Source organism: Euphorbia lathyris, chromosome 2 (genome assembly GCF_963576675.1).
Source record: "Euphorbia lathyris chromosome 2, ddEupLath1.1, whole genome shotgun sequence".
NCBI classification, from domain to species: Eukaryota; Viridiplantae; Streptophyta; class Magnoliopsida; order Malpighiales; family Euphorbiaceae; genus Euphorbia; species Euphorbia lathyris.
In genome coordinates this window covers 8,860,403-8,932,491 of record NC_088911.1, presented here as the reverse complement: position 1 = coordinate 8,932,491, position 72,089 = coordinate 8,860,403, and the positions used below count along the sequence as shown (strand labels likewise).

The 72,089-nt window shown below is 35.7% G+C and overlaps 1 protein-coding gene and 1 non-coding gene across 2 annotated transcripts; one reads left to right on the top strand and one right to left on the bottom strand.

Moving 5' to 3' along the window:
* Nucleotides 1–26,132: 26,132 nt before the first annotated feature.
* Nucleotides 26,133–45,757, top strand: LOC136216524 (glycine--tRNA ligase, chloroplastic/mitochondrial 2). The gene is made up of 36 exons (XM_066003062.1): nucleotides 26,133–26,454; nucleotides 26,530–26,580; nucleotides 27,234–27,301; nucleotides 27,587–27,668; nucleotides 27,762–27,825; nucleotides 28,393–28,448; nucleotides 28,566–28,643; nucleotides 28,857–28,931; nucleotides 29,022–29,092; nucleotides 29,381–29,497; nucleotides 29,590–29,691; nucleotides 29,938–30,064; nucleotides 30,377–30,460; nucleotides 30,698–30,784; nucleotides 31,700–31,801; nucleotides 32,216–32,279; nucleotides 32,866–32,921; nucleotides 33,337–33,408; nucleotides 33,887–33,969; nucleotides 34,364–34,412; nucleotides 34,942–35,004; nucleotides 35,163–35,252; nucleotides 35,328–35,414; nucleotides 36,171–36,242; nucleotides 36,323–36,381; nucleotides 36,709–36,802; nucleotides 37,675–37,893; nucleotides 38,170–38,264; nucleotides 38,795–38,885; nucleotides 38,965–39,069; nucleotides 39,950–39,988; nucleotides 40,594–40,683; nucleotides 41,365–41,466; nucleotides 43,176–43,257; nucleotides 43,693–43,778; nucleotides 45,402–45,757. Exons 1-36 carry the CDS (start codon nucleotides 26,209–26,211, stop codon nucleotides 45,498–45,500), a joined length of 3,207 nt encoding a protein of 1,068 aa, XP_065859134.1. The 5' UTR covers nucleotides 26,133–26,208; the 3' UTR covers nucleotides 45,501–45,757.
* Nucleotides 45,758–65,381: 19,624 nt separating this feature from the next.
* Nucleotides 65,382–65,453, bottom strand: TRNAN-GUU (transfer RNA asparagine (anticodon GUU)). The gene has a single exon. It is a non-coding gene; the product is annotated as a tRNA-Asn (tRNA).
* Between the last annotated feature and the right edge of the window lie 6,636 nt (nucleotides 65,454–72,089).

Here is a 72,089-nt window from a genome sequence, read left to right as displayed (position 1 = left end):
TCCCCGCAATCTTGAAATGGGGTAGCTGTTTAGCCATTATCCCCGCAATCTTGAAAAGCTGTTTAGCCATTATCCCCGCAATCTTGAAAGAGGGTAGCTGTTTAGCCATTATCCCCGCAGTCACAAATAGGGTAGCTATTTAGCCATTATCCCCGCAATCTTGAAATGGGGTAGCTGTTTAGCCATTATCCCCGCAATCTTGAAATAGGGTAGCTGTTTAGCCATTATCCCCGCAATCTTGAAATGGGGTAGCTGTTTAGCCATTATCCCCGCAATCTTGAAATAGGGTAGCTGTTTAGCCATTATCCCCGCAATCTTGAAATAGGGTAGCTGTTTAGCCATTATCCCCGCAATCTTGAAATGGGGTAGCTGTTTAGCCATTATCCCCGCAATCTTGAAATAGGGTAGCTGTTTAGCCATTATCCCCGCAATCTTGAAAGAGGGTAGCTGTTTAGCCATTATCCCCGCAGTCACAAATAGGGTAGCTATTTAGCCATTATCCCTGCAATCTTGAAATAGGGTAGCTGTTTAGCCATTATCCCCGCAGTCGTGAATTAGGGTGCAGCCCGAAGCAGAGTCTGAAAAGGTCAGAGAACAACGCCGGAGCGCGCAGCGTAAAGGTCAGGTATGTTCCCTCCTACTCGTTACGTGTCTTTTACTTTTATATGTTTTACATTGCATGTGTACGTTAGCAAAAAACGTTTTCGAAACACACACATCACTGTCAAAATAGAAAAGTAGGGGCAACTGTAGACACCGAGTCGGAGGACCTGTGACGAAAACCTGAAAACAAGACGGTCGAAGCGATTGATTCCGGAAGTTTTGAAAAATATATAAAGAATAATAAGCGGAGGAAAATTAACGGCACGGCGCAGGCAAGCAACGGCATCCCGCACGCGGACGACGATGGTCGAACGCCCGCTTGACGGCTCGAGACGTGCGCGCGGCGTCCGTCGGACGCACCGCGAGTGGCACGCTCTCGACATCCGAGCAATGCCTGGGACCGCTGGCGGTGCGCGCCCTCGTGGGCCGTTGAGCGCACGTGCCTGGCAGCGTGAGGCGCGCGTTCGACGGCCGTGACGTGCGAGCGTCTGGCTGCGCGGAACGCGCGCTCGGCGGCCACGGAGTGCATGCGTCCGACGGTGCGGGGCACGCCCCGAGGGTCGCCGGGCGGGCACCCAACCACGTCGGGCGAACGCCCAACGCGTCGGGCGGACGCCCGACGAGGATTGGACGCGGGCGCCCAACCTCGCGTTGGGCGCTCGCCCAACGAAAGTTGGGCGGTAGCCCAACACTAGGTTGGGCGGCCGCCCAACCACAATGGGCGATGCCCAATTTTTTTTTGGGCGTCGTCCATTGTTCCGGGATCCGTTTCCCTATATAAGGGCACGGATCCCAAGGTGAAAAGGGAGGCCTTTTTTTTAAGGAGGGAAAACTTTCTCACTCTAAACATTTTTAGAGAGAGAGAGTGGATTTTTTTTGAGAAAAATATTTTTTTTTCTCAAAAATTTCAAATTTCCTAAGTTCAATCTTTACTAAATTTTTATTAAAATCGGGAGCTCGCGGTTCGTGGAATCAATCGGTTTCGACTGTCAGATACCGAATCAAAGGTATTATCCGAGGACTAGACTCTTTATTTTATTTAAGTTATTTCTCTCCTTCTATTTATTTTTTATGCTATAGTTTTTATTCCTTTAGTCATTTATTTATTTTGTCACGTTTTATTTAGTTAGCATATTTATTTAATTTTCGTTTCGTGTTAAATAAAATTCGGTTTTGTTTTAAAATAAAAACCTCGTTTTGGATATCCCAATACGAACCGTGATCCGATAAAAAGGTAGTTCGGGTATCGAAAATGTTGTAATTATAAGTTTTTTTTATTTAAAAGAGGTTTCCAAATAACGTTTTAAAATAAAAACATCGTTTTAGGAACTTCCGTTTTCCACTATGATCCATCTTTGGTAGTTCGGAAGTCCAAAACGATTGAATTAGATTTAATTTAAAGCTTTTGAACAAATCTGAAAAATATGGGAGTGCTGTTGTAATTTGCCAATTCTGTCACTAAAGGCTTTTTACCGACGGATTTTCCGTCGGTAAATCTGCCAAAATGTAAAAAATGCCATTTCGGTCCCATTTTCTTAACTTTTAGACTTTTAATCCTTAATATATATATATATAATTATGTAATACATGTTTTTCAACTTATTTTAGAACTTTAGTACATATATTTATTTTAGAAGAGTGGTGTTCCATTTTATTTTTATATATGTATGTATTATTTTCTCTTTTTTTTATTATTATTTATTTAAGTCACATTAAAATCTATTTTAAATGTTATTTACTTGGGTATTTTGTGAGACAATTAGTAGATATTAGGGGATAAACATATAGTCTTTTTGACATTAAGATTATATTAGTTATGTATATATATATAGTTTTGGAGTATATTTGGGTTATGTTAATTATTGACAAATAGAGTTATTTTGAGTGATAAATGCTATTTTCTTATTTATGAATTTTATCTACTATTTTCATATATTTAAAGTATAAATATATTATTTTCATTACTCTTTCTTATATATGTATTGGATAGTATATTTTCTTTTACTCTTATTTTATGTCTTTTGGGCTAAAATGTGTAAATATATATCTATATTATTTTCTTTATCTCTTTTGGCCATTTATGAGTCCATGTTTCTAATGGGCTTCACTTTGAAAAATTAATTTTTGGGCTTAAATGTGGTTATTATTGTAACTACAATGGGTAAAGAGTACATTAAATAAAAAGGGGAAAATAAATCACAAAAAAGAGAGTTTTCAATTGAACTATTTAAATTAATGAGTTTTTTTAGATTTCTAATGTAAATAAATAGAGTCATTCTTGTTAACATTTCAAACTGTTTCTCAAAACACCACGTTTTAAAACCTTAGTTCGTTCCAACGACGGATTAAGCGAACATTGTAATTAAAATCGTTTTCTTTGCGAATAATAGAGTTTTGAACCATTTTCTTAAATAATTTGTACAAAATAAAATTGACTTGTATGTTTAACCATGTTTTCTCATTAAAAGGTTTTTATCTCAAACGTTTTCAAATACTCGAGTCGTTCCAACGGCGATTCGGGTAAACTTCATCAAACGGGGTTTTAAAACGCACCTGAATCGTTCCAACGGCGATTAAGGTGCGAACCATGTAAATAAATCCGCTTTGGGGAGATAAGTTAGAGTAGAATAAACACACAACATAACATTTAATACGGTTGTAAATAAATCACTTTTTTCTTCCCCCCTCTCCGTGTATGTATAAACATAAATGGGTGATTCTTTACTGATGTGGCTTTTCAATATCATATGCTCAAAACGGTTTCTAAAAAGAGAAAGAAAAGGGTTTCAAATGAATTTTAAACTTAAAGAAGTATACGATTAGTCCGTTATCGCCTAACATGCTGAGTAGGAGGCCGGTGGTTCATAACCGGGCGATGTCGGGGTGCCTAGTAGCCTTTCTCTGGAAAGGAGCTAGCCTTCTCGGCTCGTACCTAAGTTTCCCGAACCCACACCGGTCTCCCGCAAGGGATCGGTGTTCATTTTCCCATTCGTGGGTGGCGACTCTTCCATATCTCCGAGCTCCGGTCCTGCCGAGCAGCTTGATTCCACGATTGGTTGCTTTCAGCGCCAATCACCGCTTACGTCGCCATGAGGTTGTCCACCCCCCGGTCCGCCCGAGAGATTAGGCCGCGGCACCTCATCTAACAGCAGGGATCAATCCTATGTACGCATGGCAGCATACAAACAGCGGATTGCAGCTTACCATGATAAAAACGCCAAACTTGTGGATCTAAATGTGGGAGATCTCGTGCTCCGTAAAGCTGATAAAGTCCAATCTCGAGAAGGCAAGGGCAAGCTAGGACTTAACTGGACGGGTCCATATCAGATAGTGGACAAGATTGGACCAGCCATGTTTAAAATACAGGACATGGAGGGCAATACACTACCACGCACGTGGAACCTCCAAAATCTCCGCAAATACTTTGTCAGAAAATGAAGTGTATACACGGTCTTGAGTACTCTTTTTCCTTTAATAAGCTTTTTCCCATGTGGTTTTTCTTATTAAAGGTTTTAACGAGGCTCACTTATAAGACCTACTTGCTGTAATAAGGTTTCTCCCATTAATAAACATCATTTGTTCTATTATCTATGTTCTTTTTATTGTTTACTGCAGCAATATCAATATTCCAGTCTTAAAAAGAGGGGGGGCATCCAACGCTCTCCACATTTGCAATGTATCGCTATCTTAGAGATACGTCCTCGATGCCCTTAAAAACATAAGAGGATCAATCTTATGGGCGGATCCGCCTCTAGGCGGATCCCAATCTCCAATAGAGTTAAAACGATCCTTGGACGCAGGGTCTTTACACTCTCTTATCCTTCCCAGAAAGGAATTCACAAGTCCTACGGGCGGATCATTTCACCTCAAAGATAAGTAGCAAATCGATCCCCTGGGCAGCTTTACTTCCTCTAGAAGGAATAGAACAGCTTTCAAACCTTCACAAAGGTTCATACAGTGGAGTATGGCTGGCCACCTACTCCAAATCCTAGGTGTCTATATATTTCCTTACGCAAACGTAAAGGTAAAATAACATAGTTTCCATAAAGGATCAAAACAAATTGTACTTAGAAATGTTTTTACAATATCCCAAATAAAAGCAAGCTAAACAACAATAGGAGCATCCTCCTTTGCGCTTTCTTCGCCTACGGTGCTTGCTTGGGGATCCTCCTTCTCCACATTCGCAGATACGCCATCAGGAGATACCTCCTTATTCGCCAAAGATGCGGGACCAAGTGGAAGATCCTGGTCAGGAATTGGTTCTGCATCCGCCTTAAGGGGCACTTCATCAAGCTCATCCACCAAGACCGTAGTAGTGGGTTTGGTTTCCTCCATAGGTCCCTTCATCCATCTCCGAATGTAATCACGGAGGTACTCCTTAGCGTCTGGCATTTTATTGAACTTCGCCACATATTCCGGTTCAGGGACGGCGAATTGCGGATCTGTGAAGTTAATCTTAGGATGCGCCAAGGAGAAGTACGCCATAAGCATCTCGCCGTAATAAAAAGCTTGCACACCCACCGTGTATTCAGCTTCTCCAAGGGCGTCTTCGTGGCTCTTGGCATCAGATGCAATCTTTGCCTTTAGACTCTTAATCTCCTCATCCCTGAGAACTAAGGCGGCTGTGGCAGAAGCAAGGTTTGCATTCGCAGAAGCAAGACCTGCATTAATAGAAGCAATAGTGGAATTGGCTTCCACTATCTCTTTCTCCAACCTCTCAATAGTTGCCTTATCCGCCACATTCTGAAGGAGCTCATTTTCCATGGTGCGAAGGCGAGCATACAACTGTCAAAAACAAACGATTCAATCAAAAAGCAAAAGGACTAAGGAACTAATACTTTCTACATCTTTTCTAAAAGAAACTCACCGAAAGGAGCTCCGTCTTCCCCTTTTGAGCATGAATTGAACCAGGAATCTGGTCATAGTTCCTCTGCACTTCGCCCACCTGACCCAAGGCCTCATCCAGATCATTTAGGATGGACTCGTTCTCGAAAGAACCTTGGGCTCCCAATTTGGCGGACCAGTATCCACCAATATCAGGCTTCACCGACTACACAAACATGAAAGAGTCATACTCCGGTCCGAAACTTGATGAACGAAAGGAAATCAAAAGATAGACTACCTGTGCAATCTCCTCAGCAGGTTTGGCGGTCCTCATGGCGTCCGCCATAAGCTTAAGGCCCCCAGTGGTGTTGGGCTTCCTCCTCTTTAGTGGCGGATCAACCACCTTCTCTGCGGGACGTTTACCAGTATCAGCTTGAGGATTCACCGCTTGACCTTTCTTGCGTGCTTCAGCCTCCAAAAACTTCCTGCGTGTCTCTGCAAGAGCGTGATTGGCCTTAGATACACCCCTGCCAAAGAAAACATTAAAGTAATTAAAGTTCACGAAGCAATGAAGGGTACCTTGGTCAAATTGCGCAATCTTTGAGTAAATAAATTTATCCTCTTCCCGGCGAATCAATGGGATATCACTCATCATGAAAGCTAAGGCATCTGCATAAGTCCATGCATCCGCCTTAATCTGCTTCATGAGCTTCGCCACCTCCTCATCACTGTTTGTTAAAATTCGCATGTCACCCGCCATATGTAGCGGCCTGGGATTCCAGACTGAAGGAAAGCCCAATGGTTCGCCATCCTTTATCTTCACGTAGAAGAATTTCTCATCCCAGCAATGAACATTAGACATTTTTTCGCTAAAAGGCGAATAAGCTCCGAACTTGGCGAACGTGAGATAAGATTCGGACTTCTTTTTTGAGGGTTTGTGAAAAGCTCTAAAGATACGGCCCGTGTATACAACTCCTAAATTCGAGGCAAGGTAGCAGTCTAAAGCAATGTCCAATCAGCAGTTAGGATGTAGCTGGCTGACTGTGATGTCAAAGTAAGAGAGGATGTCCGCCATCATCTTTGGAAGAGGAAGTCGGAACCCTCTCTCCACATGACTACTATACACTGTGAGGAAGCCGCTAGGCGGACAGGAAGGACGTTGATGAGATGCGGCGAGCTGGGTCTCGTAATTTTTGATCCAGGGAAAGCGATCCACCAGATTCGCTAGATCCACGGCATTCATGCGAGACGGAGTGGACTCCGCTCGGGGATTCTTTTTCTTGGGAGGAATCGAAGAAGAGGCCATTGATCCCCGGAACCACCTAGGGTCACCGGCCGGAGCAGCACCGGAGATAGAAGTAAAAAGAGAGGGATTTCTAGTGGAACGAGTCTGGTAATGATTACGCGCCGAGTTATCAAACTCAGCTAAATCGGAATTAACCGTGTCCTCGGAAGAATGGGAGTTCTCCGATGACGAGGTAGTCCAGCTAAAATCTACTTCAATTTCAGGAGGAGGAAAGGAATTAAAAAGTTCTGAAGTTGATCTAGAAGATGAAGACGAACTTCTAAACATCCAGGAAAAGTTAAAGTGAAAAGAAAAACTTACATGAGAAATCGGAAGCTTGGTGCAAAACCCATAAGAAATCCCAGAAAAGCTTCGAGCGCAGGAGAAAAATGGGGAAATGAGGAAGAAAGAGAAAGCGTAAGAAGAAGAAAGAAGTTTTCTTCTTCCTGGGACAGTGTGTCCACTACACGTGTCAATCATCCAATGGCATTGAACAATGTGCTCATTAAAGCAAATGTTTATGACGGCGCGCGGAAGTTCAAAAGCCCTAAAGGACTTTAAGGACATTTTGGGGGGGCTTCTGATAACATTGAGATATTATCCTGAGGACCAAAAGGGATATTCACCTCAAAGTACGCCGCGTAGTGGTCTCCAAAAGGAAGCTGGTTGGCGGATCTCCCCAGATCAGCTCAGAGAGATCCGCTGGCGGACCTATAGGGCGAATCTCTCCCTTCGCCTCTATAACGGCTGGCCGCTGACTCGGCCATAAAAGATCATTAATGAGTTATTAATTAGCTAATCCGCTAGGTTCAGAATAACCCGTAACCGCCATTAATGAGGCATTAATGGAGACTTTCTAGTTACCTGAAGGTTACAACTTCCCAGCTATATATAGCCTGATCCCCTAGGTTATCAAGGTACACACACATTCTCACTATTCTTGTCAATTTTGTTGGTTTCCTTGATCCATCTTACTGACTTTGGCATCGGAGTGTCCCCGGCCGATCCCAACGGCACCTCACAGGGAAGTGTTCCGATCAAGGATTTTTCCTCAAGTTAACACAACTAATGTTTAATTTGAGGCGATTTTATTAAACAATATTAATGCAAGTTTCTTAGTAGGTTAGTTATGTTATGTTCATTCTATCAATTAAAATGAAATTTAATAAATCAATATATTTGAAACATCATTTATAAGATAATTCATTTATATAAAACCCACTATAGAAATACCACTTCTTCCCATTACACATTACCAATATCATTTCTTCCCACTACCACATTAACAATACGCTGAAGAAATATTTATGTTTTTTTAACGAAAAATATAGTAACAGATTGTCCCCCTAACTCCCTTTTTCACACATGAACATACAACTAGCCTAACTTCAAATTAACATTTTTCAATTGAAACATACCTCCCATTTTACTCTGATTCTGAGCACCTACTATGTTCCTCTTGAGCTTCTACTATTTAGTTGTTTACTTCGTTCGGGCCATTTCTAACTTTTACTCGGTTTGAGTTGCATATTTTCCTTATTGAAAAATTTCATAATGATAATTTTATTCTTCTATTTTTTAGATTTTCGTGTAACTCAAACTGACATTTTGTCCACTATAAAATACTAATATTTCATATTTCAAACAACAAAATGCCAATGCTGAAAAGAAAATTAGAGAATAAGAGTAAGGGTTCTATGGTTATGGAAAATACCCTATCGTAAAAGAAAAGACTTCAATAGTTTGGGAATGGTTCTCCTTGATAAAAAATGTATTATAACTTATAATTGGGTGACAAAAACACTTAATCAGTTTATTAAATGTTGAGTTAATTTATTGTTTTGATGGATGCTTAATAAGACAACACTATTGAAGCACATGTTCGGGAGAACTTGGTTTACAAGTTTGTTAGTGAAATAGAAGAAGGGAACACTTATGTACTTCAGAATTTCAATGTCTCAGAAAACATTGCAATGTACAAGACAACTATTTCATATACACAACCTCGGTAAACAAGATTGACTGTCCAGAAATTAAACAACTAATGTTTGATTTCACTCCGCTTCAGGCGATTTTAAATAATGTTGATGCAAGTTTATTAGTATGTCAGTTATACACAGTGACAGAGTGAGGACCTATAGGTCGGGGGGCTAGACCGTGGATAAAAAAATTCAATGGTTATTTCAACATATTTATAAAAATAAAAAAATATAAAAGACAAATTATATCATAAAAATGAGAGTAAAAAGTATATGTGTACCTATAATAAGAAAATTAATGCCTAACAGGTGGCAATTTACCCCTCTAAGATATCATGTTCTGAAAATTTTGCATAGTTGTTCATTTTCGATACCAATAAAAATTATTTTCTCAACATAACACACCAGACAATATGTGAGAAAGTCATCACCCATCTTGTTGCGCAAATCAGTCTTAATTAATTTCATTGTAGAGAAAGATCTTTCAACATAAGTTATTGCAACGGGTAAGGTCAAAATGATCTCAATAAGTCGATATGTTAAAGGAAATGAAGAGTGATACTACATTTGAACCATCTTCTTTGCAAGGACTCCAATATCTGTCAAACTAGAAAATGAGGCATTCAATCTCATTTCAGAAATGAAGAGTTTGAGTTCCTCTTTAAGGTGAGTTAGATCACAATAAGAAAAATCTTCTAAATATAACTCAACAAGACGAAGCACTTGTCGGCGATCAAAATTCTCAAAAACATTTGTACGATCAAGACATGATATACAACAAGTAACTCTGTATTTGACTTAGGAAAATGGTTATCAATTTCTGCAGCAAGACGATCAACAACCTGTCATATTCAACATATGGTTGAATACCGGTTATATCATTATATGAAAAGTAAAAACAAACAAAGTACCTCGACAAAAATTTCGACATAAAAGTGATGATGATGACTCCTTGGAACACCATCAAGAAGCCTTCTAACTCGATCTGTAATAATATTTTCCATATTGGGCACTTTAATTTCATTTTCTGAACAAAAACCACTGACTTCTTTAAATAACTCTTCCCACCCACTCTTCTTGTATGTTACCAAACTCTATTTCGCCAATCTAATAATCCGTACAACATTAACAATGTTTTGATGCTTCCATTGTAGAGACTGTGATAACACATTTGTCATTCCTAATATGTGTTTCATTAAATGAACAATGAAACAAAATTCATAACTGCACATTTTGCTTATCAAACCATTATACTGATTGCATCCTTATGATCAGTGGCATCACCATGTACAACATGAAGCACCTCTATCATTAAACTCCACATACCAAGAAGACGTGAAACTGTAGTATAATGAGAACCCCATTTGGTATCTCCTGGCCGAGCTAAACTTGTTTCTTGATGTTTGCCTTTTCCTGTAGAAATATCTCCATTTTCTAAAGACTGCACTACTTTATCATAATGTGATTGACGAAGAGCATCTTTCCTTTTACATGAAGCTCCAATAGTGTTCACAAACATAGACATATAAGTAAAAAAATCACATATCAATTTATTATATCTGCAATAGCAACAACCACTAACTGAAGTTGGTGAGCAAAACAACGAACATAATGTGCATGCTTATTTTCATTCAAAATGAGTGTTTTTAGTCCATGAAGCTTTCCTCTCATATTAGAAGCTCCATTATAGCCTTGACCTCTAAGTCCATAGGGAGACAATTGATGCATTGCAACAAAATCATCAATATGTCTCTTTAAAGACCGTGCAAAAGTCACTAACATGCACAATCCCAAGAAACTGTTCAAAAACCTCACCACATACATTCACAAATCTTATAACAACAGACATTTGCTCTTTCACAAAATTACGAGACTCATCAATCAAAAGAGAAAACAACTTCCCATCAAGCTTATTCAAAATAACTTTTATCGTTTCTAAAGCACAAGCCTTAATTACTTCCTTCTAGATATGATGAGAAGTCATTTGATTATTTTTGGGAGCATTTAAGTTCATCACCTTATTCACTTCTTCATATTCATTGCAATAGAATGTGAGAAGCTCAAGAAAGTTACCTCGTTCCACTTTTTCTTGTGATTCATGATGTCCACAAGAAGCCAAACCTTGCTTTTAAAAGTATACGAATAATTTTTACAATTGGCGTGACACAAGTATGATAAGGAACCTCATTCGTTTCCTTTGACTTTGCCAACATATAATCAATATTCAGCCTTTGATTTTGAAATCCATAAACCCATTGTGTAACATATTTATGTGGACTGGACATACCACATGAATGATCCCTAAAATTTTCTAAAAGCTTTCTTTCAAATTTTAAAACCAATTTCTGTAAATGCTTTATCCCTAACCCTATTTTCTCTACCAAATAGATAACAATACAAACAAAAAGCAGCATCTTTTGATACACTGTACTCTAACCATGGAAACATATCAAACCAACCTGTTTGAAAACTCCTTTGAACTCCATAAAAATTAGTTCGAGGAAATATATGGCCTTTTGGTTGACATGTGCCTTTTAACAAGTAACGTCACCTTAATTCATCTTGAATGGTATTGTCATAGATAGCAATTTCTTTTCTATTTCTAGGATCATAAATAATATCATCATCTGATATTTCCACACATCGTCTCTTCTCACTATTTGATGAAGACTCAATATTTTGACTCTTGTCAATCATTTTAAAAAACTAAGCATCTTGTTCCTAAATAAAGTAAAAACAAATAAACGAAATTAATTCCCAACATAGTAAATAAATCATAATCATAATCTAAATTAAAGTAAATAGAAATATCTAAATTAAATCCTAAATTAGAAATCCCTAAACTAGATTGCCTAAATTAGAAATCCTAAATTAAACCCTAAATTAGAAATCCCTAAATTAACTGTAATTACTAAAGAATCTCTAAGTAAACAACATATTAGTTATCTCTAATTTAAAAATCATAAGCCTAAACCTAGAAATTAAATAAAGAATGAAAAATAAAAAACTTACTTGGAAGTTGGAAGTTGAGTTGAGTAGGAATAGAAAATAATTGGGCAATTGAAATTTCAAACAAAGTATGGAGTAGTTTGGGAAATTTTTCCCAAATCAAACCACAAATACTTCTTCTCCTCTTCTCTTTTTGCAGCTCTCTTTTTCTTTCTCTGATGTACGAAAGAAAAAGAGAGTTGCATCTGTTTATTATTCTAAGAGATGGAAAGGACGAAAATCCCTTTCCATCTCTGAAACGTAAACAGGTGAAATGGCTGGAGGGGCTCCAGCCATTGCGGTCCCCTGGCAGAGCCAGGGTTAAAACCCCCTCCCAAGGGGTTTCCGATGGGGCCAGAGGGTTGGCCGACCCTCCCCGCCCCCTAGCTTCATCACTGGTTATACAATGTTAATTCTATCAATTAAAATGAAATTTAATAAATCTATATATTTGAAACACCATTTATAAGATAATTCATTTATATAAAACCCACTAGAAATACCACTTCTTTCCACTATACATTAACAATACTATTTCTTCCCACTAATAGGTTAATAATACGCTGATGAAATATTTATGTTGTTTACTTCATTCGGGCCACTCCTCCATTGTTTGATACATCATTTGACACTTCTCAAAGAGGTAAATTAATCACTTCTAACTTTTACTTGGTTTGAGTTGCATGTTTTCCTTATTAAAAAAATTCACTACGACAATTCTGTTCTTTTATTTTTTAGATTTTCGTGTGACTCAAACTAAAATTTTGTCCACTATGAAACACTAATATTTCATATTTAAAACAGCAAAATGCCATGAAATTATGAATCCACACTGAAAAATAAAATTGGAGAATAAGAGTAAGGGTTCTACAGTTATGGAAAATATCTCATCACGAAAGAAAAGACTTCAATAGTTTGGGCATGGTTCTCATTGATTAAAATTTATTATAACTTATAATTGGGTGACAAAAACACTTAATCGGCTTATTGAAAGTTGAGTTAATTTATTGTTTTGATGGATGCTGAATAGGATAACATTACTGAAGCATGTGTGTTAGACGAGGTGCCGCGGCCTAATCTCCCGGGCGGACCGGGGGGTGGACACCTCATGGCGACGTAAGCGGTGATTGGCGCCGAAAGCAACCAATCGTGGAATCAAGCTGCTCGGCAGGACCGGAGCTCGGAGTATGGAAGAGTCGCCACCCACGAATGGGAAAATGAACACCGATCCCTTGCGGGAGACCGATGAGGGTTCGGGAAACTTAGGTACGAGCCGAGAAGGCTAGCTCCTTTCCGGAGAAAGGCTACTAGGCACCCCGACATCGCCCGGTTATGAACCACCGGCCTCCTACTCAGCGTGTTAGGCGATAACGGACTAATCGCATATCTCTTTAAGTTTAAAATTCATTTGAAACCTTTTCTTTCTCGTTTTGAAAACCGTTTTGAGCATATATTATTGAAAGCCATTTTGGTAAAGAATCACCCATTTTGCATAAATTTAAAATACATAGGAGAGAGAGGGGGAGAAGAAAGAGTTGGTTTATTCACGGTGTGATTTTATGCCTTAGTTTGTACACTAGTTCTAAGCTAAACTCATTCCCCAAAACGAGTTTATTTACATGGTTCGTACCTTAATCGCCGTTGGAACGATTTAGGTACGTTTCAAAACCCCGTTTAATGACATTCACTCGAATCGCCGTTGGAACGACTCGAGCGTTTGAAAATGTTGAGATAAAAGCTTTAATAGGAAAACGTGATTAAGCATACAAGTCAATTTATTTTGTTCAAAAACCATTTAGGAAAACGATTCAAAAACTCTATTATTTACAATTAAAAGCAATTTTAATTACAAGGTTTGCTTAATCCGTCGTTGGAACGAATTAAGGTTTTAAAACGTGATGTTTTAAGAAATGGTTTAAAAATGTCAAGAAAACGTTATTTACACTTCGGAATATCTAGAAAACTTTAAGTTTAAATAAGCAAATTAAACTCTCTTGTTGTGATTTTACTTTCCCCTTTTCACTCAATTAACCTTTACTTGAACATATTCACAAGAATGAACCACTTAAATCCCCAAAATTCACCAAATAAAACAAATTGGAAATATAAACATATAAAGGTCAAAAAGTGAAATGAATATAGGTATATACATATATATATATACATATATATATACATTTTCATCTAAAATAAGGATATATCTATAGATTAAAAATAAGTGAAAGATACTAAATATATGTATAATAAGGATAATGAAAGATACTAAGTATAATACACTTTTATCCTAATAAAAAAATGTAAAACCATGAACAAAGTTCATTAAGAATAAGAAAATAAAACTTATATCCCAAAATAACTATTATAATAAATATATAGGAAATAACCCTCCCAAATATTCATTAAACATCAAAATAATATCTAATTATCCTCAAAACATCTACTAATTAATTACCCCAAAATGCCCAAGTAAATAACCTTCTAAAATAATACCCAATATAGTTTAAATGAATTAAAACGAAAATATATACATATAATTTTATTAAATCAAATTGATGAAAGAAAAGATGTATAAACACATTAAATAAACATATATACAAAGTATTTAAAAATAGCTTGAAAGTATGTATTTCATAAATATACATATATATATAAAGGACCAAAAGCCTAAAAGTTGAGATGGAGGGATCAAAATAGCATTTTTTACATTTCAGCAGATTTACTGACAGAAAATCCGTAGGTAAACAGCAATCAGTGACAGAAAAAGAAGAATTACAGAAACAGTCCACAACTTTCCAGATTTATTCAAACACCTTAAATTAGATCTATTCTATCGTTTTGGAACTCCGAACTACCAAAAATGGATCATAGTCTATAACGGAGGTTCTTAAACGATGTTTTTTATTTAAAACGTTATTTAGAAAAAATTTCTAAAACTTATAATTACAACGTTTTTAATACCCGAACTACCTTTGAATCGGATCACGGTTCGTATTGGGATATTAAAACGAGGTTTTTATTTTAAAAACAAAACCGAACGTTTATCTAATACGAGACGAAAATTAAATAAATACGAAAAATTAAATAAAACGTGATAACTAAATAAATAAAATTATAACATAAAAATAAATAAATAAAGGAAATAAATTAAATAAAATAAAACGAGTCTAGTCCTCGGATAATACCTCAAGTTCGGTATTGACGGTCGAAGTCGGTAATCGTGATTTTCCGATTTTTTTGTGTTTTTCGTCTTTTTTAGTAAAAATTTAACTTTTGGGAAATTTGGACTTTTTGAGAAAAAAAATATTTTTCTCAAAAAAATCACTCTCTCTCTAAAAATGTCTAGAATGAGAAAGACTCCAAAAAAATCCTCCACCCTAAATGCATGGGGATCCGTGCCTTATATAGGCAACGGATCCCCGGAAACTTTGGGCGACGCCCGAAGAAAATTGGGCGTCGCCCAAAGCCGGTTGGGCGAACGCCCAACTATCGTTGGGCGTACGCCTAACTTCAGTTGGGCGCGCGCCCAACCAGCGTTGGGCGCGCGCGCCCAACTGACGTTGGGCGTTCGCCCAACGTCGCTGGGCGCTTGCCCAGCGGCTGCCGGGCGCGTTCGCCCAGCGGCCATCGGGCGTGCGCCACGAGCTGTCGGGCACGCGCGCCCCACGGCCGTCGAGCGCGCGCTCCACGCTGCCGGGCGTGCGCGCCCAACGGACATCGAGCGTGTGCCACTGCGCTGCCGGGCGTGCGTCCAACTGTCGTCGGACACGCGTCGGCTGCCGCTAGGCGCTCGCACCACGTCGCTGAGCACTCGCGAGCCGTCCACTTGACGACCGCGACTCACATTAACTTTTCTTTTCTTATTATATATTTTTGTTTTAAAACTTCCGGAATCAACCGCTTCGACCGTCTTGTTTACAGGTTTTCGTCACAGGTCCTCCGACTCGGTGTCTACAATGTGTTCGGGACAACTTGGTTTACAAGTTTGTTAGTGAAATAGAAGAAAGGAAAACTTCTGTACTTCAGAATTTCAATGTCTTAGAAAACATTGCAATGTACAACACAACTAAGCACCATTTTAAGCTCAATTTCATGTACAAAACATGGGTAAACAAGATTGATTGTCCACAAATTAAACAACTAATGTTTGATTTCACTCCGCTTGAGGCGATTTTGTCAAACAATGTTGATGCAAGTTTCTTAGTAGGTCAGTTATACTGTATTCATTCTATCAATTAAAATGAAATTTAATAAATCTATATATTTGAAACACTATTTATAAGATAATTCTTTTATATAAAACCCACTATAGAATTTTGTATATAGAATTATCTTATCCTAGCATGCACTATAGATCTACATATCTCATTTATAAATATAGTGGTTCTGATTTCGGGTATGTAGTGATATCTTAACTCATATTGAATGAACTATATTATGTTAATTGAATTAGAAAAATGAAGGGCATAATCCAATCCAGCCCTTAGCTTGAACCAAATTGATTACCATTGTGTTTGTACATATCTTATAGATTTATTAAATATCATTTTAATAAATCATTTTACTATGCATATTCTTGGTTAATTTCATTTAATAAATCTATATATTTGAAACACAGTTAATTTGTAATACATCATTTTATTTTTATATTCAACTTCTATGTTCATTTTTAACTAAACCGACTAAGAAATGTTTTTCTTACAACATGTTTCAAGTTTATTAGTTAAGTTTATTGATTTAATCACATTATATAATTAACCAAGTATCATAATGCAATATCATATTGAGAGAAAAACATTTTTTTTTGTGCTTAAACAAAACAGATATGATATGATAAAATGAATGGTAAGAAATTTACAAACTAGTAATTTCACTAGATAGACGTGACATTAAAAGAGTAAACAAAATATAACATATTTAAAGAATAAATTCTGTTCTATTATACCTTTAAGTAAAATCAATTTACAATGATTTATTTTGTTCTATTATGCTATTTATTATGTAAAATCCAATGATTTAAAAAAAATAAATTATTTTGATTGTTTTTAATCTTTATGATTTATTTGTTAGATATCATTACTGAGGTAACATGGATAGGAAATTATATCACAATCATTCACGACAAATGTGGCAAAGAAAGCAAAAGGGTGAAGACAACATTGACGGACCAACAATAAGTTTTCCAAAAATAATTAAGTTTATTTCATATATAGTTACCCTATAGATATACTATGTATTTTAAAATCTTATATTATCATAAGTATAATATTTTTGATATGGTCTAAATCCAAAAATTGAAAATTTTGATTATGTTTTCATTAATTGTATTCATAGGAATAAGATGATACAATGCACATTTTAGGATGATTATGGTGTTGATGTAGCAACATATAATACTTTGAGTAATTGACTAGTTGTAATTATTCTCCAATATGCAAAGATTAGAGTTTTTGACGGTAATTTCGAAAGTTAAATATTACTTCAAAGAAAACTTCATATTTTTTTTGGGTAAATTCCAAAAAAAACCCCTGTGGTTTGATGTTGTTCCAAATAAACCCTTGTGGTTTGGTTTTACAAAAAAAAAAAAGGACCGTGATTTCGCCGTTACCCGAAAAACGGAAATTGACTTAACACCGTTAAAAATGCTGACGTGGCAAGGGGCAGAGTTGGAAATTCGATTTTTTCTTTTTCTTTTTCTTTTCCTTTTTCTTTTTCTTTTTCTTTCCCTTCTCCCCTCCTCCTCCTCCTCTTTCTTCCCTTCTTCTTCTTCTTCTTCTTCTTCTTCTTCTTCTTCTTCTTCTTCTTCTTCTTCTTCCTTTTTCTCCCCTCCTCCATTCTTCTTCTTCTTCATACCTCTTCTTCTTCCTTTATTTTTTTTTAAGTTTCGGAAATTTCCAGTTTTTCGAAAATTTCCAGATTTCTTCGGAAATCTGGAAATTTCCAGATTTCCGTATGAAATCTGGAAATTTCCCTCCGGCGCATCCACCGGCGACAAAACACCATTCGAGATCAACTTTCGCGGAGAAATTATCAAAATTCATTCCATCGATGAATTTCAACGCGTCGAATCCATCCTCGTATTGACACGGATACTTATTCTCCGGTGCGAGGCGGTAATTAACGGAGATCACAGCAGAGGGGATTTCACGAGCGAGTCGCCGGCAATAATGATCGGTCTGCTTCGAATCCGCCGTGAGAAAACAGAAACCTCCGCCGTGGAAGTAAACGATGAGTGGGAGGCTGTAGGGAGTAACGGAAGTTGTGGTTATCGGAATGTAGAGACGGAACCAGAGCTTTTGCGTAGGGTCGATTGGGATATCGAAAGAAGAGACGTTGTGTATAGGTTTAAGAGAGGGAGGTGTTTTGGGATCGAAAAGCTTCATGAAACTGCGATTAATGGTGAAATTGGAACGGCGGGAGGTGGTGGCGGCGATTGAGAAAGCGGCGAGCATTAGCCGGGTTTTCAAGGGAAGACGAGGGGCTGTGTATTTCTTTGACATTTTTGGGCAACAGATTGATAGCATTCATACATGCGGAGAAGATGATGATGATTGTTTGTTCTTAATTTGTAATTTTGTGTTAATTTAATTATAGAAAAAGAAAAATTAAAAAAAATAAAATTTCATAAATTTAAAGAAGAAGAAGAAGAAGAAGAAGAAGAAGAAGAAGAAGAAGAAGAAGAAGAAGAAGAAGAAGAAGAAGGGAGAGGAAAAGAAAAAGAAAAAGAAAAAGAAAAAGGAAAAGAAAAAGGAAAAGAAAAAGAAAAAGAAAAAAAAAAAAAAAAATTGAATTTCCAACTCTGCCCCTTGCCACGTCAGCATTTTTAACGGTGTTAAGTCAATTTCCATTTTTCGGGTAACGGCGAAACCACGGTCCTTTTTTTTTGTAAAACCAAATCACAATGGTTTATTTGGAACAACATCAAACCACAGGGTTTTTTTTTGGAATTTACCCTTTTTTTTTAAAATGCATTTAATTAAATAATTTTAGTTGCAGGTGATGCCACATTATCAAATTCGTTGTAGTATTTAAAACTCTTTCATGCGAATGAGATTCCTGATATTTTGAACTACATACTGATGTTAGAACAACAAAATTACCCTAAAAATAATAATTAATATATACTATTATTAATTTGCTAGTGATTGTTATCGCGGTGTTGTCAATATCTACAATCTCCGGTATAGATAACTAGATTAGACTCACAATATGAACCAACAGACTATATTCAAACTTATGAAATGCTCATTCACAATATGCAAACGTAATAATTGATAAACTCAAGTGGTTGTCTTTCCGAACTTGGAGGTGATAGAAACTTGAGAACTTGTGGTGCGGCGACAAACGAAATTTTTGTAGATGAACAATGGAAGAATGGAGGAAATTTACAAAATAACTCTGGATGCCTTGGTATGAATCCAAGACCTTTAAATAAGTAAAAATCAAATCCTACTCTACTAAATTCAAATATTTACAACAACTTAAATAATTCTGGGAGGATTGCCAGCCAAATTCGAATTTAGAAGATGGAGTCAACAACAACAACATCGGACTGCCTGCTCGTCGAGCTGGCCAATTGAAAGGGTTGTATTATTTTTAAGGAATTGAATAATTGAAGGCAAAAAGCATTAGGAGGTATTAATGTATGTAGTATTAATATAATTACTCAAATGTATAAAGGGGTAGAATAGTGATTAGACATTGTAAATGACACTATAAATACATGTAAATATTTTCATAATGAATAAGAGTGTTTTATTATATTTTACAATTGTCTCTCCTCATGGTATCAGAGCATTTTGCATACACTCCCACTTTTAATTTTCAGTGGATCTATTATGTAGTTTTATAAATTAGACTCCATTGAAGAATCGGATACACAACAAACGGTTACCTCTTCTCATTTGTCTCTATGCGTGTGTAGGAGACAGTGATTTTTCATTGAAAATCGTTCGACATCTGCCTGTGGTCGCTGCATATTTCGAGAGGCATCGATTACTTTGTCTCTCTCGTGATATATCTCCGTCAGTTTCTGAAGTTTTTTTCTGCTGTTATTTGTGCGAATCGTAATCGGTGCTCGTCTCCTATTTGATTAATAATCGGTGCTCTTCTCCTTTCAATTAATTCTGCAATTTCTTTTGGCTGTTTCTCAAATTTTTTTTTTGGCTGTTTTTGTTAGCATATTAATGGTGCTCATCTCCTTTCCATCATTTCTAAAGTTTTTCCACCATTACCTATTATTAGCTTAAACGGTGCTCATCTCCATTAATCACCGATTCACCGATTTTGATTTCAATTTCTTGATTACCGATTTACTAATTTCGATTCAGATTTCCTATTCTTCCTTAGTTCCTGTTTTCGATCTGCATTTCCGATCGACTGCTTCATCTTATATTCTGGTTCCTAATTTCTGTTACGATTCCAATCGTCTTCTCCGGTTGTCTTGTTTGATCAGTACTCTTCACTTCCCCTGGTTTCATCTTTGATCTGTTTTTGTTTCTCTCTTCTATACTTTGACTGAAATGACAGAACCAGGATTTATCGATTTTGAAGTTTCTTCCGACTCTACTCCATCTCCATCTGCGATAGCTAAATCGCCGGCACCTCCACCAGAGTTATTCTTATCGGAATTGCCTGTTACTGCTCCGGTTCCTCCAACAAACAGACGTGTAACTTTCAATCAGTCACAAATAATGGATTCTCATTCACCAACTGGTGGTTTGCTGATGTCTCAACTGAACTCCAAGGTACACAGGCCTAATTTTTCTGATACTGTCCTATCTCCTACACCATTACATGAGATGAATAATAAACGGTTTCATGACGGAAATACTTCTAGACATCGGTCTTCTTATGTTCAAGATGACCATACATACTCTCTACAGCTTACTGCAGCTGATAATCCAGGCACTGTGCTTGTTACAGTTCCATTGAATGGTTCTAATTACGTTACTTGGAGGCGAGCTATGTTATTGGCTCTCTCCTCTAAGGAGAAACTTGATTTTGTGCTTAGTGATGACTTTACACCTAGCAAAACCTCACCAGACTTTCATAAATGGCAACGGGCTGACTGCATGGTAATGTCCTGGATCTTAAATGCAATTTCTAAAGATCTAGCAGATGCTTTTGTGTTCTCTTCTTCTGCTAGAACACTCTGGAAGGAACTTGAACAACGTTTTGGAGGATCAAATGGTCCTCTTCTTTACCAACTGAAAAGGGAGATTAATGCCTGTAGATAGGGAAATCTATCAATTGCACTATATTTTACTAAGCTTAAACGTTCATGGGATGAGTTAACCTACCTATGTCCTATTTTTGTGTGTTCATGTGAAGCTTCTCACATCTGTACTTGTTTAGTTACACAAAAGATGACTGAATCACATAATACAGATAAGCTAGTGCAATTTCTTATGGGCCTTCACTCTGACTATTCTCCTGTTATACATCAATTTTTGTTATTAGATCCTTTACCAAGTTTACACAAAGCTTATTCAATGTTGCAAAATGTTGAGAAACAAAGGGAGGTCAATTCTGATCATGTTCAATTGGAGATTGCTGCTCTTGCTACAAAATCCTTTGTTCCTACTACATCTAGTAACTTATATGGTCAGAAAAGAGATTCAAGCAACAAGGCTGATAGGTTTTGTACTCATTGCAACAAGCCCGATCACGAGAAGGATTCCTGTTTCAAACTTCATGGGTTTCCTGAATGGTTTCAGGAGTTTAAAAAGAAGAAGAACAAGAACTCTAAGACTCGTGCTAATCATGTTTCAATTCCAGGAGATACACCTTTGGACGGATCTGACTCTGAAAACAAGGAAAACATGTCTTCTAACTATACCATGCCTCATGGCTTTGCCCAACTGGTTCAGACTGAAGTTCAAAGAGTTATGAAGAACAAAAATCCCTTATCATTTGGTGATGAATATCCAGCAAACTCCTCAATGCATTTGGCAAACTTTTCAGGTTTTGCAGGTATATCTTCTAATTCACAATTAAATTCCACTTATTCTTTCAAATCTACTTCTCCTGTTTGGATTATAGACACTGGAGCTACATCACATATGTGTAATATGCTTAACATTTTTACTTCTATTACTTCTATTACTTCTAATAATTGGGTTCATTTACCAGATGGATCCAAAAATAAAATTACACATGTTGGTTCCATTACCATAAATTCTGATTTTATACTTCAGAATGTTTTACATATCCCTACTTTTACTCATAACTTGTTATCGGTTGGACGTTTAAAACATGATTCTCATTTCGTTCTCCATTTTTTCCCTCATTTTTGCTTATTTCAGGCCCCTCGGTCTGATCATGCTGTTGCTGTCGGTTTCTTTCAAAGAGGCTTATACTACCTTACAGCTCAATCTTTTGATCCTACTACTATAGCCACTTATGTTTGTAATAAAGTTGACAATACTCCATCTATTTTTCCTACTTTACCAATTACTAATGTTGTTCATGACAGTGATTCTGTTTTTTTGTGGCATCATCGACTAGGGCATGCTTCGGCATCCAAGTTAGCACATATTTCCGTTGTTCCTACTGTTTCACATACTATGTCATGTACTATTTGCCCTATGGCTAAACAACACCGTCTTTCTTTTTCCCGTACTGATATATCTACTACTTTACCATTTCAATTGTTACATATGGACCTTTGGGGACCTTATAAATTAGCTACCCTTACGGGCGCTAAATATTTTCTGTCCATTGTTGATAATTACACACGTGCTACTTGGACTATTCTTTTAAGTGATAAAAGCCAAGTTTTTAGTGCCATTAAGTCATTTGTTGTCTTAATTGAAAATCAATTCAACACCAAAATTAAACAAATTCGGACCGATCACGGAACAGAGTTTCTTAATCACAATTGCCAAGATTTTTTTTCAAATCAAGGAATTTTTCATCAGAAATCTGCGGTTTATACCCCTCAACAAAATGGGATCGACTTGAAATAACACGTGCATTATTATTTCACGCATCCCTTCCTAAAAAGTTTTGGGGTGAAGCACTTTTAACCGCTACTTATCTCATTAATCTACTACCAACTCCACTATTGGATTGGAAATCTCCTTACGAAAAATTACATGGCACAAAACCGAATTATTCTTTTCTTAAGGTTTTTGGTTGTCATTGTTTTGTTTCTAATCTTCAACCATCCCGTGATAAATTGGATCCTCATGCATTTCCCGGCATTTTTGTTGGTTACGCCTTGGATCATAAAGCATATAAAATTTATAATCTTCAAACACATAAAATCATTATCTCTCGTGATGTTGTGTTCAATGAAAATTTTTTCCCACATGCTTCAACTCCTTCTAATTCAAAACCTATACAAGTTGAATCTACCACATTTCCGGTTACCAATATTATACCTTGTATACCATCTAATATTACCACTATAACAATTCCTAGTACCAATCCGTCCCCTACACCTATCAATTCGTCACCCACTATTCCTCCCATTGAGACCACCATTTTACCATCTGATGTCTCTCCTCCTAATTGTCCATCTATTTCTTCTCCTCGTCCTTTATCTACTCCCAATTCTACATCTATTCAACCCATTATTTCTCCTTCACAAAATTTGGAGCCACATAATTCTCCTACTCTTCCACGACGTTCTCACTTTGGAAGACCAATTAAAACCCCATCATGGCTTCAAGATTTTGATACAACTTCCCCTAATTCCTCTTCTCATGTTTCTTCTTCTCTTGTTTTAATTTTACCTCCATTTAGTCAACCACATTCTGCTTTTATTTCCACACTCCACACATCTATTGAACCTACCAGTTACAAACAGGCTGCTTCTAATCCACAATGGCTTCAAGCTATGGATGATGAATTAAAAGCATTAGAAGAAAATAAAACTTGGGATATTACCTCTTTACCTCGTGGAAAGAAAGCTATTTCCACTCGTTGGATCTTTCGAATTAAACATAAACCTGATGGATCAATTGATCGATATAAAGCCCGTTTAGTGGCCCGTGGTTATAATCAAATTCAAGGTATTGATTATTTAGAGAGTTTTTCTCCGGTAGCCAAAGTTGTCACCGTTCGATTCATGATTGCCATTGCTGCCGCCAAAGCTTGGCCCATTCATCAAATTGATATAAATAATTCCTATCTCCACGGTTTCGTGGATGAAGACATCTACCTCCATCCTCCAGATGGATATCTAAAGGTCAAACCTGGCCAAGTATGTAAACTCCGTAAATCTCTCTACGGCCTTAAACAAGCGGGTCGTCAATGGAATAAGGAATTCACATCTCAGATTCTCGCTTTTGGTTTTACCCAAGCTTCTTGTGATCATTGCTTATTCACTTATACCCAAACGGATATTTTCATTGTACTTATCATTTACGTTGATGATATACTTATTACCGGTAACTCCGAGGAGGTAATTTGTCACGTAAAAGATCACTTACATTCCCTTTTTACTATTAAGGATATGGGTCCTGCTAAATACTTCTTAGGGATTGAACTTGCTCGGGATAAAACGGGCATATTTTTATCCCAACAAAAATATATTTCCGACTTGCTTTCTGATACGGGTTTAGCTTCCGCTCACCCTTCTCCATGTCCAATGCAATCTTGTACTAATTTGGACCCCTCTCTTGGCACACCCATTCCCGCTCCCGATCAGTATCGAAAGCTTGTTGGACGACTACTTTATTTAAATTTTACTCGACCTGACATTGGTTTTGCAGTTCAACAGCTTAGTCAGTTTATGCACCAACCATGTTCTCATCACCTTGAAGCATTATTCTATCTTATGCGTTACCTCAAAGGCACGCTTCATTATGGTTTATTCTATGACGTCAATTCGGATTTTCGACTCACAGCTTATTGTGACGCCGATTGGGGCAGGTGCAAAGAAACACGCAGATCCATCGGTGGTTACTGCATTTTTTTCGGAAAAGCTCTCATTTCCTGGAAGGCAAAGAAACAACCTACGGTTAGTAAATCTTCCGCTGAAGCTGAATATCGTAGTATGGCAACCACCGGTTGTGAACTTAAATGGATCTCCTATTTATTTCGCGAATTTCAAATTTTGCTTCCATTACCTATACAACTACATTGTGATAGTCAAGCTGCTATTCACATTGCTTCTAATCCAGTCTTTCATGAACGAACCAAACACTTGGATATCGATTGTCATCTTGTTCGTGATCACATTACTTCTGGTTTTCTTTCTACCTCACATGTTTCTACCAAACTTCAACTCGCTGATTTGCTTACAAAACCTTTATCCGCAGCGGCGCTTCATTTCTTTCTTCCCAAACTGGGTCTCGTTTCCTCACAGCCTCCAGTTTGAGGAGGGGGTATTAATGTATGTAGTATTAATATAATTACTCAAATGTATAAAGGGGTAGAATAGTAATTAGACATTGTAAATGACACTATAAATACATGTAAATACTTTCATAATGAATAAGAGTGTGTTATTATATTTTACAATTGTCTCTCCTCAGGAGGTCCCTGATCTGATCTCTCAATTTTCGGTTTATTAAATCTTTAATTTTTTATCTACATAAACTATGATTTTTTTTTTTTATCTTTTATCATATTAAGCTCCTAATGACTAAAAAAATTAGTTTTGAATATAAAATTCGGTTAACACAATGTTATTCATTTCAACTGTGTTCGAAATTTGTATTTTTACAGTCTGAAAGCAAGTTTTTATATGTGTAATATGGTATAAGAAAACTTTAAAACCTTTAGTTTAAATGGTAAAAAATATAATTTGAAATACAAATAAAATTAATAGCTACTTTCTAAATGAATTAGATGTTCACCACTAATTAATTTAATGTGTGCAGATTTAATGAAACAAAATAAGAAAGATCGGGGGTTATACCACAATTTAAGGATAAATTACACTCATGGGCCATTGAGTTTACTCTTTTAATATTGTGGCTACTGAACTTCAATTATTAATGATATGACCACTAAACTTTACATATTTTAACATTGATGTTCATTCAACTTTAACCAACTCCTCAAAATGACCGTTAACGACCTCAAAATGAAAATATTCAAGAATTAAAGTTGTTCAGAACGACATTTACCATGAAATCACATTTTTTATTTTCCAAAATTACATTTTTTGAGCTTTCTCCCTCTAAATATTCACTCTCTCCTAACCAAAAAACACATAAATGACCTCAAAATGAAAATTTTCAAGAATTAAATTTCCTTAGAATATCATTAACTCTTCGAATTTTTTATTTTAAAGCCGTTAATGGTCGTTTTGAGGCATTGAGTGGCCACCGATGTTAAAAAGTTTAAAGTTAAGTAGCCATATTATTAAGAATTAAAATTCAATAACCACAATGTTAAAATGGTTAATTTCAGTGGCTATGGGTGTAATTTACCCCCACAATTTAATAATGTATTTGTTTATTAACCTTAAAACAAAAAATGCAGTAAGAATGTTAAAACCTCTGCTTCAAATGAAGATAAAAGTGGCTAAGGTTTCTCTCATTCTTTGAAGCTTCAAACGCGAAAGAGGCAGCCATGGCAATCCTCGCCCTCCCTTTAGTAATTTCTTTTCTAAAGCCTCGAAGTCGCCGCTTATCCTTCTTCACCCTCGCCGGAAGACCAAATTGTAGCCGTCACGGCCTCACTCCTCGCTACTTCGCCAGAACTACTGTCTCTGCTATCAGTACCTCTGCAGTTCAGCAACATTCGTCAATTGGCCCAAAAACAGATCCTCAAAAAGTTTCAATCCCTACATTTCAACAAGCAATTCAGCGCCTGCAGGTAGAATTCATAGTTTCGTACCATTTGTTCACAAATTCTATACTGTTTTCGTAATTCACTATATCAATTTAATAGGAATACTGGGCTTCGGTTGGATGTGCGGTAATGCAATGCAGCAATACGGAGGTAATGTTTAATCGCTGCTTTTACTTCTTTTGTTGTTTAGAACATTGGGTTAAATGCATAGTTGGTCACTGAACTTTACTTTTGTCTCAAAATGGTCACTCAAGTTCAATTTGTCTTAATAAAATCATTCTAACTTTGAAGTTTGTTCAATTAAGTAGCTCTCAAGTTCAAGTTGTCTTAATAAAATCATTCTAACTTTGAATTTTGTCTCAATTAAGTCGCTGTCAATTAAGTCACTCTAGCGAGTTTAATAACAAAAGGACACCAGAAAAGTGACATGCCACATAAGCATAGTCAACTTTCACCAACGGCCAAAAGGACACAAATAACATGTGGCTGCCAACTAGATGACATGCTAATGAGGTGGAAGCTACATAATATTTTCGGTATCTTTTTGCTCTTGAAGTTGTTGGATTGACTTTATTGAGACAAATTGAAGTTGATACATAATATTTCCGGTGTCTTTTTGCTCTTGAAGTTGCCGGATTGACTTTATTGAGACAGAATTTAAAGTTGAATGATTTTACTGAGACAAATTGAAGTTGAGTGACCAGACAACCATAAAAATTCAGTGACTAATGTTACATTTACCCCTTAGAACATTTTGTCCCTTACTTGTGCGTCTTCTTTAAGTAGCTCTATGTGTTGTCCAGGTTGGAGCTGGGACTATGAATCCTTTGACCTTCTTACGGGTTCTTGGTCCAGAACCATGGAACGTAGCGTAAGTATGCCTTATAAATTTTCATAATTATTAATTAGTAAAGTTACATGTAATAAATTACTCAGCATCAATTTCTAAGAACCATTCCTTCACCACGTAGAAATAACAGTAGTATGTAGTAACACTATGTTCTGATGTCTGGATCATTTGTTTCAATGGCAATTTAATTAGATAAATGACTGCCTCTTAAGTTGTCTCACTTCCAATGAGCTTCAGTTTCTGGTCTAATGGATTGTTTGTACTCTGTTGAGGATATAACTGATGATGGAAAGTTTTTGGCTACAGGTATGTGGAACCTAGTATTCGCCCCGATGATAGTCGTTATGGAGAAAACCCGAACAGGCTTCAGCGCCACACTCAATTTCAGGTTAAGTTTTATCTATGAAATTATTATTATTATTAATTTTTTTTTCTGAATTGCATTGTGATAAGAACCTTCAATTTATTTATTAAATTACAGGTTATACTTAAACCTGATCCTGGAAATTCGCAAGACCTCTTTATTCGTAGCCTATCAGCTTTAGGTAGTCTTGCTCACCTTGGTGCAATTTTACTTATAAATAAACATTTCTTTCTTTCTGATTGTGTCTCTGCTTTCAAGAACCTATCTATTTGTGTTGTAATTTGGTAAATTCTAATGAAAATAAGCTAAGCTCACCCTTATGAATAATACCAAATCTATATGCTGGAAGGGAACTTGGAAAAAATTGACAGATGCTTGGATAACTTTCTAAGTCATATTCTACTACACACACAGGATTGCCACATAGGGGGGGAGGCTGCTTTGGCTTCATATAATACTTAGGTTTCAAGTTTCATTTTCTGATAAATTTACCAATTACATGTCACTTTGACGGAAGCTACGTAACACAATGTATAATTTTAGGCTAGATTTGAGTAAACAACCACAAAGTTGAAAGGAGTGATATCTAACATGTAGTATGGTGCATATAGTGATTAATATTAATTCTTAACTAAGTCTTAAATTATCTGGACTAAGATGTTAAGATCTCATCTACATACATTTGTACTCTTCGTTTTGTGTTTTCTTTTATTAGTGCTTGATCGTCCATCACTTTACTTTTTCACAGGAATTGATGTTAGCGAACATGATATACGATTTGTCGAGGACAATTGGGAGAGCCCGGTAATATATTATCTTTTTGATAGACGATCTCATTTGTAATGCGTTTTCTACAATTTTTATTTGATGCCAATTTACTAACAAGCAAATGGAATTTTGGTGACATGGAAATTGGCGTAGGTACTTGGTGCTTGGGGTTTGGGCTGGGAAATCTGGATGGATGGGATGGAGATTACTCAGTTCACATACTTTCAGCAGGTCATTTTCTTGATATGCAATTGATTGAAGATAATATAATCACCATTTTTTGGGTTATTTTAACTTTTTGGCATCTAATGTCAGCTCCTTTAGGACACAGTATTTACTCGGCGGAGGTCAAATATAGGTTTCAAGATGATTTATCTTTTCATGACATTGGGTCCTTATGGTTTTTTTTTTTTTTTTCTGGCTGTTTCCTTTCTCTCTCCTTAGGCTGGCAGTCTTCAATTATCACCTATATCTGTTGAAATTACCTATGGACTTGAGCGAATACTCATGTTGCTTCAGGTCAACTCACTATCATTTCTTTTCCTTTTGTTTCTTTTCTTTGTTATGGTCTCAAGCGTTGTTTAATATTGCATTACATTTCATTGGCAGGAAGTTGACCATTTTAAGAAAATTCAGTATGCTGATGGGATTACATATGGGGAGTTGTTCTTAGAAAATGAGTAAGAGATTTTTTTAATATGAATGCATGTTACACAGGATATTCTTTCAATAAAGCATGTAGCATACACTGGTCACTGAAGCCACATTTTTGTATTTTCTTTTTGTTTCATGCCTCTCTTTACTAATTAATTTACATGAAACTTATGCTCACATCCTTCTTAATTCTTTGGAGTTTTCTTTTCCATCTCTTAACTTTAGCATGTGAAAATCTTAGAGCTTGAATATATTTGTTGCTGTCAATTCATGTATAGAAATGCAAATGATGTATAAGTTACAGTCTGTTTCAGGAAAGAAATGAGCGCATATTATTTGGAGCATGCTAGTGTTCATCATCTTCAAAAGCACTTTGACTTCTTTGAGGAAGAAGCTCGTTCCTTGCTTGCTTCAGGACTTGCAATCCCTGCGTATGTTTGGGAATTTTAAATTTGTTTTCCACCAATATTTTCTGGATTTTTTTCTGTGTTGTTTTAAAGTTAATGTTCACCCAACATGCTAGGTATGATCAGCTTCTGAAGACATCCCATGCTTTCAATATTTTAGATTCTAGAGGTTTTGTGGGGGTGACTGAACGTGCTCGTTATTTTGGTCGAATGCGTAGGTAAGGGCACCTTCTCTCACTTAAATCCAGGTAGAAACTGTTTCGGATAGAGATTGGTAGGCTTTCTATGTGGTGATACATGCATTAAGGGCCTGAGAGCCAATTCAAGACGTCAATATTGAAAAAAAAAAAAAAACTCAAACTAAATTGAATTCGCCCTATGCTTGAACAAAAGAGTGTTTCTTGATATGAAACTTTCTTTAGAACAATCCTTTTTTGTCTACTCATTTGTTGGTTATTTATCAGTTTAGCTCGGCAATGTGCGCAACTTTGGTTGAACACAAGGGAGTCTCTTGGCCATCCACTTGGTACTGTTTCTGAAACCATTCATCCTGCTTGCACTAAGGAAGTTTCGGAAGCAGCAATTAAAAAGGTTAATTTATGCATCTCTTTCTCATGGTTCCTATAGTATCTTTCCTTCATCTCCCGAAATAAAATATATTTCATGTGTTGATAGCTACTGAGAGTGGATTTTCATGGATGAACATTGTTACTTGTATGCTGATAATTTGCTGCTTCACTAAAGCCCTAAGCATGTGCAAGAACACAGATTTTCATGCATTCCTGCTAGTACAGACACAGAGAGATTTATTACTTGCATTATATTTAGCCCTCTTAATATAGTGCTTGTTAAGTTCTTCATGAATATAGCTTATATTTTCTACATCTTTTATTTATATTGCAGATGCATGGCAATTCAAGGCCATTTGTTCTTGAAATTGGGACAGAAGAGTTGCCTCCTCAAGATGTAGTACATGCAAGCCAGCAAGTATGATATGATTCCATATGAAGCATAAGAGACAATCTGTTTTCCAATGTTTTTTTGTTTTTTGGTTCCATTTTGCATTGGTTATTTGCTTCCAGTTTATTACTTATTTGTGCTTGATTGTAATTTCTTTTAATATCTCCTTTTCCAGTTCTCCTGCATGATGTTATGATTTACTGATTACTTATGCAAGTTTTTACCTGTGATGGTTGTTTCCTAACTTTTCTTGCTGTGTTGCAGCTTAAAGATTTAGTGTTGCAATTACTAGACAAACAAAGATTGACTCATGGTCAAGTGCAAGCTTTTGCCACTCCCCGCCGATTAGTGGTATATTGACTGCTTCTGCCTCTTCTTGCATCCTGTTGAGAATTCCTATATCTCATGATTTGTCAACCTATGATAATTGACTACCTTGTACTCCACTTAATTTCAAGTTGATACCGACCTTACATCTGAGCTTTTACATTGAGCAGTTTGCTCATTTATCATCATGTCAAGCTGTCAACAACATCTCATTTAAGTGTATAACACCTATTTATCTTTATCTTATGCTTTATATGCACAGACCAAATAAAATAAAGAAGCAGAATTCATGGTTATAATGTTCAGTTCACTATGTAGATTGATCTTTTGCAGGTTCTTGAAGACTTTTTCCTTCTAACTTGTATGCCCATTTCCCATGCAAATTATGCAAAGTTCTTGTTGCGATTTATTTCCTTGTTTTCCTAATTAAGTCTTATATAGGTGATTGCTGGAGAGGGCGAGCCTTGGCGCAACGGTAAAAACGTTGTTGCCGTGTGACCTGAGGTCACGGGTTCGAGTCTTAGGAGCGGCCTCTTGCCAATTAAATTGGCAAGGGAAGGCTTGCCCCCAATACACCCTTGTGGTGGGACCCCTCCCCGGACCCTCGCTCAGCGGGGACGCGTAATGCGACCGGGCCGCAGAACATAGGTGATTGCTGGTCTTTAGGAAATTTGGTCTTTTTCCTAATTAAGTCTTTATGGGCGATTGCTGGTCTTTAGGAAATTTGGTCTTCTTTCCTTGATTAGTTTTCTTCCTTTATTGATTTTCCCTCTTGTATATATATATGTGGATGTTTTTCAATAAAAAGCAAGAAAGATACCTACAATTTATCAGTTTTGAACTAGAAAACTGCATTTTCTTTTCCTCCTAATATAATTTTCCTTTATTCATTTGTGATTTTTTTTTAATGTCTATGGAATTTTGCTCTTGCATTTACAGGTTTGTATTGACAATCTCTGTGCTAAGCAAGCAGAAAAGGAGGTTGAAATTCGAGGACCTCCGGTCTCAAAGGCCTTTGATGAACAAGGAAACCCTACAAAGGTTTTTCTTTCTTTATTATTTTTTCTTTTTTGGGCTTTTTCTATATTTGATAATGATATTATGCAACTTTCTTTTTGTCTTATGACAAATCTGTTATTTATTAGAAACAGAATATGCATTTGAATTGTATGGCCTTTGCATTATTTCTGTGTATATATACTTTTTTATAAGTTATATAGCATTATATTGTCGTGTGCATCATTTTTATTTTTTCAAACCTTTAATGTTTTTCTCACATCTTCCAAACCAATAAAGAAAAGGTAAAATGGAAGAAAAGATACGATGTCTTCTTTTTTTATGGGTATGAACTAGTCACAAATTATGTGATTGCTGTTGTATGTTTCCATTTGTCCAACGTTGATATATTCAATGCGATTGGTTGAACTGCTTTTTAATCTTTTTTTCTAATGCCAGGCTGCTGAGGGTTTTTGCCGTAGATACAATGTACTATTAGACTCAGTGTTTAAGAAGGTTGATGGTGAGTCATTCTAGATAAAACTTTGAAGGTGCATTTCTTCTTCCTATGGATTTTGGCATATTGTGTATGACACATACTTTGAAATTTTAGCAACTTCATCCCGCCCCCCACCATTAGCAACCAACTGTTTAAGTTTCTAACTGCTTTTAATTTTCTTTAAATCTCTTTTTAAGTGTTGTTTAATCAGGTCAGTCACCCTATTGTTGCAATTTTTGTATCTTCTTAATAATGTCCATACATGTAAATTTCCATCTCAAATGCAAATAAAAGAACATAAGGAAATGCTAATTTTGTATATATGTGTGTACACGCCGGGTTTTAATTGCAAGCACCGGGTGCTTGCAATACCTCCTATAGGAGAAGTGACATGTGTCGATTTTCTGAAAAAAATGACACGTGTCGCTTCTCCTGTTGGGGTCCTTGTAAGCACCTGGTGCTTACAATAATTTCCTGTACACGGCCACACGAACAAATATACATACATTTGTTTTATTAGGAAAGAAAAGAACAAAAATGCTGTATGAACTCTTATCTTTGGTCAAACAAGCAGTCTCATTTTTCTTTTTTTCTTTTTTAATAATTGCAGGAAAAATGGAATATGTTTATGTTCGCATGACAGAGGCTGCTCGTCTTGCTCTAGAGGTTGTAAATATGAAAGTCGCTCTTGTGTTTGTGTTCCATTCCATATGATCTTAGGATATGATGGATTTTATGCAGTAATTTGTAGAATGAAACATTTGGACCTTAGTATCTTTCATTTCCATTTTGTTCTGCATGGATCTGGTTTTGCTTAATCTAATTTTTAAACGAGTATTCCAGCCCCTAATATTTCCAATATAGATGGTATGGCTGGAGAAATGTCAAACCATAAACAAATTAATGCACAGATAAAATATAAAAATAATGATAAGGGAAAGAAAAGGAGAAGAAATGATGTGAGGCATCTCATGCATCGCTGGGAGGGAAATTCATGTTATCAGTCTTCATCCTTATACAAGTGTAGTTGGTTTTCAAATTTTTAAGTTCTTTAAAATAATGTTGTTTTATTTTGTTTTAGATTTTATCTGAAGAGTTGCCAGTTACCATCAGTAAAATATCATTCCCAAAGACTATGCGCTGGAACTCTGAGGTGAGTTTGCAATTGACTCCTTTTTTCTACTTTTTCTTCAGGGGTCTTCTATCCTTTTCTCTTTATGGCTTGTAAAATTTTATTGGAAAAGAATGTATCCACATTAGAGTTACATCACGGAAGCAGGAATATTTTCATATGTTTTTCTAACTTAGGATCCATTTGATAATCCATTTCAGCACTTACAATTAATATATTAAGTGTTTATTGGTTTTTACCTTGTTAACACCACTTAAAATTTTCAGCTAAGTCAAAAAATCACTTATTCTAGTAAGTCAAAATATTTGACTTAAAATTTTTAAATTGAACATTATCAACTAATCTTTTTAGATTCAGTACTTATTTTTAATATTTATCAAACAGTTCAGCATTTATAATATTCGACACTTAAAATTCATCACTTATTTTTTCAGCACTTAATTTTCAGTTTTATCAACCACCATCTTTTGTCCATTTGTTTTGGCTTCATGTAATGTAGGTCATGTTCAGTAGGCCAGTTCGTTGGATTATGGCCTTGCATGGAGATTTAGTTGTTCCATTTACATTTGCTGGCGTCTTGAGGTAATTATGATTACCTATGTTCCTTTTCATCTTTCTCTCCATGTATAATGCACTTTTGTCATGTCAATCGAAGTGTAGAACCTTTGTACTTTCAAGGAAATTAGGTTATGTGGTAACTGGATAGCTGGCTATTTTTGTTTGAGCATTCTTGTCTTGGATCATGAATGTGGCACCATTCTTATTGTTGTTAGTTGTGATGCTTAGACTTAAGTCACTGCAATAAGTACTTCCAAACACTTTCATATAAAAAAATTCCATAGTGCAAGTGCCTTAGCGGTAAATAGCGAAATTGCTTTTGCATACTCACCAAAGTTTGCAAATATCTTTACAATATTTGTCTCTTTATGCTCTTTTTATATGTACTCTTTTTTAAAGTTCCTGTTTCTTGATGCAGTGGTAACATATCTTATGGCCTTCGTAATACTTCTTTAGCTACTGTTGAGGTATGTGTAAAGCTATTCTATAGTTTATTATGTTATATTCATTTTTGGTATGTGTCAGAGAGTGATACACACCAATCTCTCTGAAAATTCCCCGTATTTGTAAAGTGCATCTAGATTCTTCTCATTTGTTTGATTTGCAAAAGAATATTACATGATATTAGTTGCACTAGTGAACATTGTAATGTGGAATTTATTACAATAAACAATTGATATAAATTGCAACAGAAAAACAACTTTATGTGAACTTGAAAGTTTCAAGAATCTGTTGTTGTGATGATTCTCCTTGCTTCATCAATATTGTCCCTTCATTTTAGATGGTTTTTTCCCTCTTTTCATCTTTATAATACTGGAAGAAATTGGTTGAGTCATGTTTTATTGGTTTACAAAGATATGTACTAGTTTATTTTCTAGAATTTTCTGGTCTCTTTTAAGTAATTCTTTATTTATTTACAAATTTATCTTGGTCAACCATATAGCAAGCCATATGTTTCGACTGAGAGTTGTTCACGTTCCACATAAACTTGTACAGGTTGAAAGTGCAGAATCTTATGCAAGTATAATGAGGAATGCTGGAATTTGTATTGAAATTGAGGTATAACATAAGGATTTTTCGGATTTTACTTTAAATTTGCTTGCTCTTTTAAAAGCGGACTTGAACTTTAGAGTTTAGACTAAGTAGAAATCATTATTCAATCTGAAAAAGGAAAGGTAGATTTATTATTGGATCAAAACATTTACTTTTACTTTCAGGAAAGAAAGAAAAATATTTTGGAGATCTCTGAAACATTAGCAAAAAGTGTCAATGGACATATCTATCTTCAGGAAAGCTTACTAAATGAGGTAACCTGATTATAATTTGTTTAAAATCCCTTAAGGGTTTTTGTGGGGTTAAACTATTTCTGCATAATGCTGTAGGTTGTAAACCTTGTTGAGGCACCTGTTCCAGTGCTTGGGAAGTTCAGAGAGTCCTTCTTAGAGCTTCCAGAAGAACTTCTAACAATGGTAAGTTGATAAAGTATATTGGCTTAAGTACAAATTGCATTCAGCTGATCATGGTATTTCCATGTCTATTTTATTTGATGAACTATTTGTACTAATTGGCTGCATGCACTGGTTTGTATTAATGAACTTAAGAAGAGTTGATATTCATGCATTATCAGCCTTAAGGAGGCATTTAAAAGCGATAGAGAACAGAAGTTAGTTGTTCATGCCTAAAGGAGTCATAGGGGTAATGAGCTGCAGGGTAATGTGAGAAAGGGGAATGAATGCATATAGTTAGTTATATGTTAGGGCCTTTGAAGATTGATAGCTTGTTTTATAGTGTATTGGCTCTTTTCTTGGGAGCAGAGAAGGGATTCAGCAGAATTCCTGGGGATTGAGTGAGCTCAATCCATTTCATCCTTGTATTTCCTTTCCTTGAACTTTGATCGACTAAACTGGAACTTGCTCGCTCTTATTTATTTCTCTCTATAATTACTTATCTGTTATTCTTGATCAAGCAATTGCAATTTAATGGTTGTTAAGTTGGAGTTAGATACTTGTTCTGAACTATATGGCAGAGTTGAAACTTAAGTAGTATAAGTACTGATAAAAAAATTAGGAGCTGTTTGGATGTTGAAGAAAGCTTGATTGATGCACTCTAGTGAATTCGGTTTTGGTGTTTTTGATGATCAAGCTAAATGTTGATTTAAAGATGCTGCAAGCTTAAATTGATTCTGCTACAGATAGTAACCATGTACCGATTTTCCATTTTTGCAGGTCATGCGAAAGCACCAAAAGTATTTTGCTATAACTGATGATAGTGGAAAGCTTCTGCCATACTTCATTGCTGTAAGATGTGCTTACAAGTAATGTTTCCTTAAATTTTTTCATTGGTGACAAGCCATCGGGTGACATAGATTTCCTGTTAGGTGGCCAATGGAGCAATCAATGAGACGGTTGTAAGGAAAGGAAATGAAGCTGTGCTCAGGTAGATGTGGGTCTAATTAATTGCTAGTATTTTTCTCCAGGAAAGACATCCTTATGAATCTCTCAGTCCATAACTTCATTTAGCTGGAAATATTTCATTCATCTGCTTGGAGTGGTTTAGCATGTAATTCTCAATCATTCTCACAGGAAAACGAGAGTTGCTTCCTTACTTAGTATCTTAAGATACTGGCTTGGCTATTTCAGCCTCAGCCAAATCTTCTTTTGGAAACATTTTTCTGTTATTCTCTCTCTCTTTTTCTTTTGTCTCCTAATAATCTCCTTTTCACTGAGTGTGAAAGATGAGCCAAGCATTCATTTATGCATGCAGAGCTCGTTATGAAGATGCAAAATTTTTCTATGAGATGGACACTCAAAAGAAGTTTTCAGAGTTCCAGAGTCAATTGCAGGGGATTCTTTTTCACGTAAGTTATTTATTTGGAGTCCATTGATGGGGAGGAAGTTTGCATCTTTGCTAGTAATCAGGGATCATCAAAATTGTATCCTTCAAAATTCCCGTATTGATCTAACTTATAATACGAAAAGTTCACTGAAATTTTCTTACAATTGTATTTTGATTGTAAAAAAAATTGCAAGCACTTTCAGTTCTTGAAAATTTAAAATGTACATCATTATTGTCATGGAACCAATTGAACTAAAAGCTTAAGCAGATAGTTAAAGACCCAATTCATATTAATATTTGACACCCCCCACACGCGAATGCCCACTGGGCTTGAAGCGTGCACAAGCCCATAGTACCATGTCCTGAAATTTAATCAACAAATGAGGTTGTCAAGATTCGAACCCTTGATCACTTGGTCAAAGAGGTTCCGATACCATGTCATGGAACCAATTGGTTCCTTCACAATTATGAAAGAAATGAATCATTCCAAAAGTGACATGATTTTGCAAGGTTTTATTCATTTAATCATGCCCTCCATTAGAAAACCCTGGTGCTTCAAGTTAATTTATTTCATTTTAAACAAAGGTAAATAGGAAAATCAATGTGTTTATTTTTACTTTTAAATATGTTCCAACAAAAGTTGGTATTTCGAATTTATTCAGAATCACTGTAGTTCTGTTAATGTCAATTTAATTGAATTTTGCTGAAACAAATCATGCAAATGGTGTTACAACATTGTAATGCTAATTCAAATAAATGTTCAAGCATTGAGAAACATCTTGATAACAATAATCTAATTTGGAGTTATGAGAGGCAAACCTTATTACTGACGAATAGACAAATATCTTCCTATTTAACCTCTAATAGCATTTCTCATCATTTCAAATTCAATAGGAGAAACTTGGAACAATGCTCGAGAAGGTGATGCGCATCCGTAACATGGTCACCAAACTTAGTTTGCAGTTGGGGATCAGGGAGGATATGTTTGAGATTGTCCAGGAGGCTGCATCACTTGCTATGTCCGATCTTGCTACAGCAGTTGTGACAGAATTCACTTCCCTCTCTGGAATAATGGGACGCCATTATGCACTTAGAGATGGCTACTCAGAGCAGGTCCTTCAATTCACTTTTATGTATTAATTTTTACTCCTTTGCCCCCCTCCCCCATCCATTTTATGATGTTGTAACAGAGCATTTGAAGGCAATGGTATCCTCCCCAAAGCCTGCAAATTGGCAAAACTGTTTGAGATGAAAACTTTTGGTTTTAAAACTTGTGATTTATGTTATAAAGCCTAACTTTCATGTCTCATACTAAATATTATTGCCTGTTGTGTTGTTTTTGAAGTCTTACCGTGCTTCTTTTTTGGGTTTCACTTCCTGTTTTTGCAGATTGCAGAGGCCTTGTTAGAAATCACACTACCTAGATTTTCTGGAGATGTGCTTCCGAAGACTGATGTTGGAATAGTTTTGGCAGTTGCTGACAGGTGAAAGCATTCTCATGACTGCCAACTTTGCTCTGTAATATTTCTGGAGTTAAACTAAAGACTTACATGACACACACATGCTATGTTGGCTAGATGTTTTGCTTATATTGGAAATTGACTTACCTTTCCTATCCAATTGAATGGAATGAGTTAGTTAGCAAGCAAATCAAAAACCTCTGGCTTTCAAAAAGAGGTAACAAAACAAAACCACAAACTTTGAAACAAAAACCTTAGAAGTGCAAACCTTATGCTAGAACAATTTCTCTGAGATACATCAAACTAACTGATTTACTTGTCCAATGTTATCTCATGGCCATTAGATGTTGATATTTAATAATTTACCAAACAGATGAAGGTTCTTATATGGCAACAAGGATTGGATTACTTTATCAAGTAATGTTCCGACATGCACATGAGAACATGTCTCTGAATATGTAAAATTTAAGGACATTATTGTTTGACATACAAATTACTCTTCTAATCAAGGACATTGTCTTTAGCGTGCTACTAACTCTGACGCTGTTCTGCAGATTAGATAGCCTTATTGGCTTATTTGCTGCTGGATGTCAGCCTAGTTCCACCAATGATCCATTTGGCCTACGAAGAATCTCTTATGGTCTGGTAAGTTAATTGATCATTTTCTGTGAGGAATTGTGGCTTAACCAGTTTTTCTAATCTATTGCAGCATTGTTTTGTTTAGGTTCAAATATTGGTGGAACAGAACAAACATTTGGATCTAGTTCGTGCTTTAAGACTGGCTGCTGACGTCCAACCCGTTCAAGTAGACGCCCATGTGATAGATGATGTAATAACACAATCCTTTTGCTAATTATTTTCTGTCACCAAGCCTATTTTGATGATCATGAAGCAAATGTTTACAGTAGCAAAAGATTATGTTTTAATCTCAGTTGAATATATATAGCTAAAATCACAAAAATGCAAGAAAAAGCAGAATGAGTAAAATCTTCAACCTAGCATTAAGTTAGTGCTGTTAGCATCTTCTCTTTGAAGAAGAGAAGGGAACCAATTTTTCTTTTTTCAATAAGTAGAAGAACACGGTTCTTAAAATTCCCGAGTTTTGCTCATTAGCACATCCTTTAAGATTTAAAATGTCCTAACATTTATTCTGACCGCTGCTTCAAAAGAACACATATTGAAGCATCTCTCAGTTATCTTCTTACTTCAATATCTAGTACTCCTTTTCATGGCATCTCTTCCACCAACATTGGCATAGCACACCACAAGTGAAAGAAACTTGTAAACCGATCTACCATCTGCCAGAAAATAGATGATTGGCAGATTCCAGAGATTCTGACTGTAAAGTTTCTCTTGAGCAGATAAACTTTCGCTTAAAATTGAAGCCAAACACATAATCACACTATGATCACATAAAAGTGCATGAACGCAGGCAAAAGATCTGATTGGAAAGTCAAGTTACTAGAACAGTTTCTGATGGAACCTGAATGGCAACATTATACTAGACAGAATTTGATTGCTGACTTGATTTTATTCTTGGTTCCTACTTTTTTTTTTTTTTTTTTTACCTCCTCTGAAATGCTATGCATTCTTATGAATTTGCAACCCCCTCCTCCGTGTCTGTGTGTGTACATCTGTATTATGGGAAGTGTTGCTTTGATCTTTAGACCACTGAATTTGATTTTTGTTTTTGCTTTTTCTTCTTTCAGGCGTATCAGTTTGTCACTCGTAGACTAGAGCAATATCTGGTGAGTATTGCATTAGATATAAAAGGCTATCTAATCTGTTTAATATGCTTTACAGAGTACTTCCTCTACTTGATTTTTTTGTTTTATAAAATGATGAAAAAGTTCACTATTGGACATAGTGGTAAACAAAGAAAAATGAAGGTATAATGCTTTTTACTCAAAGTTATGACTATATGTATATTTCTCAAGTCAGAACGTTAACATGAAAAGGATGGCATAATTGAAAAAAGGGGAAAAGTTAAAGCAAAATAAATATAGACGCAAATCAAAATTCAATGGTGTTGTTTGAATATTATTAGAGTCATAACATGTTCAAACAGAATCCAGATATTTCAAAAATCGATTGCAACAATGTTTTGAGTGGAAGTTAAAATTATCTAAATAGACCTATAAAATAATGCTGATTTGCTAAATTTACATTACTTTGGTGGTTAGTTTCCATCTTTTGTCCTCTGATTATGTAATAATTTCTAATCATATGATTCACGCAACGTGAATGATTACTTATCAACTGCTAGATAGTGGTATAAGTCAAGATTTTAACTTCTTAATTTAATATTGTTGTTCTGGCACTAATATGATAGTATGTTTTGGAATATTTACAGGTTGACAAGGGAATAAGTCCAGAAATTGTTCGTTCTTCCCTTACAGAACGTGCAACTGTCCCTTGTCTAGCAGCAAAGACAGCTTATAAAGTATGTGGTCTTGCTTCTCCTTTAGTTTTACCTATAATGATGCTTTTCCAATAGTCTGAAACTAAATTAATGCTGTAAAAGGTTTTCTGTCATATCATTTTAATATGGAGGATTGTCCAACTGATGCTATGGTGTTTTAAAGCTTAATCTGATTTTCCTAGCAGTATCTTCCTTAATCCTAGTTATTCTTTTGTTAAGAGAAATGGTAATTGCGTTGCCCATAAGTTAGCTCTTTATGGTCCGGTCTCATTGGATTTTTGAAAGAAAAGAAATGTTTCAATCAACTTGTATGCTCCAGAATTAAATGAAAGTAGAGAAGAAGATGATGCTTCTCTGCAAAAAAAGTTCATGATTTCCCAATCATTAGCATCTTAATAATGGTTAGACTATATAATAAGCAACAGATATGGATTTTTTTTTGGCAAGATGATAAATAGTTTGACGTACGTGGTGATTAGTGTCTCAATTTATTAGAAAAAGGAAAGTAATGCATCCCTCTTTTTTATCTGATATTCTTAGCATTTATGGTCACTGTTTAAATAGTCTCCTCTTAGACAGTAAATTTTTTGATGAGACTGTAAATCTTCTCTTTTCAATGTGTTCTCTTCTGAGAGCTGGAAGTTATTATTTTCTAATATTCTTCATATATGAATATCATTCTGACCTAAAAATTGGTTTCAGATGGAAACCTTGTCAAGAGGCGATCTTTTTCCAAAGGTCGTTGAAGCATATTCTCGCCCTACAAGAATTGTCCGCGGAAAGGATGTGGACTGTGATATGGAGGTAGGTCTATCTACACTGAGAAAGAAGCATATCTTGCTGTGACTTGAACTTGCCTTGAATACATGCAAGTATTTGATGCATAATATAAAAAATGTTGGATGTAAAAAGGTTTTAATAGTATAGATGATCATCCCTTTATTATATTTTGTGAAAGTGAGCTGCTATATACCGCAACTTTTTTTTCATCCACCGCACCCTTTTGACATTTATGCCCTTCTCATTTTATTTTTTTCAAAAACTCAAATTTTTTTTTTCTCTCTTTCTCTCCCAAGCCTAAAAACCCGAATTTGACGAAAATGGATCCGAGTATTTCCGAAGACCATGATTTCGAACACGAAGTAATCTTACGATATAAATTTAAATTAAAAATTCGTTTTTTAAATTTTGAATTTTTTTTTTAAGGAATAAGCCTAAACGGATGCGCCACCCAGTTCCACCTTAAGGTGGAACGAGCGCGGAACCCAGTTCCACCTTACGGTGGAACGGGTGCGCTTACGGTGGAAAGTATGGCCGACGCCGTTGCCACCACGGGCGGAACGAACAGTTCGTCCGTTCCGCCCGTGGTGGCAACGGCGTCGGAGTTCCGTTTAGGCAAAAAAAAAAAAAACGGGTTCCGCCTCCGATTTCGGAGGCGGAACCCGTGATTTCGAACATATTTTTTTTAAAAAAACTTATCGGAAGATTCATTAAGCCTTTTCCCCTTCCTTCCTTTGGCGGTATGTCGTTTTAGGTCGGGTTTTATGAAAAGCTTCAAAAGCTAGAGAGGATTTGAGAGTTTTTGGTTATTGGTTTGAAATTGTGAGGAGGACATAAATGTCAAAAGGGTGCGGTGGAAAGTATAACTTTTGCGGTATATAGCAATACCCTTTGTGAAAATGAAAGAGTAGATTGAGCTTCATATATGCTATTAGCTCTGCTAGTGAAGACTCATTTGTGTTTTGATGACAAATTAGCATAATTATATACTTGTGTTCATGCTTCATTATAATATGGTGTATATAGGATAGAGTCCACCTGACTGTTACTGAAATTTCGGGTTAGTTTCAGAAATGTCATTGAACTTCATTTGCTTTCAATAAAATCACTGAACTTAACACTTCAATAAAGTCATTTCACCCAATTTATATACAATGATTCACCATAATGTTGACGTGGTACAGTTGACTATATGCTAACTAAGTGCCACACCGGACATGTATGTCTTTTATGACTGATGTGGCAGCCACATATGTGCCATGTGGCACATCCTAAGCCACAATTGTTTATTTATTTATAAAATCACTTCCTTGACCGACATTGGGGTGCTTAATTGGCATATAGTCAATTATCTTTTGTAGCACATCAACATTTCGGTGAGTTGTATACAAATTGACTGAATGACATCATTGAAATAAAAGTGAAGTTCAGTGATTTTATTGAAAGAAAATGCAGTTTAGTGACCTTGTGAAACAGAACCCAAACTTCAGTGACCGTTAGTGTAATTTACCCGATGTATAAATCAACATGGATCACAGGTAAGGTTTAGTTTTTTTAGAAGCATGATGCCATATTTCTGATTTTCATAATTTATTATTGCTGAGATCTGGATGAACTTCTTCATATGATTTTGTTTAATTAGTCTCTCGGACCATATGCTAGCCTGTGTTAGTATTTCTTGAATCAATTAAATTCACAGTATCTCTTAGAATATGTTAAATTAATTCCATTAGGTGGATGAGGCTGCATTTGAGACGGCTGAAGAGAGAGCCTTGTGGAGCATTTTCTTGTCCGTAAAAAGCAAAATAAATCCTGGTACCAGATGTTTCCTCTTTACATGATAATTCTTGCCTACTGGTGTCTCTGTAGTTTTTGTAGGGCATGTTGTTGGCAATTTTTGGTCCCCCAAACTTGTCCAGAAAAGTTTAATGGAGAGGACCCTCCAACTTTGAAAACGATCTATTAGATCCTTGAAGTTACTCAAAGTGACATGATGAGACCCCCTAAGTCCTCAGTGGCAGAGTAAGTGGAGATTTTGACTAGTTGAAGCGTATATCACTTTAATCAAGCTCAGGAGGTCAATAGGTTACTTTAAGCATATTCAAGGAGTTAATCGGCCGTTTTCAAAGTTCAGGTGCAGTTGGCTTTTAAAGCCGACTTAGAGGGGATGTCTATGCAATTTTTTTTTTCCAAAAACTGTAAGCTGTGAAATAGTTCATTTAACCGGGAAATGATCGACTCGTCTTGCAGACACAGAGGTAGATGAGTTTGTCGAAGTATCTTCACAGTTAATACAACCACTTGAAGATTTCTTCAACAATGTCTTTGTCATGGTGGTATGTTTTCTACAGATTCATTACTTTGAAGTTATATTATATCCATTAATGGAAACTACAATTTACAACTTCACATTCACATATGAACAAACACGCATTATCACGCACTCATGATGTAGTGCAAGAGGACCATATTTGTATCTTTTTAGATATCTCACATCCTCAATTAGGGAGCTATATATATATATATGTGGGTGCATCTGGTCATTTGGTCTGTCACTGTTAGATCTAGACTTATTAAAAATTCAAGGGCGGAGATTAAAACCATTCTAAGGCTTAAGTCTAATAAGTCTAGATCTAACAGTAAGTGTTATCGTGTATGTATATATATATATATATATATATATATGAAGCAATCACCCATGTCCACTCAACTTTGCTCTATATATATATATGAAGCAATCACCCATGTCCACTCAACTTTGCTCTATATATATATATGAAGCAATCACCCATGTCCACTCAACTTTGCTCTTACTAACATTATAACCACTTACTTTCATAATATGACATAAAAGTCACTCAACTTTGTCCTTTACTAACATAAAAGTATCTTGACAACTCTAATAACAGTTAACTTTCCATTGTAGAAATGATATTCTAAGGAACTTTAATTCTTGAACTTTTTGGTTTTGAGGTCATTTAGGTGTTGTTTAGTTATGAGAGAGAATGCGACTCTTTAGAGAAAGAAAGTTCCGAAAATGGTGATTTGGCAAATAAAAAGCATGGTTCCATAGTAAATGTAGTTCTAAACAACTTTAATTCTTCTGTTTTTCCATTTTAAGGTTGTCAACGATCATTTTCAGATCGTTTACTTTTATGAGGGGCCATAATGCTAGTAAAAGAGCAAAGTTTAGTGACTTTTATGTTCGGTTTTGAAGTTGAGTGACCATAATATTAGTAAGGGCAAAGTTCAATGGCCATGGGTGTAATTTTATCGTTTTGGGGTGAGTTAGACCTTTGTTTACATAAATAAGTATTTGCCCATTCTTTCAGTGTTGCATTGTATTGGAGCCCTGTATTAATTGTTGGGTCACACATGGATATTTGTTTCTTGCTCTAGATAGTTCTGGTCTTGAGGAGGAGTGTTAGATATCTCACATTGCTTATTACACAGCTATATGACTCCTTCTACACGTGAGGCAATCCTCTTTGCAGTCCCGTAGCTATGTAGAGGAGTGGGGCACTTGCCCCTACTGAAATTAAAATTATATATATAATAAATTAAATTTAAATTTTACATTAAAATTAAAAATTGACCCCACTTAATATATAGGGGGAAGTTGACATTTCTAGATAAGTATAGGGAGCTAGGAATGTATTAAGCGTAGTATTTATCATCTCTGATACACCTAAATGCTTCTTGAGCTTGAACCGAAGGTCCTCACTACCTTGTGCTGAAATTCAATAAATAAATGTTAGCAAAAAAAAAAAAAAAAAAAAAAAATCACTAATTCCATTTATCATGTCATTAAGTCAACATGTCATTGTCATTAAAAGTTAATATTTTATTATATCACGTCAATAAAGTCTTTGTCACCGCAAATTACACCATTAGTCAATATATATATATATATATATATATATATATATATATTAACATTTGCTTCTGCCTGCAAGCAGGACGACGAAAGAATCAGGAAGAACAGGCTTTCTTTGCTGAAGAAAATTGCAGATTTGCCAAGAGGCATAGCTGACCTTTCAGTTTTGCCAGGATTTTAGATTGACTATTGCCCAGTAATTTAATACCAAACAATTAGGAGAAAGGTAAGTTCTAGAATGATCCGGAACAAACTGGTCCTTAGTCCTTGACCATTCAAATTGTGACACGTCAGTATAATTGCGGACTTCTCACAATCTGAGTGGTACAGGATGAGTTGGTCTCGAACCAATGTAGAATTTTTGGCAAGTGAGAAAGAGAATTCGAAAATTACGGAGGTAATTTAATAAAAAATTTGCAATTATATTTTTTGGATCAACTTATTGTTGTACATAAGCCCCATGGTTTTGTGAAGCTTGGAAATGAATTTCTTTGCAAGTCCACATTTGTTCCTTTTTGTTTGTCTTTTTTTTTTTTCTTTTTACTGTTTTACTTTAAATAATAGATATGAAGTATTTAAAAATTGAGAAATGATAGTTCATAATAAAAATTGAGAAGCCATTTTTTATACTCCCTTCGTTTCACAATAAATATTTTTTTTGTTGACGTTTTGATTCAATCCATGTACATTAACCGACTTTTATCAAATATATCTATATTTAAGTTGCTTTTTTATTTTAGAAATAGATAAAAAATTAATTAGTGAATGTAATTAATATAATGGTAACAAATATTTTTTTTTATTGGGGAAAATAACGAATACTTTTAGTTAAAATTAATTGCATTTGTTAATTTTTGTATTTTAACTTTAAAACACATCTATTGTGTAGTTCATAAGAATAATCAGTTAATTTCTACCCAACTACCATAACACCAAATGATAAACAACTAACATCAAATAAACAGCAATAAAAGTCTTTTTTTTTTCCCGGTGGAACCTAATCATTAGGTCTTATATTTTGGGGAGGAAGGAAATAATAATTAGAACATATATTTAATTTAAGGTTGGTGGTAGAGTTGGTAAAAGTCTCAAGTTGTTTAAATTTAAGATTTCGAATTCGAGAATCAGTGGACGCAATAAAATTGGCTGATGATTCATCTAAAAGGGTCTAAAATCACATGTTCTGAGTTGACCCAAACCTAAAACTATATACTTCAAATTTAAATTGGACGAGGTATCAAAATAATTATAAGGTTTTTGAAAAATATCAATTTAGTTTTTACTATATTTTGTGCCTTCTGAATTTGTTCCAAAACACCAATTGACTCCTAAACTGTAAAAATGTTCTATTGATCTCATGTGCTTGTTTAAAGTGATAAATTGACTTTATAAAAAAGACCTATTGACTATCTAAACTTTCTTAAAGTGATTTATTAACCTTTTGAACTTGTTTAAAGTATACACGTTTCAATTTTTTTTAAATCTCTCTTTATTCTGCTACGTGGATTTTATGGGGTTAACTATTCACTTTGAACAAATATAGGAGTCAATAGAACATTTTTAAATTTTAGATATCAGTTTGCGTTTTTTTTTTAAGAAAAGACTGTGTATTAAATAGAATTAAAATACAAGGCTTGAATAATGAAACCTGGAGGATTAGTATGCCACTCCATCAATCCTATGATGCCTTTGTAAGTTCATGGACAACACTATTCACAGAACGACTAGCAAAAATCATTCTACATCATTAAATGAATGAATCAACCTATTACAATTATCAAGAACAAAGTCATAATAAGACCTGAAGGCAGGTTAATTAAGATCTAAAACCACCACCTTTGCATCGGTTTCAACAAGACAGCCGTCCATACCCTTTTTATTGAGCCAACTTAGAGCTTCCCAGATACCTATAGCTTCTCATACACGAGGCAAGAAATCACCTCAAACAAGTTTGAAAAAAGCTCCACAAAACTTGTTGTTGCAGTCCCGTAGCACCGCCCCTAAACCCATTAGACCTGAGTCCGAGATAATAGAGGCATTCATATTCAGTTTAAGCGAGCTGGAGGAGGCCGTAACTAGCGAATCGCACCCCGAGCAGACTCTGCCCCACCTGGAACAACCTGGGCAAAACATTCATCCCCTTTGATTGAACATCCTACCACTCCTTCAACCCAATGCACGTTAGACAAAAACAAACATCTGCAGAATTCCTTGAATTATTCCAAATAGAATTGTTTCTATTCAGCCACATATTCCAAACAACCATAGCCCACAAATAGCAACTCACAGCACTAAAATTTGCAAGAATGAATTCCAACCAATCTTTAAAGTAGAGAAAAATTATACTTGGTTTGTTGACTCGGACAAGATCCAAGAGAACCTGAATTGAATGTGGGTTGCCCAGTCCACGACAGTTCCAAGTCATGATACTCATAATGATGGGCGGGCCTGTCCAGCAGAACTCGCATGTGACCTGTTTTTTGAGCCCACTACATTTTTCATTGAAACTTCGGAAACTGCCCCTCCTTCATTATTGTCCCCCATTCTTCTAAGTTTAGAGTCAACAATAATCGCTCCATCAGTGGAAACAAAATCAGTTGACTTTCCTTTTTCACCTTCCATAATATTTTCAAAATTCCCTCCACTTTCAACGCCAACTACCATATTAGTAATTTCACTAATTACTCATTGATTACCAGAATTCACTCCCCCATCACTGCTATTTCCTAATTTTGGAATCATTGATTGGCTGATCGGAGAATCCATTATCATTGGCCTGATTCCGACGCCGCTTCTTCCACCAGCATCATTAACCTACCAGGGAGCACCCTTCGCTAATTGTTTCTTGTCGGTCTGAGCAATCATTTTAATTCCATAGGGCCTCACCACTTCCCCATTTATAGCCTCATAGATCTTAGCACAACCAATCTTCGTGTGATCAAGCATCCCACAGACAAAGCAAAAACGCTTTATGCGCTCGTATTTAAAATCAACCTAGAACTAATCCTCATTGGGTCTTTAAGCTTCATTCTCCTCATCAATGGCCGCCTACATCCATAGAAACTCGAATACACATGTATTCTCTCCATATTTCTTGATAATTATTGGGATCAGAGTCGATGAACTTCCCCATGTGGTTGCCAATAGTTTGGGCCACCTTCTCAAACATGAATCCACTGGGCAAATTGAAAGCCTGAATCTATATATATATATATATCTATATCAGTTTGCGTTTTGAGATAAGTTTAGAGGGCGTAAAATGTATTAAGCCTTATATTTTGTTTGGATCAACTTGTTGTTGTACATAAACCATATGGTTTTGTGAAGCTTGAAAAGGAATTTCTTGCAAGTGCATATGTGGTGTGTGTTTCTAACTCCTTTTTACTTTTTTTTTACTTCAAATAAATAATAGATATGAAGTAGGCTTAATATTATGATGTCTCCTATATTTGGTCCAAAACTTCAATTACTTTCCTAAACTTTCGAAAGTTACAAATGATTCTCTATTTTTATCTAATTGCATTCAATAACCTCATATTCTTATCCAATTACATTTAGTTATTCAATATTCTTGTCTAATAACATTTAATAACCTCATATTTTTGTCCAATTGTATTCAATAGTCCCATCTCGTACTTTCAAAAGTTCTTAATTATTTGTTTATTTGACATTTTCTTTTTTAACACGTGGTAGAATGTGTCTTCCATTTTTTGCAAATAACAAATTCTATTGAGAAATAAATTCTTAAATGATTTGAAGTCATTTAGGTGATGTTTAGTTAGAATAGAGAAAATGACTATTTAAAGAGAGGAAACTAGAATGGTACTCCTCCATTTTAAAATAATTGTCATATATAACCAAATTTTCTTATTTTATATATATATATTTTTATTTTTTTTGTTTCAAGTCAATTTTTTTTAATTTTACCCTTATTACTAAGTTTGAGACTAATTACTTCATTCTTGTTAGTGAAGGGTATTTTGGTTCATTCTCTATATATGCAAATCAATCAGTTTCTTGGTTAAATGTAATAATTATTTTAAAATAGAGAGAGTAATTTAGAAAATGAAAAAATGTGGTTTAAAAAAAATGTAGTTATAAATAATTTTAATTCTTAAAGGTCATAGGGTTATTTGAGGCCATTTACTTTTATAAGGGGCGATAATATTAATAAATGAACAAGTTGAATGACTTAGAGTTTAAAGTTGAATAATCGTAATATTTATAAAAGTAAAGTTATGTGGTTATCAATGTACTTTATCCAAAATTATTTTAAACGTTTTCTAGTTCAGGAACAAGTATAAAAAAATTAATCACTTGTAATCTTTAACTTTCAAATTAGAATACTCAAAAAATAATATAATAACAATATGAAATATATAATACTAATATATGATATACTACTAAAATGATATAATACTAAGATATGGATATATGGAGAAAAATTGCGTCCAATAGGATTTGAACCTATACCAAAAATTTAGAAGACCTCTGTCCTATCCATTAAATAATGGATGCTTTTCTATTCCATTTTTTTTCTTTGATAATTTTTGTTTATCAAAAAAAAAAAAAGAATAGACAAGATAATTTTCCAAATTCAGAAATTACCATTTATTTTATAAATTACAATTTCATATTTTACCTCTTATTTATCCTAATATTATATATATCGATTCTATCATAATAATGACATATTTTGCCTCTTATTTACTTATTTATCATAATATTCTATATATTCGATTCTATATAATATATAGAATATATATATATTCTAGAAGAGAAATATTCTCTACTATATTCTAGACTATATAGAAACTATATAGAAAAATTCTATTCTATATATTAATAGAAATGAATATTTCTATAAGAAAATTCTTATTATTATATTGTTTATATTTTCTATTATTTAAATTATTATTAATGTTATTCTTAATAATTCTCTAAAAAAATATAGATAGAGAAGAAAACATATTCTATATAATCTATTAATATATAATAAAAACTAAAAAAAATAGAATATTAAAATTCTATATTTTAATTAAAATTAAATAGAAAATATATGGATATAGAAAGATTATCTCGAGTTTTTAGAAAGTATAGAGATCTAGAGCGGGTAGCGGGAATCGAACCCGCATTGTTAGCTTGGAAGGCTAGGGGTTATAGTCGACGTTGATTCATCATCTTTAACGTCTCTAATTCAAAACCGAACATGAAACTTTGGTTTCATTCGGCTTCTTTATGGAATATGGATAAATTTCTAGCTATAAGCTAGAAGATAAGACGTGAGTGAAAAAAAATTGACCCATAACATCTATGTTAGCTTTTCGGTATTCAAAACAAGGTACTTTCTAGATGATCCCTCTAGACAAGTGGGATTCAAAATTCCCAATTTAAAATCTTTCTAGCTACTTCGTTCTCTATTTCTATTTGAAAGAATCCTTAGGAAAAGGATTTTGTTTCTACCGAGGTAAAACAAGAGTCGATGTCTATAGTAAACCAAAGTCATCGTTTAATACTTAATTTTGCTTCAATTTCGACTATATAAAACAAGGAAAACGTTGAAGATTTAGTTACGATTAGAAAGAAACTTTTCTGTCTTTTTCCATAGATCCTTTACTTATACTCATTCAATTGAATGTATTGATCCAATTAATAAAAATTTATGTTTCGTAATTTAATAATCCAATTTTGCAATTTCTAATTGACTGTTGGATACAAATCACGAGAATGTATATTCTTCCTCGAATTTTTCATTGCGAAGATAAAGGATTAAATCGTTTTTAGAAATAAAGTTTTTGATCAGAATATCAGCCAAGGGATCCCTTAACTATTAGTTACAATTACTAGAACGAATCACACTTTTACCACTAAACTATACCCGCTACGATACAATTATCGTATATAAATAAACTTTTTGTCGAGTAAGACAATCGAACATTTTAAATATATTTTATTATTTGATATTTAAATATTTTTTATTTAATTAGTTATTAAGCTAACTATTTATTTCTATATATTCTATAATATTTATCTATAATATTAAAATTCTTTATTTTCTATTTCAATTAAATTCAATTTTTTTTTATTAATAGAACTATAGAAATATAGATATATTATTATATAATATAAATAATACTAAAAATCAAAATAATAATAATAGAAATTCTAAAAATATAGAATTAAATAAATTCGAATTAAGAATTAATATAAATATAGAATTCTAAATATAGAATTAATAAATATCGAATTCGAATTTATATAATAAAAAAAAGTAATTATGAAATTAGGATTATCTAAAGTAATAAAGAGAGGGGAAAAGCCTTTTTTTGTCAAGCCTTACTTGTTGTATAATGTAACTACTTGCTCTCTAATATAACACAATAATTATCCTTTTTCAATCGGGAGAGATGGCTGAGTGGCCTAAAGCGTCGGATTGTGATGATCCGCGAAGCCAAAACGGGCCGAATCATAAACACGGGCCCAATCTACACTTAGACCCATGGTCCAAAATCAAACGGGCTCCGAATAAAGGAAGCGGGTAAAGCGAATAACCACCCCGACATCCTAAACGGAGCATTAAAACTCTCACTCAAACACGTTTGTTGCCACGTAAGGGACGTGGCCTAGAAGGAGTAACCGCCCTCGGCGGTTACTTCAGAACACTTATAAAAAGCCATAAGGCCAGAGGGGGAGGTACGTTCATATTTTTCCGGCAATACTATTATCAATTTACCAACCCTCCTACAAAAACTGACTTGATCGTCGGAGAGTTTTCCCGGAGATCCTGTCTCCGGTTCTGTTTTGCAGGTAACTACGGTGGAGATCATCTAATCGGATCCAGCAAGTTATCATTGGTGCGGTGAACGTGGATCTTTTTTACCAACATTTGGTTAAAGGTACACAAAGAACATGTCAGAACCATCACGAACGACCGGTGTTACAACCAGATCAACTAGTATGAACTCAAGGGGTCCACGGATTGCGAATTCGCAGCCTGCGAGTACACAACCTATGGTGCCTAGCTCGACGAACCCTTCGGGACAATTGAGTCCATTATTGGAAGTCCAAGTGCAAACTGAGATGGAGATGTCCAATAGCGATTTCGTCCAAATGGCAGGACAAGTCTTGGCTTCAAATATGAGCCAAGCGGCGGGGGATCGAATGATTAGTTTGCTAACCGCAATCGCTGATCACAATACCGCCGTGGCGGCTGCTCCTCAACAACCTGTTGTCATCTCCACACAACCATCGACTACTGCCACCATATCTGCGCTTCCGCAGCCATCTCGAGAACCAAATCAGATAGGTCAGAGTGGTCGCATGAACCCACACAGCCACCCAGGCAACTACTCGTATCACGATCCTAGTATGACGATCCATCCGACCTGGCAAACATCCCAACCGATGTCGGGAATGCCAGGAATCCTTCCGCTACGACAAACGGAGCCCTTTGTTCACGGATATTCAGAGTTGATGACGTCTGGGGCGAATACGTCTGGACAGGAGCACACTTGGAACTTTGATCCTATAACTGGACGGTGGCTAGAACCACGGCGGGAACAACTTTCAACACCAATTGGCGGGTGGATGCCACCTAGAGTTCACCAGCAGCGGATGGAAGAGGATCGGCGAATACCCCATATTGAATTGGAAGATCAACTGCGGAGTATGATGGAGCAAATGGGGTACACACCTAGGGCGAGAGCAGAGGTGCAGAGCGATTCGCCCTTCGCTCCATCGTTGCGGGAATTTATTCCAGATCACAGGATAAAAGCGCCGGCGATACCTAAATACTATGGGGACCCAAATTCTGATCCTGAAGCACATGTCAGGAACTATAGAGAATTAATGGATGTTGCAGGAGCGAGTGAAAGCATAATTTGCAGATTATTCTCAACCACTTTGGGCGGAGCGGCATCTGATTGGTTTCGGTCTTTACCTACTGAATCCATTCACAAGTGGAATCAATACAGTCGTGATTTCTGTGCAAAGTTCATGGGCTGTAAAGCAGCGGATGTGACGGATAGGCAGCTGAAGGAGATCAAACAGAGAAATTATAATTCCCTAAGGGAATTTGTTGTCGCATTTAATGATATTCTGGTGCGGTTACAGAACCCGGATATAGTGAGCATTCGCAATATCATGGCGGATGGAACCAAGGATTGGAGCATGCGGGAGGAAATCATCCGGAACAAGCCACGCACCGTGGCTGAACTCATGAAGATAGCAAAAGAATTCATGGAAGTGGACGACGTTAACAGGGAGCATAGAGCTCAAACAAGGCGAGAAAGGGAGGCGGCTAGATACACTTCAGATGGTCGACGGCATCAAAACCAAACACATTACAAGGATAATTTTGTTCGAAAGGGCAATCGTTCCTTTCAAGGGGGGGGATACCAAACACCATTGAACACGACTCGTCATGAGGTGCTACTTTGGATTGAGAAAAGCCCCCTGAAAAAGGATGTGCAGTTTCCTGAGGCCAAGGGACGAACCAATTTGGGGAGATATCCTAACAAATATTGCAGGTTCCACAGATTGAATGGCCATGACACAAACGATTGCTATGAATTGAAGAAGGAGATTGAAAAGCTGATCGAGAGAGGCAAACTGAGTCAATTCGTAAGAAAAGAGGCGAGTGACGAGAAAACAACGCTCCCGCATGAAGTGGATGCAAGGCCAGAAAAGAAGCAGAAAAAAGGGGTGATAAACGTGATAGCAGGCGGGATCTATGAGCCTCCAACAAAAAGGGCTCGCCGTGAACAGCGAAAAAGCAACAAACATAGGGGGGATGCCCTCAATTACTCATTTGCGCGAATCACGGAGCCACATGCGGATGCTTTGGTGATTACAATGGTCGTAGAAGGATGGGACGTTAAGCGGGTCCTTATTGATACAGGCAGTTCTTGTAATGTTATTACTCGGACTGCATTCAACAAGCTGGGAATTAATGACGAACGAGTGGAACATATGTTCATGGATGTAACTGGTTTTGGAGGTCAATCATCTCAAACAAGTGGACAGGTGGTGCTGGAGGCAGAAATGGGTGATAAGAATCTAAAATGGTGAGGTGATCTAGAATTCGCAATTATTGATCTCCCATTGGCCTACAACATAATTCTGGGGCGTCCGTTCCTATCGGAAACGGAATCGCTCATCTCAATGAAGCATTTGACGTTACATTTGCCAACACACCAAGGGCGAGTCATAGTGGAAGGTGATCAACTTGTATCTCAACAAGCCTATACATTGTCACTTGAACCAAGACCAGATGAAGAGGATAAAGTTGATGAGAAGTTGCCGGCGGAAGCGTTGGGAGAAACGGAACTATTCGCCATCTCAAATGACAAGAACGTACGAATAGCGGCAGGACTCCCAAAAGAAACGAAGAAAGCCATTACCGAGGTGTTGATCCAATGCGAGTCGGCATTCGCAGCTCCAAATGAAGTGCTGAAAGGAATAAGTCCAGACATAGCAACCCATCGTTTGAATGTGGACAAAGGTGCAACCCCAGTGCGACAAAAAAAGAGAGGACACGCTCCAGAGAGGCAGAAGGCGATTGAAAAAGCTGTGGCGGATTTGCTAAAATCAGATGCAATTCGAGAAGTCACCTATCCGGAGTGGCTAGCCAATGTGGTGCTAGTCAAAAAGCCAAATAGAACGTACCGAATGTGCGTCGACTTCAAAGATCTGAATAAAGCTTGTCCGAAGGATATGTATCCGCTACCTAACATTGATATATTGGTAGATGGGACGGCAGGATTTGAAGCTTTATCGTTCACCGACGTGAAATCCAGTTACCATCAGATACCTATGGAGAAGGCGGATGAAATCAAAACATCATTTATAACTCATCAGGCAACTTATTGCTTCAAGGTGATGCCCTTTGGACTGAAAAACGCGGGAGCAACATATCAGCGGATGATGAACAAGATATTTTCAGACAAGTCAGGTGAGAACTTCTCGATCTACGTAGATGATATGATCATTAAAAGCAAGAAGATGCAAGACCACCCGCAGGATATTAAAGAAATCCTGGAAGTGCTGATCAAATATGGCCTCAAATTTAACCCAGAAAAATGCACGTTTGGAGCAAGAGCAGGAAAATTCCTGGGTTTCATTGTTAGCGGCAAGGGAGTTGAGGCGAATCCAGAGAAAGTAAAAGCGGTGATGGAGATGAAAACACCGAGGAACGTAAGAGAAGTACAGAGACTGAATGGGCGGTTGGTGGCATTAGGGCGATTCATATCATGCTCAGCTAGGAGATGTCTACCTTTCTACAATGCCATCAAAAAATCTAAGTCCTTTGAATGGACGCCGGATTGTCAAAAGGCATTTGAGGGTATAAAACGATTACTATGTTATCTGCCCTTAATGAGCAGGCCGGAGGATGGAGAAGATTTATTTCTTTATGTATCTGTCACCAGTATGGCGATATGCACTGTGATGGTGCGAGAAGAAGAAGGACAACAATATCCAGTGTACTATGTGAGCAAAGTCTTGAAGGATGCAGAACTCCGGTATTCGAAGTTAGACAAAATGGCCCTCGCGGTGATAACCACGATGGCTAGATTAAAACCATACTTTCAGGCGCATACTATCATTGTGAGAACTGGTACTCCAATGCGAAAGGTACTGCAGAAACCTGACGCATCCGGCCGATTGATGGAATGGTCAATTCGCTTAGGAGAATTCGATATTCGCTATGAAGGAAGACCAGCACTAAAGAGTCAAGTACTCGCCGATTTCGTGAATGAGTTCACATGGGATGATGACGAATGTCCAAAGGCACAAAAAGAAGAGTGGAGCATGTTCACAGATGGGGCATTATCCACAGATGGAGCTGGACTGGGAGTCGTCATCAAAGGCCCGGAGGTTATTCGTCTGTACTATGCGGCAAAGTTAACTTTCGAAACTACCAATAACGCCGCAGAGTATGAGGCAATGATATGCGGATTGAAGTTGCTTAATGAACTTACGCTAGAAAGAGTGGTAATCTACAGCGATTCTAAACTCATGATAAATCAGATCACAAAAAATTATCTGGTGAAACAGGAGGATCTAGTAAAATACCATAAAGAGGTCGGCAGATTGACGCAGGAGTTAACACGCAAGGGAGTCGTTTGGGAAATGGTACATGTTCCGCGGGGCCAAAACACAAAGGCTGACGAATTGGCAAAAGCAGCGGCGAGTAGAGAACCATGGATTCAAAAAGCATGCGATTTGGAGATAAGATCGGCACCAGCGTTCGAAGTCGATCAAATTATGGTCATCGAAGAACTGGTAGATGATGAAGATTGGCGGATGCCCATTCGCCAATATTTGGAACAGGGAGATTTGCCGGTTGATAAAAGCTTAGCCAGAAAGCTAATTGGACAGTCAGCGAGATACTCCATTCGAGATGGAACTTTGTATCGAAAATCGTATACATGTCCATGGTTGAAATGCATTAGCCGCAATGAAGGAGACTACGTGCTGCGAGAACTACATGAAGGAATTTGTGGCGCACATGAAGCCTCGGCGGCGTTGGCAAGAAAGGTTAAGTTGATGGGATATTACTGGCCCAAGGTGGTGGATGATTCCCAGAAGATGGTTGCGGAATGTCGCAGCTGTCAAATCCATGCGAATGAAAAGCATGTTCCCGGAGCCGAACAAATCACTATAATGACGGCATGGCCATTCGCAACATGGGGAATCGATATAGTGGGCCCATTCCTAGAAACGACAAAGAAAAGGAAGTACTTGATAGTCGCAGTTGACCACTTCAGCAAATGGGTAGAAGCAGAGGCAGTAACCGCTCAAACACCTGAGCGAATGATCGAGTTCTTACGAGAGAACATTATCATGCGATTTGGAATCCCACAAAAGCTTATAACCGACAATGGCACCCAGTTCAACTGTGTCAAATTCAAAACATACTGCGAAAGCATGGGAATCAAGAATCATTTTTCTTCTGTAAATCATCCTCAATCGAATGGTATGACAGAGGTTACCAACAGGGCCATGATTCAGGGAATCAAGAAACGGCTAGGTGATAAGAAAACAGGTTGGGCGGATGAGATACCCCATATGCTATGGGCATACAGAACTTCTGTAAAAGCAGCAATGGACGAAACACCTTTCTCGCTGGTTTATGGAGCCGAAGCGGTCCTGCCTGTTGAAATCAAGTCGCCTACAGATCGGATAATTTATTATTGCGACACACAAAATCCTATCAATATTAGGGATGCATTGGATTCTGTTGAAGAACGAAGGGAAAAAGCTTACATGCAAATGGCAGTGTACCGCAATAGAATCAAGAAATATCATGACAGAAGGGTGCGAAAAGTGATAATCAACGAGAACGACTTGGTCTTGAAAAAAGCGGATAAAATACAATCCAGAGAAGGCAAAGGCAAATTAGGCGTCAACTGGATCGGACCATACAAAGTATCCAAGAAGTTAGGACCATCAACTTTTGAAATAGAAGAAATGAGCGGCAAAAAGCTCCCGCGCACCTGGAATCTAGAGAATCTACGCCTATATAAACAGGCCGAGTAGTTCAAGGAAATGACGAGTACTCTTTTTCCTTTTATGAGTTTTTCCCACTGGGTTTTCTGATAAAAGGTTTTAATGAGGCTTTGATCCCACGCAGTTTATGTACCCATGTAATAAGAAGCCTTTTTTCTTTATCAATAAAGGTATTCAATTATTACATTTATTCAATATACTACGTCCGAAGGCGGATCCTTTTCAACATGATCACAAAAACACATAAATGTGTTGCCTATTAAAGAAAGGCGGATGCATGATTACGCATCACTCGCAAAACCTTATGGTTAATCTTAAAAACACATAAATGTGTTGCCTATTAAAGAAAGGCGGATGCATGATTAGGCATCACTCGCAAAACCTTATGATTAACCTTATGATTATTTTCGAAAGAAAAATCATAAGATAAGGCATAAAATTAAGCGAATAAGCGAGTACTCAAAAAATTGCAAAAAGGGTCTGGCCACCCTAGCGAAAACGAAACTAACTACAAAGAATTACAAGGATGAAGTCGGCAAAAGACAAGGGTAACATATGAAAATAAAGGGCAACAAGGAATAAAACGACAATCGCACATGTAGGTAAAGCGGCAAGTAAAAGAAAATTAATATATACGGGCAGTTTGTTACATACAACAGTTCAAAATATAAATCAAACTACGCTACAGCTTCCTCTCCTTCACCCCTATTGCCCTCCTCGCCTTCAGCGGCTCCCTCATCTCCTCTAGTGGGCGGATTTGCTTCAAGCGAATCCTCAACCCTCGAATCAGTAACCGCTTCAGAGCGAGGTACCTCTTGCTCAGACTGAGAAACGCCTTATGGTACCTCTTCTTCCGCGTTCTGATTAGGGATTTCGCAGCTAATTGGAGAGGCCTGAAAACTCTGCCAATCTAAGAGGAGTACCTCATCCATATCAGCATCCTCGGCTTCCAGCTTGTCCCACTTCTCAGTTAAATCCTTTTCAGGGATGGGAACCTTGGGGCGGTTAAGTATTCGATCTGGATGTCCATGCTCATAAGCGGCATGAATTCGCTCCCCATACCAATAGATGCGAGCACTATCTTCAGCTAGAATCTCCTCAGCCCTCTTCTTTTGCATCTCCAGAGCCTCCTTGGATGAATTTAGATCATCAAGGACCTTTTGCAGCTCGTCGGACTTAGCCTGGAGGGATTTGAGAGCTTCCTCCTTCTCGCTCATAGCCTTCTGACAAGCGCCTTCAAGAGCCTTTACCTTCCCTTGGACATCATCATAAAGCGACTTCTGAGTCGCCAATTCAGTACCAAGGTTCTCCAACTCTTTGGCTCGTTCAGCATCCCTTCGGAGAGCGCCCTCCGCGAAATTGATAATCTGCATATAAGACGGCTCGCGAATAAAAACATGCGATTACTATGGACACAAAATCCGGGAAAGGGAATGACAAGCTTCTACCCCCAAAACAACAATATACCTCTATGGCGCGCTTCTCGATCCCCTCCATAGCAGTAGGAAGCGGTACTTGTTCTCGCACGCGGGAAGCAGAGGGGAGTCGCCCAAGGACATTGCATATGGAAGAAACAATGTCCTTACAGGAGAAACTCACGGCCATGCCAAAGGTCCTAGTCCACCACCCGCTAATATCGGGAATAGGCTGCGAACGCATAAGGAAAGAGATCAGAAGAACAGCAGATAGCTTATAAAGAACAATAAACATTACAATAAATCAAGATACCTCGTGAATTGGTGTACTGCTCTTTCCTTTTGATGAAGCAGATATGGGTGTACCGCCAACAGTAGGAGATACAGATGTGTTTTTCTTCCTGGGATGAGAAGACTCCGTATCTGCATTATTCTTTCGCTTCCTAGTTAAAGGAAGGTCCTCAGAAACAGAAGTGGGACCTTGTGAAACGGAAGCGATTGGAAGGGAAGCCGCCTCAACAGAAGGAGCCGCCCCCACAGGAGAATTCGCCCCTGCAACAGAAGTTGTTCCCTCCATCCGCTTCTTCCTTCTTGCTAGAGCTTTCGCCTCCCGATCTGCAGCGAGTTGAGATAAAGGATCACCCCTGCAAAGGGTTAAAAGAAATCATCAACTTGGAAATGAAAAAAAAGAAAAGTACCTTGAACAAAAATGCGATAAGGGATATAGACAACGCGATCTCCCTCGCGGTAGGCAATCGCCACTCGACTTCTTAGCATGTGGAAGGCCTGATCATACGTCCATACAAAAGGAGGCGTACTCTTCAAGAACTTTATAACAGCGGATTCTTCCTTACTGGGGTAACCGAAGTTCAAACTCTTTACATTGGGCCGGCCCCAGCAGCGAAGGAAGTTTGGATTCCCTTCATTAAACTTGATAAAGAAGTAAGATCGGTCCCACTCGCGGATCTTGTTCAGCTTCTCGTCGAAACCATAGTAACCGCTCTGACGGATGAAAGTGAAATACCCCGCCGAACTCTTGAAATGATGAAGCTTGGAGAAAATTTTGAGCGAGAAGGGAACCTCCAAACAATCCGCCAGAAATTTATCCAGAGTTAAGTCGGCCCATCCATTGGGATGCAATTGACCGGGTGCGATTCCGTAACCGCCCAGGACGGAAGCAATCTCATCCGCCAGCGGATACGTGAAACCGCAGATAATCTGGGCGACGAAAATGGTGAAATACCCATTTGGGTAGTCGCCCGGTCCTCTATCCTCCCTGGGAATGATGGTCTCGAGACCTTGAAGCCAAGAATACTGCTCCCGCAAATCATCAATTGTCTCGCGACAAACTAGGCTTCCTGACCGGTCCTTCTTCGGTAATAAACGGGGGGTTAGGACAGGTGGCGGAATCAACTTCTTAGGGTCAAAACCTAGACCCTCATCGGTTGTATTCGCTAGGTGGAGGAAGTCGGCGGGATGGGAATCAGACCCAGGAGAGCTGGTTGAAGCTTCATCAACCATCTCATCGACCTCATGAGACACCTCGCGGACGTAATTTTCGTCGAACGGTGCGAAATCGAGGTCAAGGTTCGACATATTGATGAAGAAAAATGAACAGAAGTAAAGAGCCGAACGAATTATAAGTAACGGAAAGGAAAACTTACATGTGGGAAAGAATACAGAGAAGAACGAACACTAAGGGGTTGACGCCGGAGAAGAAATGACAGGAGAAGGAAAGAACAACTTTCGAATTTTGAAAGAACAACTTTCGAATATCCAGACAAAGACGAAGAGTCCCCTATAACATGTGAAAAGACCCTAAAGGGCTCTTGCCAAACTAAAGGGGAGGCATGTGATGATCCGCGAAGCCAAAACGGGCCGAATCATAAACACGGGCCCAATCTACACTTAGACCCATGGTCCAAGATCAAACGGGCTCCGAATAAAGGAAGCGGGTAAAGCGAATAACCACCCCGACATCCTAAATGGAGCATTAAAACTCACACTCAAACACGTTTGTTGCCACGTAAGGGACGTGGCCTAGAAGGAGTAACCGCCCTCGGCGGTTACTTCAGAACACTTATAAAAATCCATAAGGCCAGAGGGGGAAGTACGTTCATATTTTTCCTGCAATACTATTATCAATTTACCAACCCTCCTACAAAAACTGACTTGATCGTCCCGGAGATCCTGTCTCCGGTTCTGTTTTGCAGGTAACTACGGTGGAGATCATCTAATCGGATCCAGCAAGTTATCAGATTGCTAATCTGTTGTACGAATTATTCGTACCGAGGGTTCGAATCCCTCTCTTTCCGGTTCCAGTGATGACTTGAATTTCTTTTTATCTTTTCTTTCAAATTTCGAAAAATCTTTTTGCTTTATTTCTTATTTCAATATTCTATTTAATTTTTTCATTTTCTATTAAATTTCTATTTCAACTATTAATCTAAATTAATTAAATAAATTAATAATTTGAATATTTCTATTTAATATTCATTTATTATTTATTAATATTTATTTCTAATTTTTCTTTTTATTTTTTATTTCTATATTAATATTTCTATTTCAAATTCGATTTTAAATATTAATTTAAAACGAAAATCTAGATTCAAATCTAGATGTAGAATAGATAAAGACTAGAGAAAAATAAATAACATGCTAAGAACATTTTAAAATCAACAAAACCCTTAGAATTTTTATTCTATTCTTCACGTCCAGGATTACGCCCAGGATCATTAGATAAAAACCCAAAGATGAAGAGCGAAACAAAGAATATAACTACTGTGTAAACAAAGAGTTTAAGAGTAAGCATTAGAAAATCTCCAAGATCTTTTTTGTTTTGGTTTGTAAAAAAAATAGATTCTCTATTTTTATACCACATTTTCTATTTTAACACCAAGAAAGGAAGTGATTTCTAGAAATAGAAATGAATTTTTCGAAATTCATTTGGAATAAGAGTCGATTCTTTCTTATAATTTTTTTCCCGAACTACAATTAGGACTCTAATAGAATCTGTAATGAAAAAAAGTTAAGAATGAGAGAAATGAGGGTGATCCAGAATTCTCGCGTTTATACAAAAACTTTAATGTTTTAATTAAGAGCTTAGAGTATAAGACTTATCTGATCTTATCAATTACTATAATTTTTTAATTTTTTTCTCGAGTAAATCATGAATTATTCTAGGACAGTATTAAAATCTCATCGAAAACTTACAGCAGCTTGCCAAACAAAGGCTAATAGAAGAAAGAGTACAGGGATTACTGGCATAACATCTACGATTGGATTCAAAAAAGCGTAGGCTTCAGGCAATTTTGTGAAGACAAAATTGCTTGAATAAAGGGCAGAGTTAAGACAGATATAAATTAAACTAAAACTATTAAGCATAACAAACATTTTGTTCTTGAAGATAATTGTATTTTGATTGATGACTAAGTTATTAATATGTTATTGATATAAAAATTGATCAAAAAGAAAGTAAGGTAGACCAAAGAACCCTTCTTTATTTTTATTCAAATTCAATTTTTATTAAATTTTTAAATTTATTGTTATTAAACTCACCCAATCAAAAATCCTTCAATTCTCAAATAAAAAAAGAATAGAGGAAATCATATTTTTATACAATATCTTAATTGAATTTTATATTATGATCAATAAATTCAGTTTAATTCTATATCTACACACATGAAAATCCGAACAAGACGATAATATATTTCCTAGATATTTGGATGGGAATTGACGAAGAACCAATATCAATATTACTTTTTATTAGTGTTGAATAAAAATTTCAATGGGGCGTGGCCAAGTGGTAAGGCAACGGGTTTTGGTCCCGCTATTCGGAGGTTCGAATCCTTCCGTCTCAGATATTCTATATAATCTATCAAATAAAAAAAAAAGAATCCTTTCTTAATTTGATTTTTTATTTATCATCCCTTGCAAAATGGGGGGAGTAGATAAGAGTTAATGAATAATTGAAAAAAGCAATGTCAATGTCTGTGACTATTAAAATTTCATTAATCATTAACAAACAAAGAAAACACATACGTTTTCTTTTTTTTTTTTTACTAAATTTTTTTTTCTATATTTTGTCTTTGGCTTTAATAAAAAATTCTAAATCTATCTAAGAATTTCGACAAGGTTGTATCCTATGTCACTTTACTTTGACTTTAGAAAAAAATTTCGAAAGAAAGTCAAATAAACTACTCATAAAATGAAGAACTGCTTCTATGTATATATTTTGAGCATTTTATTAACACATTTGCTTTGTTTGCGTTTTGGGAATGTAAAAAAAAATTGCTCATTTATTAATTTCACTTAAGTTAATTTGAATTGCAACATATAAGATAGAATATCCAAAATCAATTCCAACGATACTTCTTTAGTGTATCTGATAAATAAGATGATCTTCTAGTATTTTGATACTGATTTTAGCACTCAGTATGAAACAATAAAAAAACAATTTCCAATTTTCCCTTTAATGATTTTTTAGGAGTCCGCGGGACTCGAACAAATGGGAGATAGGCAAATGCGTCCTAGGTACTCACTTGAAGACTCAAAAAGAACTTATTTCTTTTTTTTGTCTTATTTCTTGGAATATTCGAATTGTAAATAACAAAATATTCATACAATAAAATATGGGATTCAATTGAATTCTTTCTGACACTTTTTCAGAAATTTTCCAATAGAAATTCAAATTTGAGATTTCTATGTATCGGTTGAACCAATGACTATTTATGATTCCATAATCGACTCAATTAGATACTATCTTAAAACTCAAGGAATGTTAGAGTAAAACTTCGTTTCAAACGATATGGTAGAAAGCAACGTGCGACTTGAAGGACATGATCAACTGTGGATTCTTACATCTATCTTAGTCTACCTTAATAATATTCAAATTCTATATACCCTCATAAGAAATTAAATGATAATAATATTAATTAAAAAAAATAAATAAAAAGAAATTCAATTTTTAATAAATAATATTAAGTATATTAAAAGTATATTAATATAATAAATATATATAATATATATATAGAATCTTATTAAATAATATTCTAATTATATGTTTTTAATATTTAGAATATTCTATATTCTAACATAATACATAATATAACAATAATTTTAATAGTTAGACTATATCTATATTCTAAACATATTATAACAATAATATATAGATATATGGATATATCTAGGAATGAGAGTGCTCCTAGCTCGATATCATTTGTTCTGTTATATTTATATACTCGAACTTTCACTTTTTGTTGGGTTATAGAGTAAATAGTACATGATGAAGCTCGAGTAGAAAGTATTTATTTTTTTCTTAGGTGCAAGAATCTAGGGTTAGTCCTAATCACTAAGTTGAAAGAACTTTGTAAGTCTATTTTCTATATCGAAATAGAAAGGATCGAATTCGAACAAGTTTCAAATCCAAGAATAAAGTTTTTTAGAATTGACCAAATTTTGTTGATTAAAAATTTTAAAAGTTCAAAAAGAAAGTGTATCGTGCAATAATCAACCGTTAATCTGATTCTTTGTTTGATAGAAAGAAAGAAATCAAAAAAAGTAGTATGTTGCTGTCAGTTTGAAAGGATTAAAGATCACCGAAGTAATTTCTAAACCCAACGATTCAAGGAAAAGATAAAGGATCCTGGAACAAGGAAATACCGTTTTCGATTGTCTCAACAATTTCATCAGAATGAAGAATCAAACTACATTCTAATAGAAACAAAAAGAAAGGGGATTAGAGATCACTCAATAAATGAAATGCTTAAAGGATTTCCTTTGACCTATGTTAAAGTTATCCAACTTGAGTTAAGAAAGTACAGATAATTTTTTTTTTGTTGTTTACAAAAAAAAAAAAAAGATTTTAATCATAGTTTAATTGATTTGATGATTTTATGGATCTAATTGACACCCGAATTCTATACATAATACAGAATTTAGAATGATTTTTCTCGAGACGTAGGAGGAGAAAACTTCTTATACGTTTCCACGGGGGGGTTCTACCTCTACCCCAATGATCCGTTTATCGAATCCTTGCAATTGATGTTCGATGCCGAAGAGAAGGAAGAGATCTTGGAATAGTAAGTGGTTTTTTATCATCCGATAAAAAATAAAACCGAATTCGGAATGAATCAAATCTCCCCAAGTAGGATTCGAACCTACGACCAGTCAGTTAACAGCCGACCGCTCTACCACTGAGCTACTGAGGAACAATGGGAGGTTGAGGAGAAAATTAATTTTGTTCTTAACCTATAAAATATAAAATGGTCAAGGTTAATAGTCATCTAAAGTTATCAAATATAAACGAATAATATTGATAATTTTAAAGTTATGATTATTAATATAAGGGAGATAGAGAAGTGAATGACCTATTGAGGAGTGTCACGGGGCCAGGTGAGAGCCAGGCCAAAACTTCGTGTGGTGCCGAGAACATCTCGAATCTTCGGCCAGCTAATTCCTATCGAAGGGGTCACAAACGTCCCGTCAATTTGGCTATTGGTAGTCCATTCCGAAAGGTCTCCCTGTGTATAAACCTCGCCCTTAAAGGGACATGCACTATGTGCTAACTCTGGAGCCCATATTGTCCATAGAGTTTCACTCTATGGAAAATTTTGTCTCCCTTCACGAAGACCGAATACCCGACTCTTCTAGTCCCTAGTGGACCAGGGTGGATCACTTAAACCATTCCAAAAATTGACACAGGGGGTGGTCGAGATCCAATGACAGAGGTAGTCCATGTCCCTATAGTGTTCCTTATACCAAGTTGGCCTCCACCATCAGTGTATATTGATATGTTCTATTCACCACTCCTTGTCGAAGCCTCCTTGTAGCCTTGCCAATGCTTGGGATTGAGTTTGCATATAACAAACTCTCCCCACTTAGAGGACCAACATCCCCGTTGATCGAGCGCACTTCCTCTTGTTTCCCAACTGATCTCTGCTCGCACTTGGACTCTACTTGAGTTTCCACGTTGTTCGCTTGTCTCTGAAAATGGTTTCAACTCCAACCATCATTTCGCTAATATTACAATCTGCAAAATGTTTTTTTACCAAAGAACTCTTCTCGCGTTGCAACTGTAAGCCCCTTCTTTTACAATAGTAAGAGTAATTTTTTGAATTTTTAAAACCTTGAAAAATACTTTTCTATTATTAAGAATCTTTATTTGAGTCTTATTTCTTCATACATGGTCTTTTATCTCATTCTTCTTTTATATAATCCATCGTAATCTAGCCCATCCTTCAATATATCACCATAATATACCATAACTTGACACTTAATTAACTTACCACCAGTTTGTAAAGCAATAGATTGCAAGTGGGTTCTTAAAAAGAAATTGAAACCTGATGGTTTAGTTGATAAGTATAAGGTACGCCTTGTAGCTAAAGGCTTCAGATAAAAAGAGAACGTAAATTTCTTTGACAATTATTCACATGTCACTAGGACTACAACCATTCGTATGTTGACTTCTCTTACTACTTTGTTTAATTTTGTAGTACATCAAATTGATGTTAAAACCATTTTCTGAATGGTAAATTGGAAGAAGATATTTACATGAAACAAGTTGAAGGTTTTGTTATTCATGATCAAGCACATAAAGTGTGTAAAATAGACAATTCTCTATGTAGTTTGACTCATGCATCTAAGCAATGACATGATAAGTTTAACAACTTTGTTATCTTACATGGCTTTAAAGTGAATGAAAGTGATAAATGCATTAATAAATATGAAAATGACATTGTTATATGTCTATATGTGGATGACTTGTGGATTTTTGGTTCTAATCTTCATGTCGTGAATGTTGTGAAATCTACGTTGTGTGATAAATTTGACATGGACGATTTGGGAGAAGGCAGTGACATACTTGGCATCCAGATAACTAGGTCAGAAAATGAACTTTCTTTAGATCAATCTCATTACATTGAGAAAATCTAAAAAAAATATATAATTACTTTGACTGTAAACCTGTGTGTACACCTTATGACCTAAGTGTAAAGCTTTTTAAGAACCCTGGAGACTAGGCATGTCAATGGGGCGAGTTATTTCATCCATATCCCTAATTGTAATGGAGATCCCCATTCCCGTCTCATTATGATCAATGAGGATAAATTTTTATTCATCCCCGCCTTAATGAGTATCCGTATGGGGATACCGTCCCATTTTTTTTTATTTTTCTAAATTAATACTTAGTATTCTCAATTTTCTAATTTACAATAGTTAGACAATAATTATAACGGAAACTCATAATAAAAATGATATATATATATATATATTATATAAATGTTCAAACCTTTTCTATCATGAAATCTATTATGAAATTTACCTATATTTAAAGTTATGTTTTTTATTCAACTTTACAGTTCGGATTTGTATAAAATATATTGATATTTAAATTTGAAAATATATTAATAAAATTTGAAGGTGTAATTAATATGTTAAATTTGAAATTAATTAGTAAATGTTATAAAATATGTTATATAATATTAATATTATATAGTAATGGGTAATACCTATAGATATCCCCACCATTAACCCTAATGGTAATGGGTTGGTAGTCCCTATCGGGTGGGGATAGCTATTACCATCCTCGACCATTTTTTCAGAATGTGGATTATTTTCTTTCCCATTCCCGACCCTATTAAAATGGGTATTGGGAATTCCCGACCCTAAGGGGGCGGGACCCAATGGATATAGGTATTACCCACCCATTGACAAGCCTACTAGAGACAATGTAAGACAATTGGAGTATGATAGCATAATCGTCAGTCTTTAGTATGCCACTGACTATATTAGACCCGACATAGCATAAGTTGTGAGATTATTGTACAGGTTTACTAATAGACATAGTGTTGGGCATTGCATTAAAATTAAAAGGATCATGAGGTATCTTAAAAGAACCATGAATCTTATACTGCATTATCAAAAGTTTCAAGTTGTTCTTGAAGGATATAGTGATGTTGACTAAAACATTTTGTCAAATAATTTCAAGACAGCCAGTGGCTATATTTTTAGTATAGCTAGTGGAGTTGTTTCACAAAAGTCTAAGAAACATACTATTTTATCTCAATCAATTATGGAATAAGAAATAATAGTACTAACTATAACTATTGAAGAAGCAAGTTGGTTGAGAGGTCTACTATCTAATATTCTCTTATGGTAAACCCAATTCTAGCTGTATTGGTCCATTGAGAATCACTACTACAACGGTAAGAAATGATAAGATATATCATAAGCACAATAATATTAGTGAGTTTATCTCTACAGAAGCTGTTAAAGTGGATCATGTACGTACTGAAGATAACTTAGCTGACCTTTTGACGAAAAGGATTAGTTAGAGAGAAACGAAAAGTATGAGACTTTTTCCCCTACAATGATGAGTTACACATAATGGTAACCCAACCTATAGAATGAAATTTCTAAGAAGTAGGTTCAATAGGTAACAACAAGTTATAATATAATATGAGATAGATCATGCATATTGAAGCACGAATTCCTGAAACGATACCATGTTGAGGTATAGAAACTCTTAATGATCTATACTCCATTTAGAGTGGAGTACCTAGCTGCAAGAGTACTTCTAACAGACTCATGTGAATATGAGAGTGGAGCCTCTCCTTATGAATTTTGGATAAAATTCTAGAGCGTTCATTATATCAAGATAGACGTGCATGACCATAAAAACACGAGCTTTTTTAAACTACACTTTGAAAATGTTTGTGTGGTACAATGTTAGAGATAGAGTTTCGGACTGCGTATCACTCCAGTATACTATAAATTGTAATCAGTATGCAAAAGTTTGAGTCGAAAGATACATTTCTTTATACTCGATGTCACGTTTAATAAAACGTTTTAAAAATTCAAGTGGGAGATTATTGAGCTTGACCCTATTGTGTGAATTTATATGAGGCTTATGTTGGACTTGACCAAAATGTGGGACTTGATAAAATTTGACTAAATATTTAAAGTCCTATTGATATATCTACTAAAGTCTTGTATGAGATAGAACAAGTGTTAAGAATTACACTTAAGAAACTTATCACTTGAAAGACGGATTCATAAGGTGGTGCTTCATACCCTTGAATGTGTCCCAAAGAGTACCCACTTTTATGAAAGAGAGATGACCTACACGACACTTGTTTGATCTTTGACCATCATATGCACCTACGCCGCCATTTGTCCGACCGGCTGAGCCGAGCTGGGCTGGATTGGGGTAGTGTAGACACTTATATTTTTAGAAATTTTATTTAATTAAATAATTCATTTTATTAATTTATTTTAATTATTTAATTGAGCTTTTAAAATTGTAAAATAATTATCCTTTGAATCGGTCTTTAAAAACGTTTTTGAACAGGTCGACCTTAACCAATCTGATTTTTCCCCAGAGATATCTCTCGCAAATTAACATTTCTCTGCACGTCTATTTTCTTCTTCTTACAAATTTGCAACTGAAATGTGCTAAGAAAACATATACTTTCAAATTTCAAAATTTTGAGCATTTTTTTCTTTCATTTGAATGTGGTTATCAAATGATTATGTATTGTACAATTCAGAATCACATTTATAGTGTGACTGAGCCGTTTTTATGCTAGAGACGACCGTCGGATAGTCTGTTTGCACATTTTAGAGGCAATATCATATGTTTTAAAGAGAACGACCTCGTCTGCGACTCATCCCATATTGTTTGATTCAGTATTTATGTTTTTTTTTTTACAATTATGTTCTTCCTTTTAATGTGCAATAACAGTTCTATTTAATAATGTTGAATTCTCAATTGTTGCATTTTATATATGAAAAATAAAATCGAAGTTTTTTTTTTTTTTTGATGAAAATGCTTGTATATTCATTAGATGAAAAAAGTCCAAATACAATCAGAAAACCATAAGGAATAAAACCTTACAAAATCCACAAAGGGATGAAGACGACTACAAAGAGCAAGAAAAAACCATAAAAGGTATAAAACACACAAAAAACAATGAACCATATATTTCTTGGAAATCCAAATCTGCAGAAAAGTAACTGCAATCCGATCTTCATCATTCAGGCCCTTTCGAACATTCGGATCAGAGTCATTTCTTTTGTTGCAACCACATCGATCTATTGATCCATGTATAAAATAAATCGTTTCCGCTCTTGCTAAATCCGAAAAAGGTATAAATAAAAGAATAATTGGGAACAGATACAATTTAGACAAGTAGAGAGATCCGAAAAATATATATGAACACTGATTAGAAAGAAAATAACAAACAAACAAAAAACACAAAACCTAACCCGGTGGGAGGAGGAAAAAGAAAGACAAACTTTCTTCTTCCTCCTCAAAGTAGATCAACAGGAACCAATGAGATTTTGATTTGGAAAAGGGAAAAGTAGAGAAATCTGCAGTTTTTTTTCTTTGCTGCCCGAAGTTTTTAATTCAGATATTTTTAAGGGATAGTGTGTAAAAATACCTTCAATATTGACAGTTAAAGTAATTTTACTCTTAAGATCACAAATACGGAAATTATATCCATAATATTTGCAAGGTGGACCAAATTTACCTATAAATACAATTATACTCTACCCAATTATAAATCTCATTATCTCAATTCCACATGTGCGTTATGTTATCACTAATCAACAAAATATGAAAGATATAAATTTTTTTCAGGTGTCTACACGTATCTTTAATTTGATACCGATGAATTATAATATCACATAAATGGAGCGGTGATAATAAAATTCATATTACATATCCATTTGATATAGAAGTTAAGGATCTCTTAATAAATTTTCATTGCATAGAATTTAACTTTTGAGGGATAAGGTGCAAAAATACTCATAACCTTTATAATTAGGAGAAATTTTACTCTTAGAGCATCTCCAACAGACTCTTAGTTCACTCCCTAAAAATAATATAAAAAATTGACTCTTAGTGATTTAAGAGTTACTAATACATATAATCTCCAACAATACTCCTTATATTCACTCTCTATTTATTATTTTATTATTAAAGTTATTAAGTATTGTTATATTAACCAATAGTGAAAGGAGAGAGGCAAATCAATAATAAATTATTAATAAAAAATAAATAAGGAGGCACTAAGAGGTGGAGAGAGGCTCTCTATTAATAGAGAGGATGGGGAGGCTCTTAGTGATTTGAGGAGCCACTAAGAGGCTGTTGGAGTTGATTTTTAACCATCTCTCCTCAAATTTTGACTTAAGAGCCAATTTAAGAGGCTGTTGGAGATGCTCTTAACGTCTAAAATGATGTAATTTTACAGTAGTCAAAAACAATTTTACTCCCAATGTCTAAAGTTTGGGTCAATTTTAGACATTATTATAAAACACAGATATTTTATTCCTTATTATGCACTAATTGCATATCTGTTGGTTTAAAAAAATCATAGTTTTTGTGATTTAATAATAGAATTGGAGATTAAAATTTATAAATTTCGTGAAATATTTGAATTTTTTTGTCAAACTTGTACAAAAGATAATATATATTTTTAAAATTTTTCATGTTTAATCATATGTTTGTAATTTGTTACCAATTAGTGATAAAATGACATAAATGTGAAGTGTAGATGCAAAGATTAATGACCGATAAGATAATTTGATGAATTATTTATCAAATTGACTCAACTTGTCAATATTAGGGGTAAAACTGCTTTTGGCTGCAAAACTTAGGGGTAAAATTTCACCATTTTAAACATTAAAGATAAAATTACTCTTGAATATAAACGTTAAAGATATTTTTACACCTTATCCCAACTTTCAAATATTAAAAAACTAAAATTGATTTTCTTCCAAAAAAAAAATAAAATTGATTTAATTTACAAACATTAATATTAAAAATAAATTTACACATCATT

Excerpts from the sequence above, each read along its gene's own strand:
- LOC136216524 (XM_066003062.1), top strand. The coding sequence starts at position 26,209 with ATGGCAATCCTCGCCCTCCCTTTAGTAATTTCTTTTCTAAAGCCTCGA. Across the intron at positions 30,065-30,376 it reads CGGAAGCAGCAATTAAAAAG|ATGCATGGCAATTCAAGGCC; the intron begins GTTAATTTATGC and ends TTTATATTGCAG. Across the intron at positions 32,280-32,865 it reads AGTGTTTAAGAAGGTTGATG|GAAAAATGGAATATGTTTAT; the intron begins GTGAGTCATTCT and ends TAATAATTGCAG.